Below are 72,089 nucleotides of genomic sequence, written 5' to 3' on the forward strand. Positions count from 1 at the left end.
ATAGCTGCTCCTGGTTTCGAACCAGTGACCTTTCGCTTGGGAATCAACCTAATAACATACTGAGGTATTAGGGAATGTGAGAACAGGTTGTAATTTGTAGTATACAAGAAGAAAAAGATTGTTCCACCACCAGGAGCAAAACAGTAACAATGCAGTTACATGACAAGAACCTGCATAACTAATCGTGCTAAATAGTTGCAAGTCCAATTTATAATTATAATTTATTAAGATAGCCAAGATGATTATCTACAGGTCCTTCTCAAATAATTAGCATATTGTGATAAAGTTCATTATTTTCTGTAATGTACTGATAAACATTAGACTTTCATATATTTTAGATTCATTACACACCAACTGAAGTAGTTCAAGCCTTTTATTGTTTTAATATTGATGATTTTGGCATACAGCTCATGAAAACCCAAATTTCCTATCTAAAAAAATTAGCATATTTCATCCGACCAATAAAAGAAAAGTGTTTTTAATACAAAAAAAGTCAACCTTCAAATAATTATGTTCAGTTATGCACTCAATACTTGGTCGGGAATCCTTTTGCAGAAATGACTGCTTCAATGCGGCGTGGCATGGAGGCAATCAGCCTGTGGCACTGCTGAGGTGTTATGGAGGCCCAGGATGCTTCGATAGCGGCCTTAAGCTCATCCAGAGTGTTGGGTCTTGCGTCTCTCAACTTTCTCTTCCCAATATCCCAGAGATTCTCTATGGGGTTCAGGTCAGGAGAGTTGGCAGGCCAATAGAGCACAGTGATACCATGGTCAGTAAACCATTTACCAGTGGTTTTGGCACTGTGAGCAGGTGCCAGGTTGTGCTGAAAAATGAAATCTTCATCTCCATAAAGCTTTTCAGCAGATGGAAGCATGAAGTGCTCCAAAATGTCCTGATAGCGGCTGCATTGACCCTGCCCTTGATAAAACACAGTGGACCAACACCAGCAGCTGACATGGCACCCCAGACCATCGTCTGTGGGTACTTGACACTGGACTTCAGACATTTTGGCATTTCCCTCTCCCCAGTCTTCCTCCAGACTCTGGCACCTTGATTTCCGAATGACATGCAAAATTTGCTTTCATCCGAAAAAAGTACTTTGGACCACTGAGCAACAGTCCAGTGCTGCTTCTCTGTAGCCCAGGTCAGGCGCTTCTGCCGCTGTTTCTGGTACAAAAGTGGCTTGACCTGGGGTATGCGGCACCTGTAGCCCATTTCCTGCACACGCCTGTGGATGTTTCTACTCCAGACTCAGTCCACTGCTTCCGCAGGTCCCCCAAGGTCTGGAATCGGTCCTTCTCCACAATCTTCCTCAGGGTCCGGTCACCTCTTCTCGTTGTGCAGCGTTTTCTGCCATACTTTTTACTTCCCACAGACTTCCCACTGAGGTGCCTTGATACAGCACTCTGGGAACAGCCTATTCGTTCAGAAATTTCTTTCTGTGTCTTACCCTCTTGCTTGAGGGTGTCAATGATGGCCTTCTGGACAGCAGTCAGGTCGGCAGTCTTACCCATGATTGCGGTTTTGAGTAATGAACCAGGCTGGGAGTTTTTAAAAGCCTCAGGAATCTTTTGCAGGTGTTTAGAGTTAATTAGTTGATTCAGATGATTAGGTTAATAGCTCGTTTAGAGAACCTTTTCATGATATGCTAATTTTTTGAGATAGGAAATTTGGGTTTTCATGAGCTGTATGCCAAAATCATCAATATTAAAACAATAAAAGGCTTGAACTACTTCAGTTGGTGTGTAATGAATCTAAAATATATGAAAGTCTAATGTTTATCAGTACATTGCAGAAAATAATGAACTTTATCACAATATGCTCATTTTTTGAGAAGGACCTGTATATAAAATAATGATAGTCTCATGTTCAAAGCTGTAGTGGATGGTTAGATATGGAGCCTGAAAGTCAAAAGTTCTAAATATTGTTACCCTTTTGCTCTTCAGTTTATGTATTTTCAGTAAATGAGAATATTTAGGTATAGTTTTTTTTCCATCCAGCAGATGGCTGCATTAAGAGCTTTGAAGAGCATAAAGTTTCATCTGTACAAATTGATCCTGCATATGATATCACTAGGGCTTCGCCAGGAGATAAACCAGTTCCCCAAACTATACATCCAGAACTTCCCAGTGGAGACCTGCTCACAGCACAGGAATCTTCTCTGGATCATTCACAGCTTGATTGCACCCAAAGTACTAATGGTGAGATGGTAAAATATTTCAATTTAATTAAGTTTCTAATGATTTTGTGCCGTCAATTAATGCAAGGGTGAATCAATTTTATGTGCACAATGCAGAGACTGTTTTAGCCGGCAGGCTGATCTTGCTGAACATCAGAAAATTCACACAGACAAGACACCGTATTTCTGTCCCAAATGTGGAAAGTCTTTCAAATATAAATCAGGTTTAAATAGTGTTTGGAGCGTTCACACTGGGGAGAGGCCATTTTTAAGTTCGGTGTGTGGGAAACGGTTTACTAAGAAATGAGGTGCTATTGAGCATCTGAAAATTCACTTAGGAGAGTACTTTTCGTGTTCCGAATGTGGGAAACGTTTTATCCAAAACGTTTACCAAATCTCAAAAGAACAGCTCATCTTCTCACTGGCTGTGGAGCGGTCCGCTGCGATTGGACAATGCCAGGGAGAAGGAGACTGAGGAAAGCTGAGGTCTCCACCTCCCTGTACCGACTGGGCGCCAGGACACACAGGGGGGCATAGCGGTGCAACGGACGGGACTATTTAAAAAAAAATAACTATAGCGTATTAAGCAGGCGGACTACTTACTAAGGTACTAGTTTAAACATTAATTCTTATCTGCACCCGGAATCAAGAAACGCATCCTAGCAAATAACTGTGGTATGAACAGCGATGTTTTTTCTTAAGTGATACACCTGTACTCTCCTGGACCATTTATCCAGCGCGGATCCTTGACTTTACTAGGCCTTTTGGTAGTAAGTGCATGGAGACTTCGCAGCATTCTGAGGGTAGAGCTGTGGCCCTGCATTCATGTCTCCCAACTAACAAACAGCACAGACCTGCTCTGTACCGTTCATGGGAACACGAGGTAGGCAATATGCAATTTATGGAAATAAGGAGGCCTCATAGTCTTGGGGGCATCATACTGTGTGTGGGGGGCGTTTAAGGCAGCCTCACTGTGTATGAGGGGCATCCAAGTGGGAATCATACTGCGTGGGGCCACTTAAGGTGGCATCACTGTGTATGAAGGGCATCCATGGGGGGAATCATACTGTATGGTGGACATTTAAGGGAGCATCACTGTGTAGGAGGGCACTTAAGGGGGTCCTGTACTATATGGGAGGCATCACTCTGCATGGAAGCACTTAAGGAGGCCTAGTCGCAGCTAGTTTTGGGTGGAGTTTGAGAAATGTACAGACTCCAGTTAAAAAAAAAAAAAAGTACTGACTTGACTGCCGGACTTGATAGGATCTGCGCCACCATTTCATTTATAATGTGGCCTAGCAGCCAAAGACACTTTTTTTTTTCCACGGACACAGTTAGAAAGCCACCTAATTTTACGGACTGGCCAGAAATTTCATATAACCTAATTATAACCTATCATTTTTGTCAGTAAATAATAGCTTATACACATCTAAGGGATAAAAGAGGAGGGGGGGGTTCTTCACTGCAGCTACTTGAGTGCGCAGTAAGAGTCTTTTCTCTTCTTTACGGGTACCTTCACGTGATCATCCGTTGCTGTCTCCACCAATCAAGTTTCCCCAGTGGTGTCTTCTGCCAGTACCATCCCCATCTGAATCCAGGTGAGTATTAAAATTAACTGTAATACTTGCGGGTGTAAATAGTGGGTTCATGACACCATGACCCCCTATTTGCATCTGCAAATATAGATTAGTCATGGTGTCACAAAGCCAATTATAACCTATCCTTTTTGTTAGTAAATAATAGCTTAAAAACATATTGAAGAAATATTAAAGTTTATTAGTGGAATATAATTGGCCACGATGCCTAATGTTACCTGCACATATTACATTAAAACTCCATTGTTAAAAACCAAACATTTAATAAATAATATATATATATATATATATATATATATATGAATAACCAACAACAATTAGTCCGCCCGCAAGGGCGACTTTACCCCATACCGCCATATAGCGAAGATGAATGGCTAAAATGCACCGCAACCACCTTCAATCACTTTTTGCAATCCAACATTAAGTATATCTAAACCAATTTCAGATAGTACATGTTCGGAATCATCATATAATCCACTGACAAATCCTTCCAACTCTATATGCCTGTAAGTTTTACCTTTAATAGATCCTATGAATTTTTCTATACTCACGTTAATACGGATTTTGATCTTTTATATGAAGATCATGTTTTTTCCTCTCCAAGCCCATCTGGGTGTTATGTCCCAAAAATTATCCTTGTTTTTGGGAATTGAACGTGTATTTCTTCCAACGTATTTTTTAACTCTTTTATTAAATCATATGTTTTTACCTACCCATGTCAAAAGAACCAGTATGTATAATCATCAAGTTAGGTAATGGCCATATTTTTGATACGGATATTCATTCTGAGTAAATGTAATTTATTTGCATTCCAACTGTACTTTTCCAAAATATTTTAACCTTGTCATCGAAGCCTAAGTTGTCTGATTAAAATTTTATTAAAGATCGTTTTTTAGCTGCCGAAATGAGTTCATTTCCAATAATCCAGATGATCTTCACCGAATCTGGAAAGAAATGATAATAATAATTCGGGTCTAGTGTACAATTTATATCTGTTTGAGATCCATATCCCTAATTTCTTTATCGTTTTTTCTTTTAAACCAGTTTTTGATGCCAAAGCCCCTTCTCCAATTCTGAATGAATGAGCTGAAATTTTTTCATCTTGAAAACCAGCGTTGTTTTTACATTCAAGTACAATAAAGTTGAACTGGAATTTTGTTAAAGGTGAATTATTAGAATGAACAAATAGAGGGCCTTGAATGTAGGACCTGACTGACCATTATTCTTTCATGGCATGAACTGGACAAAGAGTAGATGAAGTCATTTAATTTAACCTTATCCAATGGACAATTCCTAATTGGTCTGTTTTTGACCTTTTTAAGAATAATTTGATGTAATTTGAATGGATCAACAAATCAATAATTAATAATGGTGCTTATGAATTTTTATTCGCAGCGGCAATTTCATTGATGTGGAGTGCTCCAAAGAAAGCAAGTAAAAATGCAGCTTTGAATAGGAGAACTTTGTAATAAGAAAAACATATAGAAGGTAAGCAATTTAATGAAATTGGCCTGGTTTTATTATTGTTAGTATTACATCTTTTCATACCTTTAATTATCTGTTTGAGTAAACAAAATTGATGTAATAGTGGTTCAGTGTTGTAAATTTTTTTGAAAAAATGTAATATGTACCAGTTAGGTTTTTGGTATGTATTCAGCTTTCCGGCCCTTTTAAAATAAGTCTGCAACGAATTGGATGTTGTGTACAATCTTGTTATCTAATAACTTTATATTGTTGGCAGAACAAAATTTCCTCCAATTGTTCCATGCAGCCGTATACGCAGCCCATGTATTACTAGCTAAAGATTTACGGAGATTAAATCCAGATTTTATTGCATGACACGGAGGCTCCTATTGCTATCTCTTTCTTTACTAAAATCATATAGCAGCAAAGAACAAATGTTTCAATCAAAATGATAACCATGGCAACCAACCCCTCCCCACTGTGCCAGTATAACAGTCCTGGTCTCTGTCAACTCCTCCTCTTTCTTTGCTGCTCTTCTCACAGATAAGTACAGTTGCTCTTCTTATATCTGTGGGCAGAGGTTTACTGTATTATATTATATCTACTGTTTAGTATAGATTTGTTTCTTTTTATTGTAGGTTTGCCTGCTGTGATTGGGGGTGTCCCCCCCTTTGTTCTGGGGGACTTATTTTATTTATTTTCTCCATAGGTATTTCTCCATAGGTATTTATTTTTTCTTCCTGGGACCTTCCCTTGTCTTAGCGCCGCTAGATTGCGAGATTTCGGCCGTTTCCCCTCAGAGAGCTGCCGGAGTCTCCCCTGCATCCCGCTCGTTGCCTGCGGTATCTAATCGACTAGTTTTTTGCCCCACATTCACTCGATTTGCCTTCTTGTCCTGGGGGTCTATTATTGTTATTATCTAATTCCACTGGCTCATAGGCAGATTAGTATTATTACAGTTATTACTGCTCATTAGCTCACTATATGCAAATAACAAATTAGGATAATAAAGGACGACCACCTGAGTCAGACAGAAAAATTATGTAATAAGTGGTCAAAATTAAAACTTAACATTTAATTGGTATATTTAGAAAATTGGTCCCAAGATATAAAGATACATAAACGTAAACCAGAAGCAACGCGGCGGGTTGCCACATGGGAAAGCTGGTACCCTGAACCAAGTCAAACACTGAAAAGGGATGCTCGGCGGCACCAAAATAATAACCGTATGGTCCTACCACTCAGATGAAAGGCTTCTGGATCCACAATTGTCCGGCTGGTGTTGATGGATGTGCACACCGTTGCTCTGGCAATTGCGTAATACAGGGTGGTCTGTAGTGCTGGCTGGCCCTAGTAATGCCCTAGAGCCCTACACTGGCCTATGTGACCGGATAGCGGTGAACCGCCACCAGTCACCTACAGGAACCTCACCCTGGAATTTGTGCGCCCTAGAAGGCCCTCGCTTACCTGATCCCTACATGCACGTTTCGCTGAAAAAGATGAGTAACAGGCTCATCAGGGGAAACACGGTCTGCTTGGGCTGAACCTGTGCAGGGTGCACTGACAGAGATGTCAATTGTGCACTCTGCATAGAGATAAAGTTTCACCACGATCCAGATATGGATCAAAGTGGGCTGGTTAGCTATGAGGGAAGAGGGGGGTCAAGATGTAGAGCCCCTCTCCTACTAACTATCTAGACGCCTGGGCTGATGTAGCCTGAGGAGCACCTGAGAATCGCTACCTTTTGAAAAGCGAGCCAGCCTCAGAATGAGGCTTGGCTAAGACACGCCTCCCTCATTCGGAATGAGCGGTGCACGCCTGCGCATGCGCAGAGCGATACATCGCATAGGAGGAGGAAGGCAAAGGGGCGGACATGAATGACAGCGATGAGGTCACCGCGTCCTATCACGCTGATACAGGCGTGATCACATGACGGTTGCCAGGCAAACGGGACGCCATTCCCAGGCACCGTCGGACATCGCAGCTCCTGGTATGCAGCTGCGCACAGTTTGAATATGGTATTTAATGGCACAAAATTAATATAGGAATCAAGACTATGTAGGTATCAAACGGACACATATAGGGGGCATAGGGAGAAATGGAAATAAAAAGAAGGGCAGGGAAACAGGGAGGGGACGGGAAAAGAATAGTCATACAATATCATAGGCCTTAGGCGCAACTGCTCCAAGGGATCCGAATTCAAGAAAAAGACTAACGAATTAAGGACCAGATTTCTCAACAGGGGGTATCCTATCAGAGGGCGGTCGACACGGCTCGTCCGGACCTCCTGGTGCCCAGGGTAAGATTGCCTCAGGACCAGAAGATCCGATTGTTAGGCACCTTTGATGGTTGTGCCGATAGGATACGAGGGATCCTCAATAAACACTGGCCCATCTTGTTGATGGACCCTGATATCAAGGAAGCCGTGCACGACTACCCCCAGATAACATTTAGAAGGGGTAGTAATTTGAAGGACCTTCTCGTGCACAGCCACTTCACACCAGTCCCTAGGCAAGGCACCTGGCTCGATCGCAGGCCCACGGGCTGTTTCAGGTGCAGTGGCTGTGTGGCCTGTGGTTTCATCCAACCTGGCAAAACTTTTTACAGCTCGAACTTGTCAAAAACTTTCCCCATCAGGGATTTTATTAATTGTAAGACGCAGGGCGTCATCTATAAGATCACCTGCGAGTGCGGTTTGGAATACGTGGGGAAAACGAAACGTGAGCTGCGCAGGCGCCTTGGCGAGCATCTTGGCGACATTGCCAATAACAGGGACACAACAGTATCTAAGCACGTACACGATCACCACCAGGGGAACGCAAACTGCCTTCGGGCTATCGGAATTGAGAAAGTTGCGCGTTCGGCCCGTGGTGGAGACTGGGACAGAGAATCCCGCTGGATTTACACTCTGGCCACAGTCTCACCCACGGGTCTTAATGAACAGCTTAATTACAGCTGTTTTATTTAGTACACTGGTACATAACTGTACTGTTTTCCCTATGATATTGTATGACTATTCTTTTCCCGTCCCCTCCCTGTTTCCCTGCCCTTCTTTTTATTTCCATTTCTCCCTATGCCCCCTATATGTGTCCGTTTGATACCTACATAGTCTTGATTCCTATATTAATTTTGTGCCATTAAATACCATATTCAAACTGTGCGCAGCTGCATACCAGGAGCTGCGATGTCCGACGGTGCCTGGGAATGGCGTCCCGTTTGCCTGGCAACCGTCATGTGATCACGCCTGTATCAGCGTGATAGGACGCGGTGACGTCATCGCTGTCATTCATGTCCGCCCCTTTGCCTTCCTCCTCCTATGCGATGTATCGCTCTGCGCATGCGCGGGCGTGCACCGCTCATTCTGAATAAGGGAGGAGTGTCTTAGCCAAGCCTCATTCTGAGGCTGGCTCGCTTTTCAAAAGGTAGCGATTCTCAGGTGCTCCTCAGGCTACATCAGCCCAGGCGTCTAGATAGTTAGGAGGAGAGGGGCTCTACATCTTGACCCCCCTCTTCCCTCATAGCTAACCAGCCCACTTTGATCCATATCTGGATCGTGGTGAAACTTTATCTCTATGCAGAGTGCACAATTGACATCTCTGTCAGTGCACCCTGCACAGGTTCAGCCCAAGCAGACCGTGTTTCCCCTGATGAGCCTGTTACTCATCTTTTTCAGCGAAACGTGCATGTAGGGATCAGGTAAGCGAGGGCCTTCTAGGGCGCACAAATTCCAGGGTGAGGTTCCTGTAGGTGACTGGTGGCGGTTCACCGCTATCCGGTCACATAGGCCAGTGTAGGGCTCTAGGGCATTACTAGGGCCAGCCAGCACTACAGACCACCCTGTATTACGCAATTGCCAGAGCAACGGTGTGCACATCCATCAACACCAGCCGGACAATTGTGGATCCAGAAGCCTTTCATCTGAGTGGTAGGACCATACGGTTATTATTTTGGTGCCGCCGAGCATCCCTTTTCAGTGTTTGACTTGGTTCAGGGTACCAGCTTTCCCATGTGGCAACCCGCCGCGTTGCTTCTGGTTTACGTTTATGTATCTTTATATCTTGGGACCAATTTTCTAAATATACCAATTAAATGTTAAGTTTTAATTTTGACCACTTATTACATAATTTTTCATTAGCTCACTATGTCTAAGGATAGTGTGCGTGGGGGTGAGTCTGCCCCTTATGGAGGTGCCTTCTAATGCCCAGGAGTCTGGAGCCATGTCTATTGATGCCCAAGCTTCAGCGATTCATCGCTCAGTAGCTGCAGCAGTCCAAGCTGCTATGGGATCCATGTCCTCAGCCATTTCTAATTCTATTTCTGAGGCCCTTATGGCTGGTCCTTCCTCCTCCAAACCATTGGGGTCCCAGCCATCTGAAAATGTATTATCTGCCTCCAAAACCGTTATGACTGGTGGAGCTATAGCCACCCAGGATGGCGCGCATCGTTCGCGCAAAAGAGCCTACGCCCGCCAGGCAGAAAAGGCGAGGCAATGGAAATGCGCCAGAGCGCAGCATGAGAGCGTTTCGGGTTCTGAACTCGATTCGGATGAGGAGGCTCAGTATCGGTCTGTAGATTTTGTTCACCTTAGACGAGTACACCAGAGACAAATTGACGTGGTGGATCCACAACTTGGAGGTGTGGAACGGGAAAGCGATCTTTGGCCCCCGTCCGGATTTCACGATAGAGTCGGATGCCAGCCTTCTGGGCTGGGGAGCTTACTGCAGCGGTGTGACTACCGGGGGTCGCTGGTCAGAGGAGGAGTCTGGTCTTCACATCAACGCCTTGGAGCTGCTAGCGGGTTCATTTGCAGTTCGCAGTTTTGCGAACGGCTTAGCCAAGGCTTGCATCAGACTGCGGATGGACAACATCTCTGTGGTTCGGTATGTCAATGCCATGGGGGGCACGCATTCTACGACTCTGTCCCACTTGGCTCGGGATTTCTGGACGTTCTGCCTGGCCAGAGAGATCACTGTGACGGCAGAGTATCTACCGGGTCTCCACAATACCCATGCGGATTGGAGCTCGCGTTTTCTGTCGGACTCCAGCGATTGGAGATTAGACAGCACGGTCTTCTCGTCCTTATCTTCCCGTTGGGGTCCTTTCCGTTTGGACCTCTTCGCGTCCAGTCTGAACGCCTAACTTCCGCGGTTTTACAGCTGGCGTCCGGATCCAGACGCGGAGGCGGTAGATGCATTTCTACAGGATTGGGCCGGTCACCTCTCTTACGCTTTCCCTCCATTTGCGATGATTCCCCGAGTCTTAACTCAGGTCCGCCGTCAGGGCGCAGATCTCGTACTCATAGTCCCGTTCTGGACCACCCAATCGTGGTTTCCTCAGCTTCTGGAGTGTCTGATCCAATGCCCTCTACTTCTTCCGGTCTTCCCGGACCTCTTATTGGATCCATCAGGTCTGGGGCACCCTCTCGTCCTCTAGGACTCCCTTCAGCTCGTGGCGTGCAGAATTTCAGGGAACCTTGGGACGTCGCTGGAATTTCGGAGTCAGCTAGACGACTATTGGACGACCAGATGGTCTTATAGGTCAGCCTGGAGATCTTGGGCTGATTGGTGCCTGGCTAGGCACCTGGATCCCGTTTCAGCTCCTGTAACTGATGTTCTCCAGTTTCTTACTTCGCTTTTTGAGGAGGGTAAGGATTACCGTATCATCAACTTATACCGTTCCGTAATTTCCGCATTTCACCAGGGGTTTGTGGGGTGCCCGGCTGGTCAGCACCCTCTAGTTTGCCGGCTTCTCAGAGGTTCCCGTCCTCCCAGACCTCGTTTCTCCTCTACGTGGGATGTCTCCTCTGTGCTATCCTTGTTCTCCTCGTGGCCATCTAATGCGGACCTTTCTCTTCGCCAGCTTTCGGCTAAGTTGGTTTCTTTATTTTGCTTAATCTCTTGCAAGAGAGTATCTGATGTCCGCGCTTTGGATCATGACGCTCGCTCATTTACTCCTGAGGGGGTCGTGTTTAACATCACGCGATGCACCAAGACCAATATCCGGTCCGTTTCTTATCCTAGTTTCCCGCACGCTCCTGCTCTCTGCCCAGTGGCCTGCCTCCAAGAATATGAGGTTCGTACGGACCCTCATCGCTCTCCTTCTTGTCCTCAGCCTGGTGACAGGTCGTACCGGCGCCCTTTCCGACCTGTCACCAGGATCACTCTGGCCCGCTGGGTAAAGTGGATTATGTCCCTGGCAGGCGTGGATACTGCGGTTTTCACAGCTCATTCCGCTAGAGGGGTTTCGGCGATTACTGAAAATTGTTTTACTTCATTACTAGGACGTTAGGATGAATATGCAGTTTTCCAACTGCTGATTGCGTTTGAGTCTCCAGCTTCATTCTTCGGTTGAAGAGTCGTGTTCTGTTTCGGTTGTATTTCGGTTTCGGTGGCTGGAGTGTTTTGGTTTTCGCACTCAGAGTTCCGGTAGACTATCATCATCAAAGAAAGAGGAGGAGTTGACAGAGACCAGGACTGTTATACTGGCACAGTTGGGAGGGGTTGGTTGCCATGGTTATCATTTTGATTGAAACGTTTGTTCTTTGCTGCTATATGATTTTAGTAAAGAAAGAGATAGCAATACTCGCCTCCGTGTCTTTAATAAAATCATGACTTTACGTCACAAGATAAGAAAATCATGCAATTTTCTTCCATAGCTGTTGAGGGCAAGGGATTCCTGTCGCCTCTGCGTCTGGTACCTATTGCCTGAATAGTGTAAAGGTCTGCCAGGATAAAGAATCAGCTATTATATTGTTCTTACCATCTATATATTTGACTTTTAGCCAGATGTTAATATTTAGGCAGGTTAACCCTTTCAGGACCAAGCCATTTTTCACCTTTCTGCTCAGGCAATTTTTAGCAAATCTGACATGTGTCACTTTATGTGGTAATAACGTTAAAACGCTTTTACTTATCCAAACCATTCTGAGATAGTTTTCTCGTCCCATATTGTACTTCATGACAGTGGTAAAATTGAGTAAAAAATTTTCATTTTTATTTATAAAAAAATACAAAATTTACAAAAAATTTGGAAACATTTTCTAAATTTCAGTTTCTCTACTTTTATAATAGATGGTAATACCTCCAAAAAAAGTTATTACTTTACATTCCCCATATGTCTACTTCATGTTTGGATCATTTTGTAAATTACATTTTATTTTTTGGGGACGTTAGAAGGCTTAAAAGTAAATCTTGAAATTTTTAAGAACATTTCCAAAACCCACTTTTTAAGGACCAGTTCAGGTCTGAAGTCAGTTTGTGAGGCTTACATAATAGAAACCACCCAACTATGACCATATTTTAAAAACTACACCCCTCAAGGTATTCAAAACTGATTTTAAAAACTTTGTTAACCCTTTAGATGTTCCACAAGAATTAATTGAAAATGGAGATGAAATTTCAGATTTTCACTTTTTTGGCAGATTTTCCATTTTAATCAATTTTATTCCGCTAACAAAGCAAGGCTTAACAGCCAAACAAAACTCAATATTTATTGCCCTGATTCTGTAGTTTACAGAAACACCCCATATGTGGTCGTAAACTGCTGTATGGGAACACGGCAGGGCGCAGAAGGAAAGAAACGCCATATGGTTTTTGGAGGGCAGATTTCACTGGGATAATTTTAAGTTGCCATGTCACATATGAAGACCCCCTGATTCAGTAGAAAATCCCCAAAAATGACCCCATTTTGGAAACTACGGAATAAGGTAACAGTTTTGTTGGTAACTATTTTAGGGTACATATGATTTTTGGTTGCTCTATATTACACATTTTGTGAGACAAGGTGACAAATAATATCTGTTTTGGCACTGTTCTTATTTTTTATTTACAATGTTCATCTGACAGGTTAGATCATGTGGTATTTTTATAAAGCAGGTTGTTATAGACGCGACAATAGCATATATGACAACTTTTTGGGTTGTTTGTTTCAGTTTTACAGAATAAAGCATTTTTGAAAAAAAAAATTTATTTTTTGTGTCGCCATATTCTGAAAGCCATATTTTTTTTCATTTTTTGGGTGACTGTCTTATGTAGGGGCTCATTTTTTTTTGTATGAGATGTCGGTTTGATTGGTACTGTTTTAGGGTGCATATGACTTTTTGATCGCTTAGTATGACACTTTTTGTGATGTAAGTTGACCCAAAAATGGCTTTGTTTTTTTTTTTATTGTGTTCACCTGGGGGGTTAGTTCATGTGATATTTTTATACAGCAGCTTCTTACAAACGCGGCGATACCTAAAATGTATACTTTTTTATTTATTCAAGTTTTACACAAGAAACAGCATTTTTGAAACAAAAATAAATAAATCATGTTTTAGTGTCTCTATATTCTGAGAGCCATAGTTTTTTTTATTTTTTGGCCGATTGTCTCAGGTTGGGTATTATTTTTGCGGGATGAGATGACGGTTTGATTGGCACAATTTTGGGGTGCATATGACTTTTTGATCGCTTGCTATTGCACTTTATGTGATGTAAGGTGACAAAAAAATTGCTTTTTTTACACTGTTTTTATTTTATCTTTTTTACAGTGTTCATCTGAGGAGTTAGGTCATGTAGTATTTTTATAGAGCAGGTTGTTACGGATGTGGAGATACCTAATATGTCTACTTTTTTATTTTTTTCACATTTAACAAAATAAAGGAATTTTTTAAACACAAAAAATCATGTTTTAGTGTCTCCATAGTTTGAGAGCCATTTTTTTTTTTTTTTTTTTTAGCGATTGTCTTAGGTAGGGGCTCATTTTTTATGAAATGAGGTGATGCTTAGATTTGTACTATTTTGGGGGGCATACTGCTTTTTGATCGCTTGGTGTTGAAGTTTTAGTGATGTACGGTGACCCAAAAATTTTTTAGAACAATTTTTTTTAATGTTCTTCATTTGAGGGGTTAGGTCATGTGGTATCTTTATAGAGCCTGGTCGATACGGATGCAGCGATACCTAATATGTCAACTTTTTTTTTTCCCCTATTTTTTTACATTTTTATTTACTTTTTTTTACCTGAGACTTTACATTTTTTGGTAACTTTTTTTTTGCACTTTATTTTTTATCCCACTCTGGGACTTCAACTTTTGAAGTAGGCTCTCCCGGAAGGTAGCCACGATGCCCAAGTAAGGCATCGAGCTGCCTTCCCTGCCATTAGGTCCCCGTCACAGCAGAACAGGGACCCGATGGAAGCTCCGATCCCCGCACGGACATCGCACGTGCCGCGGTCAGCGCTGACCACGGCACATCAAGGGTTAATGAGCATACAGCAGGGGTCCGGCTATCAGTGACTGCCGGACCCCTGCCGCTGATTGGGTGGGCGCAGCTCCTGTACCCGCCCGATCAGCGTGATTTACATGTACGACGCTGGGTGTTAAGGGGTTAAAGTAATATGTCTCAAAACGTTTAGGACTGGTTAAGATTTTGCAGCGAAACAGTTGTTGCCTGAAAGTAGTAAAATAGGTCTATTTCGGAATTCATTTTGCCAAATTGATAATAAAATCAAGACTGGAACGAGTTCTAAGAAATCTATGTTTTTTATAGTTGTATGATCTAGCCAATTTGTGGGCCATATTTCAGCTGACCATTGTTTTTTTGTAAAATGCACCATAACCCACCGATGCAGCCGCATCTGTGTATATTTGCATACCATCTGAGTCTATAAATTCCTGTTACCAGATTGTTCTACCATTAAAGTTGTCCAAGAAGTGTAGCCATATATTTATGTCATCTTTTATCCTTTTTGATAAACGAATGTGTTCGAAAGGTGAGTTTTTTCCTCTAGTAGCTGCGTACATACGTTTTAAAAAAACTCTTCTCATTGGGATAACGCTGGCTATGAAATGTAAAGAGCCCAGAGCCGATTGTAATCTTTTTAATGTAGTCTTCTTTGACGATAATACGTTTTTAAATAAAATTCGAGATGAGACAATTTTTTCTTCTGGTATTTTAAATTCGAGATTTACCGTATCTATTGAAATACCTAAAAAAGTTATGATATTAGTGGGAAGAACTGTCTTTTCTACTGCTAATGGCAAATTGAAATAATCTGTAATATTTTTGAAAGTTTTTTGTAGGTTGTAACAATCGTCAGTTCCATGTTTGCCTATAAACAAAAAATCGTCCAGGTAGTGGATTACAAACCACCCCTTGAATGACTTTCTAACATCCTTGCAAAAAGCTGGAAAATGCCTCAAAGCAAAAACAGGATAGCGAGAAGCCCATTGGGAGTGCTGAATGGTCTTTTGGATAGGATAAGTGGTGAATAAGCCGGTAACTATTAGTCTCCTTTTTGGGTCTAGCCCCAAGGGGGATATTCTAAAAATTTTGAACGGAGATTTAAACGGACCTGCTACCCTACTTCCAAGAAATTTTATTTTATTTTTATTTACAGATTTTAAGTTGTAAACAAAAGAACAACCAGAACCTGTAAATGAAGGTATGTAAAAACCAAATGAGAAACTATCAATTAGTATTTGGGCCATCGTTTTGTTTGGATAGAAGTATAAACATTGAATGATTCTTGGTATGACCAGTGGGGTCACTTGCTCTATTGGATTTATTATTTTTGGAATTTTGCCAATTTTGTTTCTTATAACATTTTGTTGCTGGATGACTCCCTGAACAAAAGGTGCACTCATGTTTGTACTTACAATTGCTTTTCCATCTGCATACTGACTCATTGTAAGTGAAGCAAATTCCTTTTTTGGGACTTTGCTGACGAAAAACATTCGACCTCTGTGGTAACATAAGGTTAATCCAAAGGCCGACATCTTTTGCCCCCCAGTTTAATTCCGGATATACCGCAAGTTTTTGATGGAAAGACTCGTCGTATTTATACTATGCGGTACCGTCAAAATTTTTGTAAGCTTCCAATATGCTATCTAAATGATAAAACAATCCACAACAGAAGTCTGGATGTTTCTCACCTATAACTGCTGAATATACACCAATTAAAGAAAGTTTTTTGTTGAATTCTTTTTCTCTCATCCTCTTCTTTATTGTCTGATTTTAATAGTTCCTTTTGCCAGTGGGAGGAGAGAAAAAATATCAATGAATTCTTTATTCCAATTTTTTCCTTTTATCTGGCTTGAAAGATGAAAGCCCAAAGGAGATATTTGCCAGGGCATAATTTCTTTTAATGAAGTTTCTTTTATGCCGCTGCTCGTTTGTAATAATGGGACAAAACATCTGTCTTTATTTGTGATTTGGGTTGTTTTAGCTGAAGGATATGTCATAGAAGTGAAATATTCATTCTCTTTATGGCTATCAATATCCGATTGTCTGCCTGGGGAAGACCAGACAGGAATAGGATTTTTAATAGAATCTTTGTTGGACATGAAATGGATTCTTTAAATAAATGTACCTTTTCAGCAGACAAGGTATCTGTATTAAAAGAAGTGTCATTAATAAAAGTGTCAGTGCACTGCAAATTGCAGCCCCTATGATCTGTGGGTGTAGTGGACGTAATCTCACCCTCCTGTGGATTGATTGTGGTCCTGTCACAGTTGGAAGCACATGCTTTTCTGGCAGTTGAAGCTGGGGTCCATTGGTGAAGAGAAGATGAATTCCTGAAACTGTTATAATTTTTTATCCTGCATTTTGCTGAATCTAGAGGAGGCAAGTAGCTCCTTTTTTCCTTCCTAGCTCTTTTTGATGGCAGGGGAGAGAGCGGTGCACGCTGTGCTGAGGCACAGTGATGATGTCATCCTCTGTGTCCGGCTCTGCTCTCCTGCATAAGGCTGGTGCACAGACCGGATTAGTTGATTGAAGACCAGGCTCAGCGCTGGATCGTTTCCTGCTGAAGCCACTGTTCCCCACTGTAAGTTTCTGCCTTTTCAATTAATTGTTTTAGTAAATCTTCCATTTTCTTTTAAGTGCAGGTTATCTTTCTTCCTCCAGGTTTCTTCACTGTTAATTACTTGAGTGCACAGTAACGGTCTTTTCTCTTCTTTTATAGGTACCTTCACGTGATCAGTGTCTCTTCCAATCAAGTTTCCCCACTGGTGTCTTCTGCCAGTACCATCCCCATCTGAATCCAGGTGAGTAATAAAATTAACTGTAATACTTGCGCATGTACATAGTGGTTTCATGACACCATGTCCCCCTATTTGCATCCGCAAATATGGATTAGTCAGACTACAAAAAAATGGCCGCCACATATCATCTGCCAAACACTACTAGAAAATGTCTGCCACGCAGCTTTTTAAAAATGGTATCATGCGCAGTAGCACACATGTACGTGGTGGCCATTTTGGATTTGGGCACCGGCCAGACAGGGCAGTCCGATAAGAGAGCCAGTCAATAGGTGGCGCAGGTAGTGTAAGCGCGGATGAGTCGGGGAGAGGTGTGCAATGACTGGAAGTGACCCTAGAGAAAGAGGATTACTTCCCAATGCGGTGTGTGTAGGAGAGACATAAGTGACTGGTTAGTATGCAAGACCGCTAGTTCGTCTGTGTATAGAGCGTATGTATTATATATGTAGACAGGGGTTTACCAGGACTCAGAATAATGGCTCCCTCCTTCGTTGTCAATGCGGTTAGAGGTTTTCAGTAATAAATCAGTGCTGCTCCCTCTATGTATACAGTTAAAGTGTTAGCTAGCAGTCACGTGACTGATTTTATCAAATGCCTTTAGACCCTGTGGTCATACAGTCCTGATCAAAAGTTTAAGACCACTTGAAAAATGGCAAAAAAAATCATATTTAGCATGGCTGGATCTTAACAAGGTTCCAAGTAGAGCTTCAACATGCAACAAGAAGAAATGGGAGTGAGACCAAACTTTTTTTGAGCATTCAATTTAATGAAAACAACGAATAAACTGAAACAGGCTATTTTTCAGATGATCAAAAGTTTAGGACCACATGCCTTTAAAAAGCAAAATCTGTTCAAAGATGTGGATTCATTGTCATTTTCTGTCAGATAGTCACACGTTGTGATGGCAAAGGCAAAAAAACTCTACCTTTTTGAACGTGGTCGGCTTGTTGAACTGCATAAGCAGGGTCTCTCACAGCGCGCCATCGCTGCTGAGGTGGGACGCAGTAAGACAGTCATTTGGAATTAAATTGATCCTAAGGGTTATGGAGCAAAAAAGTAAAGTGGAAGACCCCAAAAAATTTCATCAGCACTGAGCGGGAGGATCTAATTGGCTGTCCTTCAAGACACTGGATGATCCTCGACCCAAATAATGGCCCTTACTGGTGCTGACTGCAGCCCCATAACCATCAGACGGCATCTGAGACTGAAGGGCTTCAAAAACAAAAAACGTCTTCAAAGACCTCGTCTCCTTGAACCCACAGAACTGCTTGTTTGGAATTTGCAAGAGAGCACCAAACATGGGACATTCAAAGGTGGAAGAAAGTTTTATTCTCTGATGAGATTTTTTTTTTACCTTGATGGTCCTGATGGTTTCCAATGTTACTGGCATGACAAGCAAATCCCACCTGAGATGTTTTCTACGCGCCACAGTGGATGGGGTGCCATAATGGTCTGGGGTGCTTTTTCCTTCAGTGGAACAATGGAGCTTCAGGAAGTGCAGGGGCGTCAAAAGGCCGCTGGCTATGTCCAGATGTTGCAGAGAGCATTCCTCATGACTGAGGGCCCTCGTCTGTGTGGTAACGACTGGGTTTTTCAACAGGACAACGCTACAGTACACAACAGGGGCGTACATAGAAATCACTGGGCCCTATAGCAAGAATCGAAATTGGGCCCCCATTGCCCATTTATAGCCCCTCCCACTACCCATTCCAGGCTTTTCTCTTTGTTCCATGAACTATTCTTGCTGCTGCGTTTTATAATTTATGCCTTCAGGGCCGGATTGGGATTACAAAACAGCCCTGGCACACAAAATAGGTATAATAGATGCAATGTGTACAGATGTATAGAGTATACAGCAGTGTACTTTTATGTGAGGTACGAGGTATAATAGATGCAGTGTGTACAGATATATAGTATATACAGCAGTGTACTGATATATGAGGTACGACCTGTAATTTATAGCTCATACCTCACGTCAATACACTGCTGTATTTACTCTATACCTGTACACACTGCATCTATTATACCTCGTACCTCACATATTACACTACCGTATATACTATATACCTGTACACACTGCATACATTATAGCTCGTATCTCACATATCACTACTCTTCTGTATATACTATGAATCTATACACACTGCATCTATTATACCTCCTACCTCACATATCAGTACACTGCTGTATATACTATATACCTGTGCACACTGCATCTATTATACCTCGTACCTCACATATCAGTATACTGCTGTATATACTATATATCTGTACACACTGCATCTATTATACCTCGTACCTCACATATCAGTACACTGCTGTAGATACTATATATCTGTACACACTGCATTTATTATACCTCGTACCTCACATATCAGTATACTGCTGGATATACTATATATCTGTACATATTGAATATATAATACTGTGTAATATATGTATATATATATATATATATATATACACATATATATATACACACACACACACACACACACACGGAGCAGTGTATTGATGTGAGACATACAAGGTATAATACTATAGATGCATTGTTCACAGAAATATGTGGTCAGTTATACATTATGGTCACTGTGTGTGTGAGGTACATGAGGTAGTGGTCACTGTTTCTGTCTGAAGTATTATACATGAGTGAGCAATGAGTAAAAACAGGGCCGGGGGGAGGGGGGGGGGGGGTAAATGATGAGAAGTGGAGGACCTCCTCTTATCATTCCATTCCAATCTGTATGGATCAATGCAGAGCTGATTGTGAACTTCTAATACTTGCTGTTAGGGGTTGAAGGACCTGTGATGTGCTGCACTTAATACTTGCTGTTAGGGGTTGAAGGACCTGTGATGATGTCATCATAGGTCCTGTCAGATGTACCTTTCAAAACTAGGAACTACACCATTTTTAGTGCAGTTTCTTTGCTACATCCTACAGCACCTGTGATATTGAAGATTATGTCATCACAGGTCCTGGCAGATGCACTGTTCTAACCTGGGAACTACACTTTACACTGTGCAGTTCCCTTACAGGACCTGTGATGACATCATCAAAGGTCCATTAGCTTTAGAAAGATAGACAGAAGTAATTAGGGGGCGGGGCCTCTCCTCCGCTGCGGGCCCCTCTTCCTCATGGGCCCCATAGCAGCTGCGTGGTCTGCCTATATGGTAGGTACGCCACTGGTACACAATGCCCGCAGGACAAGGTTCCCCTGATCTAAATCCAATTGAGAACCTTTGGGGAATGGATGGCAAGGGATGTTTACAAAAATGGACAACAGTTCCAGACAGTAGATGGCCTTTGTGCGGCCGTCTTCACCACTTGGAGAAATGTTCCCACTCACCTCATGGAAACGCTTGCATCAAGCATGCCAAAACGAATTTTTGAAGTGATAAACAATAACGGCGGAGCTACTCATTATTGAGTTCATGTTTGGACATTGGATTTCTGTTTTTGGGGGGGGGGGTTTAGGTTTTTTTGGGAGGTGTGGTCCTAAACTTTTGATCAGCTGAAAAACAGCCTGTTTCAGTTTATTCGTTGTTTTCATTAAATTGAATGCTCAAAAAAAAAATGTTTTGTCTCACTCCCATATCTTGCATGTTGAAGTTCTACTTGGAACCTTCTTAAGATCCAGCCATGCTAAATATGATTTTTTGCCATTTTTCAAGTGGTCTTAAACTTTTGATCAGGACTGTATGATCACAGCATTGGGGATGCTGACCTTCTCTGTTTGTTGCTTTTTGATATGAGTAGAACAGCACAGATTTGTTAGTGACTTTATATGACAAAGTCCCTTTAAAGGGGTATACTGAGATATTTGCTGTATCTAGCGCTGAGCAAATCGATTTCGGATGAAACATCCAAAGTCGATTTGCATAAAACTTTGTTAGAATACTGTACGGAGTGAGTTAGTACAGAGTTATTACTTCGCTCAGTCTCGCGAGACTTCGGGTAATAGCTTCAGAAATTCATTTCTACAGTAAAAAACCTTTTACTGAACTCTGGTTCGGTTGCAAGGTACCACTTGGAATCGAAAGAAAGTTTGGTAAAAGGTTTTTAACCATAGAAATGAATTTGTGAAGTTATTACCCGAAGTTTCGCGAGACCGCGCAAAGTAATAACTTTGGCTAATAGGAGCCAATACATTCTAATACTGTATGGAGCTCCTGCTCAGTACAGTATTGGATAAAAGTTTTATGCAAATCGACTTCGGATGTTTCATCTGAAGTCGATTTCGATCATCCCTAGTTGTATCATTGGATTGGAAGGAAGGGGTTATCCAGAACCTAAAACATGCTTTCATTCGCCTTAGCCCTTTTTCACACGAGCGTTAGGGATTCTCTCAGGGTCTGTTCAGGAAAAACTGATAGTTTTGCACGCAAGTTCAGAACATTTTGTCTGCGATTGTGTTCAGTTCTTACTGCGCAAGTGCAATCAGTTTTTCATGCATCACCTAGCAACCATCAGTGAAAAACGCATTACATCTGGACTGCATCCACGTTATATCCAGATGCAATCCATTTTTCACTAAAGCCCTATTCACTTCTATGAAGCCAGAACTGCATGAAAAACGCAGAATATAGACAATGCTGCGATTTTTCCTGATCGCAGAAATGACATTTCAAAAATGACCCATTAAAATTAATGGGTCAGGATTCAGTCCGGATGCTATGCATTCACTTCACGCATCGAACGAGGATGGAGAACTCGCTAGTGTGAAAAGCGGCTATGTACACCTTTGGAGGCAATTTTTTTAAATGATTGCATTGTACTTATTTTGGTCTTTATTAAATATAGAGCCCCTTTTTCTGTACATAGCTGAGATGCTGTAGTAGCAGCTTGTGGACTTTGTCTTTTCCGACAGTTGGGGGGCGATCTGACATTATAAACACTCATTATAGCTCAGTTCTTATTTTACTGATAAGAATGTGGCTTAAATAAGTGTTTATGACCTCCTTAGTAAATTAGAGATAAAGTTTATTAGTAGGGATGAGCAAACTTGTGTTTTACAAGTTCGAGTTTGGGTTTTATTACAATTCTGATATGGATTCCCTTACCACGGACCATAACAGAATTCTATGATGGAATGCATAACTGAATGTCTTTAAGAGGCATTCTGTCATGATGGAAGTCTATGGGCCGCATAAAGAACACGTCTGGTTTCTTCTAAAATGATGTATTTGACCTATGAGGCCTCATGATGACAGCACTGGAAAAGCTGATTAAGTCCAGGGGTCATTTGTAGGTGACACAATCTCCTGGAGGCCATCTGTGTCTAATAAGCTATTGCTGGACCAGTCAAAAATTAAATTGCAGTATGTTCTGTATGATGCATAGATCTTATGTTGTAGCTGTGACTTCCACATGTTAGTAAGAAAAATGATACAGTGGATCTTGTTTTTTTATCCTCCCTGCTGACATCTATTCAACAGAACAATGGTTCTCTCCTTGAGTCACCAACCAGCGATGGATAGGAGTAAGATGACTGAAAGATTGTTAAACCTCACCTTGGAGGTCATCTACTTGCTGACTGGAGAGGTGAGGGATTCTGGTAGTTATGTCACATGAGTGGAGAGGTGAAGGATTCTGGGAAACTATCATGATATTTTTCAGGGTTTCTCAATACATAGGACTACACTGTGGAGAAGAAGACATTTGATAAAAAGATGAACCCTAACAGACATCCCTGTGTGTCAGGAGAATGGAGCAGGCCCCAGTCTCCCATCATGGAGCCTCTACCTCAATCACTGCTACACGAGAGAAACTGTAAGCACAAGATCCTAGAACTCGCCAACAAGATTATTGAGCTGCTGACTGGAGAGGTGAGCGCTGCGGGAAATGCTGGGAAATTATACAGTAACACAAGGGTCACTGTGTCTGGATGATGACTGTATTGTTTTGTGTGTCAGGTTCTTATAAGGTGTCAGGATGTCACAGTGCATTTCTCAATGGAGGAGTGGGAGTATTTAAAAGGACACATGGATCTGTACAAGCATGTCATGATGGAGGACTACCGGATGCTTGCATCGCCGGGTAAGAGAAGGCTTTCGTTGATAATAAAGGAGAGAGAGGTTTTCAGGGTCACTTACCCCCATCATCTGATCTTCATGTATACACAATGTATTCAGTCACCGTATGTCTCCTACAGATGAATTGAGTATGAAGCATCCACCAGAAAGATGTCCCAGTCCTCTGTATTTCAAGCACTGTCCAGAGGAAAATCACAGTGTCCCAGAAAATGAGGTAGATAGAGCTGAGGTCCTACCAAATAAATGTGGATTAACTCCATATGATAGCATTGTCTCATTCTGTCATGTAAAATTTGGATTGGTACCATTTTGTTTTATATGGGCAAAAAGTGGGGCAGGGTTCTTTATTAAATGTGGGGCTACGGAAAAACTATAAGCTGTTACCATTTATACTGACTTCACAACTGTAAGATTTTATTTCTAATATATATTATATATATATTATAATACAGTGGATAAAAAAAGTCTACACACCCCTGTTAAAATGTCAGGTTTCTGGGATGTAAAAAAAATAAGACAAAGATAAATCATTTCAGAACTTTTTCCACCTTAAGGGTCCATTCACACGTCCGTTGTTTGTTTCCTGATCTGTTCCGTTTTTTGCTGAACAGATCTGGACCAGATCTGGACCCATTCATTTTCAATGGGTCCTGAAAAAAAACGGACAGCACAATGTCTGATTTTTTTTCAGGACCCATTGAAAATGAATGGGTCCAGATCTGGTCCAGATCTGTTCAGCAAAAAACGGAACAGATCAGGAAAGAAACAACGGATGTGTGAATGGACCTTAAGGGTCCATTCACACGTCCGTTGTTTCTTTCCTGATCTGTTCCGTTTTTTGCTGAACAGATCTGGACCAGATCTGTACCCATTCATTTTCAATGGGTCCTGAAAAAAAAATCTGACATTGTGCTGTCCGTTTTTTTTCAGGACCCATTGAAAATGAATGGGGGGGGCGGAGCCTGACTGCGATACATGGCGGCCGCTTGAGAGAAGCGCTCCCGCCAACAAGCTGCCTAAAGCTGCTAAAGCACTCTCACTCCGTGCCATGGTCAAGATCCAGCCGAAACCTGCTGCTGGTGACACCTCCGGGGACCATCCGAATCACTTTGCTGGCTCCAGAATGGAGAAATTCGTTCATAAACGTGAGGCGCTGCCTCCGGCCAGGTCAGATAAGATGGCGCCCAGCGGGAAACCCGCTTCTCGCAAGCCTGATGCCGGCTTCAGCGAGTGCTCCTCGCTTTCAGAGGAGGACATTCAACTCTCCCAGAGAGAGAGAGATCCTATCCCACTGTCAAGGGACTATCTAGATATGGCCCTGCAAAAAGCGTTGGCCCCGATAGCTGAGGACTTGTCCTCTATCAAGATAGATATCCGCCATATTGGTAATAGGGTTGAGGCCCTTGAACAGTCACAAGACATGCTTCGCTCCTATGCGGTATCCTCAGCTCAAAGCTTAGACTCACACAGGGCGGCTATCAACGCTGCATTGCTGTCTATAGAAGATCAGGAAAACCGCAGCCGCCGCAAGAACATCAGAATTCGGGGCCTGCCTGAGGCGGCGGACAAGGAGAATTTGTTTGCCGCCATGCAATCTTTATTCACCTACCTGTTAGGCGCGGAGCGTGCAAAGTCCGTGGTGATTGAGAGGGTTCATAGAGCCCTTCGCCCTAAGCCGACGACCTCGGAAAATCCGCGGGATGTCATATGTGGCCTTCTGAGTTTCCGCGACACGGAAGCCATTTTGCATAAAGCCAGAAGCCTGGAAGTGGTGAAAATTGAGGACTCAATAGTCTACCTTTATCAGGATGTGGCCGCTTCCACCCTACAGAAAAGGCGCTTACTGAGGCCTCTCACAGATGCCCTACGCTCTGCTAAAATCGCCTACCGCTGGCTTTTTCCTTTCGGGATCCTTATCTCTGCTGGCAACAAGCGTCTCTCAATTCGAGACCCTAAGGATTTAACGGAGCTATGGGACGTCTTGCAGATTCCCCCTATGAATATCCCATCGTGGCTACCTGTTCCTCCGGTTGACGATCCTCCTCCTCTCCCATCTCCTTGGTCCACTGTGGGAAACTCTAGACCCAAGAAACCAAGATCATCCCGGATGGACTCAAACGATTGATCCACATTTGGGGTTGATGGGTTATGTATCTTTACTGGCTGGGTGTTTATTCCCATTTAATTAGATGGGATAGAAGTGGTTTTCTCCCCAGCGGTTTGACCTGATTGTCACTTTACATTGAATTTATTGCTTTCTTTCATTTGCTTCTTCTCCTCTCCTCCTCCCTCCCCTCCCCCCCCTTCTAACCTTTCCCTGGCACGGGGTTAGATAAATAGGGAATTTTTCTCTATTTCTCTTTTCTTTTTCGTCCTTTTTCTTCTCCTTTTTTCCTTCTGCTTCCTCTCTATGTATCTTTAATTCCCTTCTGCTTATGTCAATGGCGGCTTGGGCAGATCAGGATGTTAGGATGTTTACTCCTTTCTCCCTCCCATTCCCGGCTCGTCATGGAGTACTACCTTGTAGGCTCACAACATGCATTTTATTCTGTATGCATTGCATTTGCTATTCCCTACTAGGGATATGTTATTTTTTGATTTTGATTTACCTTTGTTCTTTGTTGTTGTTTCTTTATTCGAGGAAATATGGCTCTTATCCAGGGGCTCTCCTTAATGTTTCTTACCATGGCGGCTCTGTTGCTTAATGTGGCCTCATTTAACGTTAATGGGTGCAATAATCCCGTTAAACGCAGCCGCGTGTTTCAAATATTAAGGAGAGAGAAGGCAGACATAGTATTGCTCCAGGAGACTCACTTTCGGATGGGCCATGCCCCCAACCTGTCTCGCTCAGGGTATACCAAATGGTTCCACTCGTGCCACACCAGTTCATCCAGAGGGGTTAGCATTGGAATCCACAAAAATGTGCCTTTCTCCGAACCTTCTACAGTAGCTGACCCGGAGGGTCGATTTCTATTTCTCTCTGGTAAAATAGGCACTGTAGCGGTCACCATTTGCAATTTATATGCCCCTAATAAACGTACGGTATCTTGGCTTAAGAAAATACTAAGTGATATTGCTGTAGTTCAATCTGGCTTTTTTTGGTTGGTGGTGATCTTAACCTAACTCTTAACCCTATTTTAGATGCCTCATCGGGGAAATCTGCTATTTCTTTTGGCGCACTGGGGAGACTGCAGGGATATCTGCGAAATCTCAACCTGTGTGATGTCTGGAGGTCCTTGCATGCCGATTCTAGGGATTTCTCATTCTACTCCAGTCCTCACAGATCTTACCAGAGGTTAGACTATCTCTTTTTACAGGATAGGTATCTGCAGCAGGTGCAGAGGGTTGATATCCATAATATCACGGTCTCGGACCATGCCCCGCTTTTCTTAATCGTGTCTCTAGCTGGGGTTAACTCTAGGGAATGGTCTTGGCGATTTAACCCCACCCTCTTGAGCAGTCCCTCTCAAACTAGTGCTTTCTCAAAACTTATATCTGAATATTTTGACACCAATTCCTCATCTGAGGCTTCTCCGGCTTCAATCTGGGAGGCGCACAAGACTGTAATCCGGGGGGAACTTATCTCACTGGGCTCATTTGTTAAAAAGAAGCAAGCGGCTGACATTAACGCCCTTCTGTCCAAAATAGCGACCTTGGAATGCACTCATAAGAAATCCCTGGCCCTTAGAGATCATGACCAACTGGTGTCTCTTAGGAACGATCTGAAATCACTCCTTAATGCAAAAGCCGCTAACGCCTTCGTTAGACTGAGACACAAGCAATATGCTCATGGCGATAAAGGCAACAAAATAATGTCCGCCATGATCAAGAAAAGATCTGAGCAAGCCCATATTAAGTTTATGCACTCGACGGGCGGTACTGAGGTGTCTGCCACTGAGGATATCGCTAGAGTTTTCACCACATACTACCACTCCCTTTATAATATTAGGCAAGGTGAATCTCCAGCAGATTTGGCTGTTCGTATGGGTCAGATTTCGGACTTTTTGTCTTCCCTCAAGCTACCGGCCCTGACTGATGATGATAGGGCTTTACTCACTTCGCCTATTACTCTAGAGGAGGTGAAAAAGGTCCTATCCTCTATTCCCCCGGGTAAGAGCCCTGGCCCAGATGGGTTCCCGATTACATATTTCAAAAAGTTTTTCCCAGTCTTAGGCCCACAACTGGTCCTATATTTTAATGCCCTTCTCTCGGGTTCCCCTATGGCTACTCAGTCCTTGGAGGCTCATATTGTGGTGCTCCCTAAAGAGGGGAAGGACCCTTCCCTTCCTTCCAGCTATCGCCCCATCTCGCTGCTTAATGCAGACACTAAATTATGGGCTAAGATTCTGGCTCATAGAATTAACCCTCTCCTTCACAGATTAATTCACCCAGACCAGGCGGGTTTTGTGGGTGGACGGGAGTGCAGGGACGGCACCGTAAGGGTATTGCATGCCATCGAATACGCCCTTGCTAACAACACACAACTCACCCTTCTCAGCACTGATGCTGAGAAGGCGTTTGATCGAGTGGATTGGAAGTTTATGGAATCTTCCTTGCTTAAATTTGGCTTTCCCGCCTCCTTTGTCCGTGCGGTGCTGTCCCTCTACTCCTCGCCTCGGGCGCGGGTCAGGATTAATGGAACCCTATCTTCCTCTTTCTTCATTTCTAATGGTACTAGACAGGGGTGCCCCCTCTCCCCATCTTTATTTATTTTGTGTTTGGAGACGTTGCTTCAGGCGATTAGACAAAAGGGTGATATTGTGGGATTAAAAGTGGGGACGGTGACCCATAAAGTTGCGGCATTCGCCGATGACATGCTACTCCTTCTGCCTGACCCGACTGAAGCGTTCCCTATAGTACTTAGCCTATTTGAGTCATTTGGACGAATCTCCAACTTCAAAATAAATCTTTCAAAATGCACGGCCCTGGGTATTGGTGTCCCCGACTCCACTATTTCGTTTCTGGCCCGTGTTTTTCCTTTCCAGTGGGCAACCTCACACATCTCTTATTTAGGAGTGAACATATCTGCCCGTATTGACCAGGCCTATTCTTTGAACTACTCCCCCTTACTCAATAACATCAAGGTCCAATTGAAGAATTTAGACATCCCCTTTGTTTCTTGGATGGGGCGTAAGAATATTGTTAAGACGTATATCTTACCCAAAGTATTATTCCTGCTCCAAACTCTGCCCATTTACCTCCCGGATTCCTTTTTTGTGTCCCTTCGTAGGATTATTTCCGGATTTGTTTGGAGGCAGGCTCGCCCGAGACTATCACATGCCCAGCTGATTCTCCCTAAGCATAAAGGAGGTCTCGGCCTACCTGATGTAAAACTTTACTACCAAGCAATCCAAATACGCTCATTAATAGAATTGATAAACCCCAACGTATCAAAGCTGGCTTGCCAGATAGCCCGTCTTTCTCTCAAGCCACCCGAGTTGGCTAGGTTATGGTCGGGGGGATCGGGTGGGGCATTGGACTTGGAGTTGCCCACGTTATTTAAGGGTCAATTCTTCTCTCGGCGCGTGCTTGCCTCCAAATTTAATTTCGCTACTGGCCCCTCCCCTATCATGCCTTTGCGCCTGCTGCCGTACTGTCTTGACCCGAGGTACTGTGATGATTTGGGTATATGGGATATCTTTGGAAATACTCCCTTGGGGGATATACTCACAGGGAATCGGATCCCCGCCTTGCCCGACTTGCAGACTTCTACGCAGTTCTTGAGATGGTACTTCTTGCATTACGCCCACTTCTCTTCCGTATGTAAGAATTATTTGGGTTCTGCCAATAAACACTTTACCCCCTCGTGGTACGATATACTTGTGGTCTCCCCCAGTCCGACGAAGAAATTAGTCTCCTTGCTCTACACTAAGTTATTACTGGAGGGCATTCAATCTAGATCCCCCCTTATTGAGCATTGGGAGAAAGAACTGGGGATTTCTCTATCGGATGAGGAGGTGTCCCTGGCCTTGAGGAATTCTCATGGATTCTCTAGGTGTATTCGAATCCAGGAGAATTCCTTCAAATTGTTAACTAAATGGTATCGCTCTCCTGACGTGATGCATAGAATAGATAGGAGTATTCCCCAGATCTGTTGGAGATGTCACAAGGCAACTGGCACTCTATCCCACATTTGGTGGTCGTGTGAAGGCTTTTCTCCTTTCTCGTCTGAGCTTGGTGGGCTTCTCCAGCAGATTATTCCTTCGGTTGGCAGCCTATCTCCTTCTCTGGTTCTCCTCAATGTTCCTTCAACAGGCTCTCCCCTTCATAAGCGCTCTTTATTAGCCCATTTACTGGCTGCGGCCAAATTATTAGTCCCCTTGCATTGGCTATCCGACAGAGCCCCTTCCACTGCTGACTGGATACTTAAAGCTAACGAGATCTGTAGGTTCGAGGAATTATCCAGTTGGGAGACTCTCTCACATGATAAATTTTTGGAGACGTGGGGCCCCTGGATGGACTGGTGTGGGTCGAGACCCGGCTGAGGCCTCATTGGAGTTATCGCCTTCTATCGACCTTATGTAAGCGGCTTCCTGTTACTATGCTTATGTCCTATTTAAGAGCTAACATATCTTACCGGTATCTGCGCCTCCTGGTTAGTCAACACTGATCTTGCCTTTTCCATGGATTGTACTTAGTGCTTGCTGGCTTCCTGAGCCTTAACTAGTTAGAGTTGGTGGCCTCCCCTGGTACTCGGCTTTTCAGTAGGCTTGTTATTCTGTACACTGATTAACTGACTCATTCCCATGAATGCGTTGTAATCTGTATGCTTCCTCGACTTTTGGGCTTGTTGCCCTTATGTTATTGTTACATATCATTATGATGGCAATAATAGTAAAATAAAGATATGATAAAAAAAAAAAAAGAAAATGAATGGGTCCAGATCTGGTCCAGATCTGTTCTGCAAAAAAACTGAACAGATCAGGAAAGAAACAACGGACGTGTGAATGGACCCTTAATGTGACCTATAAACTGTACCACTCAATTGAAAAACAAACTGAAATCTTTTAGGTAGAAGGAAGAAAAAATATAAAACTAAAATAATATGGTTGCATAAGTGTGCACACTCTTTAATTAATACTTTGTTGAAGCACCTTTTGATTTTATTACAGAACTCAGTCTTTTTGGGCATGAGTCTATCAGCATGGCACATTTTGACTTGGCAAGATTTGCCCACTCTTCTTTGCAAAAACACTCCAAATCTGTCAGATTGCGAGGGCATCTCCTGTGCACAGCCCTCTTCAGATCACCCCACAGATTTTCAATCTGATTCAGGTCTGGGCTCTGGGTGGGCCATTCCCAAACTTTAATCTTCTTCTGGTGAAGCCATTACTTTGTTGATTTGGATGTCTGCTTTGGGTCATTGTCATGCTGAAAGATGAAGTTCCTCTTCATGTTCAGCTTTGTAGCAGAAGCCTGAAGTTTTGTGCCAACATTGACCGTTATTTGGAACTGTTCATAATTCCCTCTAGCTTAACTAAGGCCCCAGTTCCAGCTGAAGAAAAACAGCCCCAAAGCATGATGCTGCCACCACCATGCTTCACTGTGGGTATGGTGTTCTTTTGGTGATGTGCAGTGTTGTTTTTGCACCAAACATATCTTTTTCCACATGCTTTTGGGAGACTTCAGATGTGTTTTTGCAAAATGTAGCCTGGCTTAGATTTTTTTCTTCGTAAGAAAAGGCTTTCGTCTTGCAACTCTACCCTATAGCCCAGACATATGAAGAATGCTGGAGATTGTTGTCACATGTACCACACAGCCAGTACTTGCCAGATATTGCTGCAGCTCCTTTAATTTCGCTGTAGGCCTCTTGGTAGCCTCCCAGACCAGTTTTCTTCTTGTCTTTTAATCAATTTTGGAGGGACATCGAATTCTTAGTAATGTCACTGTTGTGCCATATTTTCTCCACTTGATGATGACTGTCTTCACTGTGTTCCATGGTATATCTAATGTCTTGGAAATTCCTTTGTACCCTTCTCCTGACTGATACCTTTTAACAATGAGATCCCTCTGATGCTTTGGAAGCTCTCTGTGGACCATGGCTTTTGCTGTGGGATGCGACTAAGAAAATTTCAGGAAAGACCAGCTGAACTTTATTTGGGGTTAATCAGAGGCACTTTAAATGATGGCAGGTGTATGCTGACTACTATTTAACATGATTTTGAATGTGATTGCTTAATTCTGAACACAGCTACATACCCAGTTATAAGAGGGTGTGCACATTATGCAAACATTATTTTGTTTTTTTGTTTTCTTCCCTCCACCTAAAACAGGGATGTCAAACTCGTGGCCCTCCAGCTGTTGCAAAACTACAACTCCCATCATGCCTGGGCATACTGCAGCTATCAGGGAATGCTGGGAGTTGTAGTTTTGCAACATCTGGAGGGCCATGAGTTTGACATCCATGACCTAAAAGATTTCAGTTTGTTTTTCAATTGAGTGGTACAGTTTATAGGTCACATTAAAGGTGGACAAAGTTCTGAAATTATTTATCTTTGTCTCATTTTTTTAAAGCACAGTAACCTGACATTTTGACAGGGGTGTGTAGACTTTTTATATCCACTGTATATGTGTGACACCTTTTGAAGTATCTCTGTAACAATTTAGGACCCAGGTGCACAGAATTACTACAAGCGCATACCCTTTGCAGTAGTCCCTACAGTTGTAGTACATTACCTCCATGGGGCATCTCATGCTGTCCTGTAAGTACTTGATAATGCCACAAATAGTTTTTTTTATTTTACATGTCATTGGGAGACAAAGGAGCGAGGGGTATAAATAAATATTGGCCTCTGCTATGCCGGCAGTACCCAGCATACTGGCTTTTATCCAACCAGTTTTAGCTTACTGTAGGGTGTGGAAGCTGATCTGGTTTTCCAGTTTTTTCTACTTATAGTATAATTTTACCTTAACTTCAATCTTTCTGTTTCTTGTAGGATTGGGGTAATCGGGGAGGTTTTGGCTTCCATGTTCAAACCACAGTGCATCAAGGGCACAGTGTCAAGGAAGTTACACTGTCTCCCCTTGTTTGCTGATGGCCAGGCCACAAAGGGAATTGACCAGTCCTACTGCCCTTTATTTTTCATTCCCAGAGGTGATGCTCCACAATTTTGCCCCTGCCCTTCTGCCTACCAGAGTATGGCATGTTGCATCAAAGCTGCATGGGTAGGCTCCATTGAAAACTATGGTGAGTAAGTATGACTCCCCTAATCTTGGCCTTCTTCTTCCTTGGGTTTAATCACCATGGTGTCTTCCCTCCCCCTCTCTTTCTGAAGTCCCTGCCTATCACCCCTTTCTTTCCCCAGCATAGATCCCAAACTTCAACAGCTTCTCAGTGTGGAGCTCTTTTTATATATATATATATATATATATATATATATACTGTCAGGCTTTCCTCCTCTTGAACTGTCCAGAAATGCTTTTCCTTTTTGCCTGTTGGAACAACAAAGCAGGCCCCCCTTCCCTCATTTTTCTTCCTTCATGGCACATGAGACTCTTTTTTTCTCTGCTTTCATTTACCAAAAAGATGTGCTGATGACTGCTCCTCTGCAGTATCCTCTTGCCTGAGCTTTAGTTTGTTCCATGAGAAAAAATGTATGCACATGCTGCTCCAAACTGGGACAAGTGTATTTTTTTTCCCCCTGCACTTTCCCCCAGTAATTTCTGCCTTTTTTGGGGGCACCATAGAGAATGCTTCTATACTAGAGCTTAATTTATTTCCACACAGTACCTTCACTCCATAAAACAATTCTACCCCCCCTCCCCAAAGTGTGGTAAATACTGACTATCCCACTATTGCAGAACTCAGAGATGTGGAATCCCACCATTTAGTACTTCTTCCTCACATACTAATTTTGTCTAATCCATTTGCATATACAAACTTACCAGAAGCGTAGCTAGAACTGATTGGGCCCCACATCACATTTTTCCCTTCACCCACGACAGCACCACAGAGAGAGAGGATCCGCCCCCAGGGAGAGGAAACCTGCAGAATAAAAAGGTGCAGCCTCTCTCCAACCTCAGTGGTTTCCTGTCCCTGGAGCGGGAGACCTGCAGTTTTCCTTTCAGGTACCGCTAGCCTAGGAGATCCCAAAAATGTTCTGGAGGGCTATGTGGTAATACCTGCCGGGGTCTATCGCGTCATAGTTTTGGGCTGACAGGTCCTCTGTCCGGTTCTTGCGGCAGATGTGTGGGCCCTTCAGTGGAGTAAGGCCACGCAACGTTTAAAGCCCAGATGCATGGGTAAGAGGAAGCAGCCCAGAGGAGTATTGCATTCCACCGCATGCAGCACGGATCCATGGAGGGTTTGCCTCATGGGAACATGTATTCCGGTGCATTCTCTGGTATGCGGCTCAGATGAGGAAGATGGAGCCTAGATCATGCAGCTCCCATGGCTGTGAAAGAAAGTATTCCTTATAATGACTCTACTTAAGTTACACAGCAAATATTTGGGTTGTCTTTCTCATGGCTTTAGGGCCTGGTTGTCTGCCTCATGGCTTTAGGGCCTGGTTGTCTGCCTCATGGCTTTAGGGCCTGGTTGTCTGCCTCATGGCTTTAGGGCCTGGTTGTCTGCCTCATGGCTTTAGGGCCTGGTTGTCTGCCTCTGGGCTTTAGGGCCTGGTTGTCTGCCTCTGGGCTTTAGGGCCTGGTTGTCTGCCTCTGGGCTTTAGGGCCTGGTTGTCTGCCTCGGGCTTTAGGGCCTGGTTGTATGCCTCGTGGCTTTATGGCCTGGTCGTCTGACTCGTGGCTTTAGGGCCTGGTCGTCTGCCTCGTGGCTTTAGGGCCTGGTTGTCTGCCTCATGGCTTTAGGGCCTGCCTCATGGTTTTAGGGCCTGCCTGCCTCATGGTTTTAGGGCCTGCCTGCCTCATGGCTTTAGGGCCTGCCTGCCTCATGGCTTTAAGGCCTGCCTGCCTCATGGGATTGTCTGACTCATGGCTTTAGGGCCTGGTTGTGGCTTTAGGTCCTGTTTGTCTGACTCATGGCTTTAGGGCCTGTTTGTCTGCCTCTTGGCTTTAGGGCCTGTTTGTCTGCCTCTTGGCTTTAGGGCCTGTTTGTCTGCCTCTTGGCTTTAGGGCCTGTTTGTCTGCCTCTTGGCTTCGGTAGGACTGAATGACTGTCTTCAGGGTTTCTTCCCTGAACGTCTCCGTTATGTTGGTTTTTCTGATTACTGATGCCTGTATGGCTAAAGGTCTTTCCATATATGCCTGCTTGGTGGAAGGTCTTGGTTGGCTGCCTTTTGAGGCTGAGTGGGATGGACGCCTGTTGCAGCTATAGTTGTTTGACTTGCACCTACAGCATCTGACTGGTGTAGAGTCTATTCCTGGTTGACTGAATGCCTTTGAGCTGGTGCCTGTCTAACTTTCTGCCTTTGAGCTGGTGCCTGTTTAGCTGGCTGCTTTTGAGCCTGTGCCTGTCTGGAGGGCTGCCTTTGAGCCTGAGCCTGTCTGGAGGGCTGCCTTTGAGCCTGCGCCTGTCTGGAGGGCTGCCTTTGAGCCTGCGCCTGTCTGGAGGGCTGCCTTTGAGCCTGCGCCTGTCTGGAGGGCTGCCTTTGAGCCTGCGCCTGTCTGGAGGGCTGCCTTTGAGCCTGCGCCTGTCTGGAGGGCTGCCTTTGAGCCTGCGCCTGTCTGGAGCGCTGCCTTTGAGCCTGCGCCTGTCTGGAGGGCTGCCTTTAAGCCTGTGCCTGTCTGGAGGGCTGCCTTTGAGCCTGTGCCTGTCTGGAGGGCTGCCTTTGAGCCTGTGCCTGTCTGGAGGGCTGCCTTTGAGCCTGTGCCTGTCTGGAGGGCTGCCTTTGAGCCTGTGCCTGTCTGGCTGCCTTTGAGCCTGTGCCTGTCTGGCTGCCTTTGAACTGTTCCTGTCTGGCTGCCTTTGGGCCTGTGCCTGTCTGGCTTCCTTTGAGCCTGTGCCTGTCTGGCTGCCTTTGAGCCTGTGCCTGTCTGCAGGGCTGCCTTTGGGCCTATGGCTCTATGGCTGGATGCCTTTGAGCCTGTGCCTGTCTGGTTGGCTGCTTTTGAACCTGTGCCGGTCTGGAGGCCTGCCTTTGGGCCTATGCCTGTCTGGCTGGTTGTTTTTAAGCCTGTACCTGTCTGTCTGGTTGCAGGTGAATCTGTGCCTATCTAGCTGGCTACCTTTGGGCCTGTGCCTGTCTGGGTGGCTGCCTTTGAGCCTGTGCCTGTCTGGTGGGCTGCCTTTGAGCCTATACCTTTTTGGCTGGTTGACTGCCTTTTTTTTGAGTCTTTGACTGTCTGGTCGGCTCATGTACCTAGATAGCTGTTTGCTTCTGTGTTTATGCTTTCTGGGATGACGGCTCTTGCTGTCTCCTTCTGCTGTTGAGTTTATCTAGTGTGTTGATCAGCGGACAGCTCCACATGGCCGACGGCATCTACGGCTACTGGCGGCCGTGTCTGCATGGCTGGTGTCTTCTGTTGCCATGTCTTAATAAGTGGACCACTCAGGCAGCAGTGTCTGGATGAATTAACTTGGCTCTGAGTGAGTATCTGTGTCCAGCGGTGCCTGGGGTGCTGCCAAGTCTTTGTGGCGGTATATCTTGGAGGCTATGCATGCAGGGTGAACTAGTTCTGTGCCTATGTTGGTTGTCAAATTGTAGTTTAATAGTCTACAATAGGCATAGCACTCCAACAAAGCCCTATAATACGCCTGATGAGGAGTGAGAAAATGGGCTGGACCATATTGCTTGAATGGCCAACAGTATGTATGGCGTATCAACAGAGCCCTATATGGCTCCTGGTTGACTGGAACATTGAGTCTGGATAGCCTATAGGAGGTATGGAGCACCAACAAACTCTATAAATACGTGCCGCGGATCTAGAATTCCAAAACTGAAGGGTCCAGTGTGCTCTTTGGACCTCTGGCGGCAGACCCATGAGCTTCCATGGGGGATGGAGGCCACTGTAGTTTTCCATCATGGATACCAGATTGCGAGGAAGGAGATTTGACGTCTTAAGTTCTTCTGGTAGATGTAACACAAAGCCTCCAGTGGATCTTGGATCAAAGCATCTGTCTCACAATATATTCAGCATCAAAGGAATCTGTGTTCAGCAATCTTCTTCTTTAGTTGGTCACTCCTTGTCAAGATAAGTACTTGTCAAAGATGTTTTGCTAAAATCTGTTGCAATTATTTTTATAAACACTTGATGAGAAACCCTTTTGAGATTTCTTTTATAAGATTATGCTAGATTTAAGTATAATGTCCGGTATTAAAAATTCCTAGAATGTTATTGATCCGGCCCCTTTTTTCTTTAGGTTCGGACCTCTAGTTAGCTTTTGGATTCCCTATACTTCCATCTGGGTATCCTTACCTTTCATTACTTTTCAAGCACTTCTGATAAGACCAGGAATCTAAAGGAATAAGTTGCCACTGTCCGGACTTTTCGGAGATGCCTTACACGTTACCCAGAGGTAACTAAGGATTGGAGAACTCCTTTGCGCTTTTGTTTTCTTTTTGGCATAAATAAGGGTAAGGCGGCCTCGAAGAGTTCACTAGCCAGATAACTTAGGTCATTTTTTCTCTGGCTTACATCTCTTTTGGAATCACAGCTAAGACAGTAGCCCGTCAGAGGGTCAGCATGCTAAGGCAGTATAAAAGTATGGAGTATTCACAGAGTACTACCCTGATTAAAACATAGCCTTTATTCAAAGCGCTAAAATTACCCAACACAAAATATGCAAAACAAACAAGAAATATTAAATCAAAAGAAAGGCTGTGTAAACACAGCAATCATTCGTATTCCACAATACGGGATAGGACAGATTTCTAGGCAGGATGGTTATGGTCTGATGGGGGACCTTTCCCTGATTCTCACCCTATGCTATCGATCCTTGCCCATAGAACGGAATGGCCGCCCTGACCGATGGGGGCGATCCCGTATTCAGGAACCTCCAGCAAACCCTTGGATGGCACTGAAGACAGATATGCAAGGCACCTAAATAAGGTGCCCTAAGGTGGGTCTATTAAATGCCCTACTATAAATACGAAAAATAATAAACGCTGAATAAACAAAAAGATAAAAAAAGTTAAGTACATCAAAATAGATAGATGCTGAGTACAATGGAGTAAAAAAGTGCTGAATACATCAAGTTGAGTCATTGCTCAATACATAACGATGAATAGATGCTCACTACAACTTCTGCAATATCGAATTGTATCCTGATTAAACACAATAAAACTTCAGTTTTCAAAGGTCATCGCAATTTATAGGTCCCTTTATTCCAACGCGTTTCCCCCAGTGTGTAAAGTGGGCTCATCAGGGGACATAGATGCAATATTTAGATAGGCATCAGAGGTATTATTTCACAAAGGACCCAACTTGGTGTCCAACAATTTTTTGTAACACCAGTTGATCATAGGTAAAAGATCGATGTTGATATTCATTCAGCAAAGGCAATAGTGAGAAGGTACGGAAACCTTTTCTACTTGCGCAGTCTACCTCTTGGGAGGGGAGGGCTAATGTTTCTATTGTGCAAACCTGTTATGCTGCCACATGGTCTTCTCCTTCTGCCTTTCCATCAATATTGGCTTCAGCTAAATTCTGCCTCTGTTCTTTAGAAACCAAACCTGCAAAGAAAAAGGAAATTAAATGATTAGAGGGTAAAAACCTAGTTTTTGAAGGAAAAGACCTGAGCCATTTCGTTACTAATAAAACAAAGACATTCTTTAAATTCTTTTGGATCCACGACGTGACAGAATACTGCAGTGGTTCTCTAAGAATCCATGTGAACACTCTTAGGCCCCTTTCACACGGGCGATAATGCCACACTGGTGCAATGCGTGAGGTGACCGCATTGCATCGGCACTGAATCCGGACCCATTCACTTCAATGGGGCTGTGTACATGAGCAGTGATTTTCACGCATCACTTGTGCGTTGCGTGAAAATCGCTGCAAGCTCTGTATTTCACGCAACGCAGGCCCCATAGAAGTGAATGTGCGGATGCGGTGCGATTTTCATGCATGGTTGCTAGGAGACGATCGGGATGGGGACCCGATCTTTATTATTTTCCCTTATAACATGGTTATAAGGGAAAATAATAGCATTCTTAACACAGAATGCTTACTAAAATAGTGATGGAGGGATTAAAAAAAAAAAACAATTAAAGGGCTTCTGTCACCCCCCAAAACTCATTTTTCATTTTTGGGCATATTAAAATCCTTTTTGTACGACTATTCCCTATATAGGGCTCTTACCTTGTTCTGTGGCTTTGTTTCATAAAAAATAGAGCTTTTAAAATATGCAAATTACTTCACTACCAGCAAGTAGGGTGGTTACTTGCTGGTAGCCGCTGCATCCTCCTTTTAAAAAAACGCCCCCTCCTCCAGTTGATTGACAGGGCCAGCGAGCGCTCTCCTCCTCCGGCTGGCCCTGTCTGCAATTCAAATCCCGCGCCTGCACCTTACGTGTCTTCATTCGGCGCAGGCGCTCTGAGAGAAGGACGCTCGCTTCCTCAGCACTTCTTCAGTGCACCTGCGCCGATGAAGACTTCTCTTTCGGGTTTAGAGGTGACATCATCGGCGCAGGCGCACTGAGGGAGTGCTGAGGAAGCGAGCGTCCTTCTCTCAAAGCGCCTGCGCCGAATGAAGACACGTAAAGCGCAGGCACTGGATTTGAATTGCACGCGATTAAGTCCATAGGGTGAGTTACATTTGTTTTTTATTTTTAACTCCTGAATAGACATTTTTCTAAGCATTCTGTATTAAGAATGCTGTTATTTTACCTTATAACCATATTATAAGGGAAAATAAAATCTACACAACACCGATCCCAAACCCAAACTTCTGTGAAGAAGTCCGGGTTCTGGTCTGGGTACCAAACATACAGATTTTTCTCACGCTCGTGCAATACGCATTAAAACGCTTTGCACTCGCGTGGAAAAATTGCGCATTTTCCCGCAATGCAACCACATCTTGTCTGTCCGTGTGAAAGAGGCCATAAGGTGGTCAGTGATACCTCAAAAAGAGGACTTGCTCTGATAAAAAAGTTTAACGAATTGGTCATGGACGAACAACAAAAACAATTCTTGTTGAGGGTAGTCGAGCATCACAGAAAAGTTGTCACCAAGATAACAAAAGAAGGGATTGCATAGTTCAAAGTTGATTAATATAACACATGTTTTGCCAATTATACTACCTATTAATCTTAGTGTCTAGTTTTAATATTATTTTAAGTTTGTGATTTCTAGTTTTCCCAATAAAAGTAATTAACATTGAAAAATCATATTTTTTGCCTACTTTTATAAAACTGATCAAAGTGTGCAACCTCTAAATATTATCCAATCTTCTTGAAATTTGGCATATATAGTCAGGTCCATAATTATTGGGACATCAACACAATTCTAACATTTTTGGTTCTATACACCACCACAATGGATTTGAAATGAAACAAACAAGATGTGCTTTAACTGCAGACTGTCAGCTTTAATTTGAGGGTATTTACATATAAAATCAGGTGAACGGTGTAGGAATTACAACAGTTTGCATATGTGTCTCCCACTTGTTAAGGGACCAAAAGTAATGGGACAATTGGCATCTCAGCTGTTCCATGGCCAGGTGTGTGTTATTCCCTCATTATCCCAATTACAATGAGCAGATAAAAGGTCCAGAGTTCATTTCAAGTGTGCTATTTGCATTTGGAATCTGTTGCTTTCAACTTTCAAGATGAGATCCAAAGTGCTGTCACTATCAGTAAAGCAAGCCATCATTAGGCTGAAAAAATAAAAACAAACCCATCAGAGAGATAGCAAAAACATTAAACGTGGCCAAAACAACTATTTGGAACATCCTTAAAAAGAAAGAACGCAACGGTGAGCTCAGCAACACCAAAAGACCCAGAAGACCACGGAAAACAACTGTGGTGGATGACCGAAAAATTTTTTTCACTGGTGAAGAAAACACCCTTCACAACAGTTGGCCAGATCAAGAACACTCTCCAGGAGGTAGGTATATGTGTGTCAAAGTCAACAATCAAGAGAAGACTTCACCACAGTGAATACAGAGGGTTCATCACAAGATGTAAACCATTGGCGAGCCTCAAAAACACGAAGGCCAGATTAGAGTTCACAGTTCTGGAACAACATCCTATGGACAGATGAGAACAAGATCAACTTGTACCAGAGTGATGGGAAGAGAAGAGTATGGAGAAGGAAAGGAACTGCTCATGATCCTAAGCATACCACCTCATCAGTGAAGCATGGTGGTGGTAGTGTCATGGCGTGGGCATGTATGGCTGCCAATGGAACTGGTTCTCTTGTATTTATTGATGATGTGACTGCTGACAAAAGCAGCAGGATAAATTCTGAAGTGTTTCGAGCAATATTATCTGCTCATATTCAGCCAAATGCTTCAGAACTCATTGGACGGCACTTTACAGTGCAGATGGACAATGATCCAAAGCATACTGCAAAAGCAACCAAAGAGTTTTTTAAGGGAAAGAAGTGGAATGTTATGCAATGGCCAAGTCAATCACCTGACCTGAATCCGATTGAGTATGAATTTCACTTGCTGAAGACAAAACTGAAGGGAAAATGCCCCAAGAACAAGCAGGAACTAAAGACAGTTGCAGTAGAGGCCTGGCAGAGCATTACCAGGGATGAAACCCAGCGTCTGGTGATGTCTATGCGTTCCAGACTTCAGGCTGTAATTGACTGCAAAGGATTTGCAACCAAGTATTAAAAAGTGAAAGTTTGATTTATGATTAGTATTCTGTCCCATTACTTTTGGTCCCTGAACAAGTGGGAGGCACATATGCAAACTGTTGTAATTCTGTCACCATTCACCTGATTTGGATATAAATACCCTCAAATTAAAGCTGGCAGTCTGCAGTTAAAGCACATCTAGTTTGTTTCATTTCAAATCCATTGTGGTGGTGTATGGAGCCAAAAAGGTTAGAATTGTGTCGATGTCCCAATATTTATGGACCTGACTGTATATCTTTTACATCATTGTGACTCAGTTTCCATTACAAAATGAAACACCCTAATGCACTCATATATGTGCTCACCATATACATAGATGCACTCATATACACACTTACCACATACATGGACACACTCATACACGCACTCAACATACAGTATACATAGATGCACTCATACGCGCACTCTCCACATACATGGACGCACTCATACATGCGCTCACCAGATACAGTCGTGGCCAAAAGTTTTGAGAATGACACAAATATTAGTTTTCACAAAGTTTGCTGCTAAACTGCTTTTAGATCTTTGTTTCAGTTGTTTCTGTGATGTAGTGAAATATAATTACACGCACTTCATACGTTTCAAAGGCTTTTATCGACAATTACATGACATTTATGCAAAGAGTCAGTATTTGCAGTGTTGGCCCTTCTTTTTCAGGACCTCTGCAATTCGACTGGGCATGCTCTCAATCAACTTCTGGGCCAATTCCTGACTGATAGCAACCCATTCTTTCATAATCACTTCTTGGAGTTTGTCAGAATTAGTGGGTTTTTGTTTGTCCACCCGCCTCTTGAGGATTGACCACAAGTTCTCAATGGGATTAAGATCTGGGGAGTTTCCAGGCCATGGACCCAAAATGTAAACGTTTTGGTCCCCGAGCCACTTAGTTATCACTTTTGCCTTATAGCACAGTGCTCCATCCAAAATGCATTGTTCTTCACCAAACTGTTGTTGGATTGTTGGAAGAAGTTGCTGTTGGAAGGTGTTTTGGTACCATTCTTTATTCATGGCTGTGTTTTTGGGCAAAATTGTGAGTGAGTCCACTCCCTTGGATGAGAAGCAACCCCACACATGAATGGTCTCAGGATGCTTTACTGTTGGCATGACATAGGACTGATGGTAGCGCTCACCTTTTCTTCTCTGGACAAGCCTTTTTGCTGATGCCCCAAACAATCGGAAAGAGGCTTCATCGGAGAATATGACTTTGCCCCAGTCCTTAGCAGTCCATTTACCATATTTTCTGCAGAAGATCAATCTGTCCCTGATGTTTTTTTTTGGAAAGAAGTGGCTTCTTTGCTGCCCTTCTTGACACCAGGCCATCTTCCAAAAGTCTTCGCCTCACTGTGCGTGCAGATGCGCTCACACCTGCCTGCTGCCATTCCTGAGCAAGCTCTGCACTGGTGGCACTCCGATCCCGCAGCTGAATCCTCTTTAGGAGACGATCCTGGCTCTTGCTGGACTTTCTTGGACGCCCTGAAGCCTTCTTAACAAGAATTGAACCTCTTTCCTTGAAGTTCTTGATGATCCTATAAATTGTTGATTGAGGTGCAATCTTAGTAGCCACAATATCTTTGCCTGTAAAGCCATTTTTATGCAACGCAATGACGGCTGCACACGTTTCTTTGCAGGTCACCATGGTTAACAATGGAAGAACAATGATTTCAAGCATCACCCTCCTTTTAACTGGTCAAGTCTGCCATTTTAACCCAATCAGCCTGACATAATGATCTCCAGCCTTGTGCTCGTCAACATTCTCACCTGAGTTAACAAGACGATTACTGAAATGATCTCAGCAGGTCCTTTAATGACAGCAATGAAATGCAGTGGAAAGTTTTTGGGGGGATTAATTTAATTTTCATGGCAAAGAAGGACTATGCAATTAATCTGATCACTCTTCATAACATTCTGGAGTATATGCAAATTGCTATTATAAAAACTTAAGCAGCAACTTTTCCAATATTTATGTAATTCTCAAAACTTTTGGCCACGACTATACATAGATGCACTCATACACACACTCTCAACATCCATGGATGCGTTCATACACAAAGTCACCACATATATGGACGCACCCATATACAATACACATATATAGACACCCAGCTTTCCTGCTGTGCCTCTCCCCCATACTCTAATGCCTCTGCACTTGTGCCATGCAGGATAGCAGGGAAGCTGGATGACATCATGATATAATTCACCCAGCTTTCCTACTGTACTGCAGGTCAACATGTGCACAGTCTGGCAAAGCTGAATATAACCGCAGTCCCCTGCCACTCACATCACTGGTGCAGTTGTGGCGATCCAAATAATGTTCAGCATGCTGGGCATGGATGGTTCAGGCTGCAGGAATCGCGGGTAGGAAAAGGGGCTGGGATATGCTAGCTCCGCCCACATTTGACCGTCTTGATGCTGGTCACTGTCCATCATCAGAACTGAGAAGGGGGAAAGGCGGAGCAATGTCACTGATGTCAGGTCAGTGACAGAGGTGCAAGTGCAGGACTCTGGACCCGGTGCAGGAGAAGTCAGCTGCTCTGACAGGGGCCCGGGGTGACGAGGTACAGTGACTGCTCCAGGGCCCCTTCTGAGCTCGGGCCCCGAAGCAGCTGCTTCCCTGACAGATACTCCACTGAAACTTACCTTTGTTGTGGTCAAGCCTTTTTGCTCCTCCTGCTTCTGGCCATCACTGTACCTGCAGACTACCCAGGTTGTTACAGGGCTCCCCAGGATCTTTCAGTCTATGATGAGACGATTATTGGATTAAGCAATCAAAAGGGAAGTTTCAAATGCTGCAGACCTCACCTTTACTATTTAACTCTGGGTTCCCTTTGGATGTGATCATCTCTTATTTGCCTTATTTTCCTTCCTCCCTAGACAAGCCCCCTTCCTCATGTGAGAGAAATTCAAATTGGGGCCCCAGTGGATAACCTAGTAGATTTGTCTCCGTGCAGCATTCTTTGAGTTTCTCTGAGGTACCATTGTTTCTATGTGCACATTTCTGTGGCTTAAAACTTACAGCATCTACTTTGCTTCCAAGAAGTCTCTGGCTGGTGTTTAGTTCTCATTTTACTCGTCAGTTTGGAAGCAGAGTGGATGAAAGCCATAGTAAGAGTGCTCTTCTTTCTTAGTCCAGACACCCAGGCAATAGTTGGAATACAGTTAGTTTTCAGGTTATACTTTAACCAAGGCCAGAGCTCACAAATCCAGTTGTCTCCTTCTCTTCCAAGATGTATGGCTGTCTCTGGTGGAGGACATTTGGGTCAGTGTTTTAATTGAGAACATAATAGAATTTAATTCTAATCCTAGTTACCAGTTTTTCCAATCCTGTTCTATTTAAATGTGTTTTCCGACCCCATTTTTTTTTTTTTTTATTGAGGACCACGTAAATGTTTATTGTAAAGACAAAAAAAACACTCACCTATTGAATGCCACTCTGCTACAGCACTGAGGACTACATCCCTGCTCCTTCTGGTCCTTTGCCGTCCCGGATGTGTGATGTCATGTCCATGGGCATGTGCATCCGCACTCATTAATTGGCCCCAGTACTGAGGTGTCCCTAAGAAGCCTCTGTGGCCACAAAAATATTTGGGGGTTGGACGACCTCATTAATCTCTCTCTCCTACTTTTTGTCAAGCTCTTTATACTGATTACTGGTCCAAGGCCTTATTGCACTAGTTCCTCGTGAAGAGTGAGATTCACAGGTTTTCATTCTAAATGGTTAGTTGTTTCAAAAGAGTATGATGCAGTCTGTTCCATCCTGGACCTGAAGTGACTTGACAGACATGTCTGACTGCATTTTTAGAAGGAGCCCTTCCACTCTGCAATCTTTGCAAGTTTACGTGGTCTGTGGACATTTAGCACGCATACCTGCATATTCTACAATCTTGCCACCTCATTAGCAGTTGCGCTGTTTAGTGTTCCAGTCTGAACACTTCCAATTTGATGCCCTTTTATTCAGGTTCACCCCTCCAGAAACTCCTCCAAGGACCCCTCCAAAATTTTGAGTCACCAGTCTGTAAAAGTCAAGTGTTTTCCCATTGCATCCTCTTTCCTGGGCTTCTATTCAACATGTCAAAAGCACGTGTCCTTCTCCCAAACCACAAGATTGTGCCTCTTCAGGCTGGAGTCTGGGCACTTTAGAACTGTAACCTTTGTCCTTACTGTTCTGCATAATCAATCCAGGAAGGATGGCAGCTACCATGAATACAGTTCCCTTGGCCCAGATTCTATCCTGGGCAGAACAGTATTTTCTGTGAGTATCTGCCTTCCGGTTTGACAGGGGTGCTGCTGCCAGTGACAGGCCTTAGCAGTGATGTGTCCTCTATGCATGATGTGTCTCAGTGACAGACTGATCCTCCCCATATACTTCTTTCTCCCCACAGTCCAGTTCAGTTTGGAGTTGGAGCTAGTCCTTAGTTGTCCAGTGGGCCAGGTTGCTGCCTATCCATGCTTTTTCAGTGGGCTAGCCTCTTATGTTTCTGGTTATCTGACTTCTGCTCCTTTGTGCATCTCTGACTGCTGGGGTACATAGCCTGCATGGTAGACGCCAACTATTTTCATTTGTCTGTCTCTATGTGGGCTATATGCTTCCTTTCTGTGTCCTCAAGAGTCATATGAAATCAGCTGCAAATAAATTTGTGAGCATCCTGTACAGTATGGGGCTGTGCTTTAGGGTTTTGGTCCTGAGAAAACCCTTTCAGTAAAAAATATATTTATTGTACTTTTTATATAGTCTCCTTTTAAATCTAGTCATAGGTTTAAAATGCTTTATACTTAAAGGGTTTCTGTCATGGGAAAAATCGTTATGTAGCTGACTGACATGAGCGATGTGCTAATGTCAGCACTACATAACAGTATGTTTAACTCCCTGCCTGCCGCTGTTTCTTGAATAACAGACTTTTATAATATGCTAATGAAGCCTCTAGGTGCTATGAGGGCATTGCTGCAGCACTTAGAGGCTCTGTCTACTCGCCTTTTGGCACACCCACGTCCACTTGATTGACGTCCTTCTCCGCATCGTCCTCATGATCCCGCGCCTGTGCCGTTTCATTTAGTATTCGGTGCAGGTGCAGTGAGTGAAGGATGCTCGGCTGCTGCCAGCTTCCTCACTGTGCCTGCGCCGATAACGTCACAGGCCTCCCCGGCAGGCCTGCCTGGCAGCAGCCGAGCGTCCTTCACTCACTGCGCCTGCGTAGAATACTAAACGGAACAGCGCGGGATTATGAGGACGATGCAGTGAAGAAGGACGTCAATCAAGTGGACGTGGGCGCGCCAAAAGGCGAGTAGACCAAGCCTCTGGGTGCTGCAGCAACGCCCTAATAGCACATAGAGACTCATAAGCATATTATAAAAGTCTGTTATTTAAGAGAATGGCGGCAGGCAGGGAGTTATAAAAGCATATGGTTATGTACTGCTGACATTAGCACATCGCTAATGTCAGTCAGCTATATAACGATTTTTCCCATGATGGAAACCCTTGTGCTTTATACATTATTTTCCCCATAAATGGAAACAGGGTGAAGATTTGATTGACATTAAAGTTGAAGTTATTACAGGAGACGAAGAGACGTATGTGAGTGATGATCAGGAGGAGGAGATTCCCGTAGATATAAGCCCTGGTGAGTAATATTGAATAAAAACAAAGAATTTGCTTACTATTAGGGATGAGAGCTTCGCTAAAACTTCGTTTTAATGCTGATTTGTCTCCGTACATCATTAAAATGTACTGCCTCCGATGAGATGAAGTTAGTTATTCGCAGAGTCGCAAAGACTTCGTTGAATAACATCGGTACTTTAAAAAAAAAAAAATTTTTATTAAGGAATAATATTTCCATACAAAATGAAACATCGAAATAATAATTTCCATTTTCTTAAACCTTACCCCCCAATTCCCGCCCAAAACACTTCCACCCCCCCTTTGAGATGAGTCTTCCATCCCCCCTGACAAAAAAAAAAGCAGATAGTGAAAAGGTTGAGGCAGGAATCATTAAGATTTCCTTTATCCTCAGCATTTCTTTGTATATATATATATATATATATATATAAGATTTTTTCATAACTTTTAATCTTAGTAATAACATTTGACAAAATGTATCTATACTTGGAGCATTCAATGAAAACCAAGCCTGTGTAATCAAAAGTCTTGCCAGGCTTGGCCTTGCCAAAACATTATTTTTAGCAAAAGAATCCTTTTGTATTTATGGCACCCAATCTTGGAAAAATCACTAATAATCCAGGACTGGAATCGCCACTTTTATTTTTTGAGTAATATAATTGTGTATTACCCTCCAATAGTCTTCTAATTCTGTGCAGGTCCAAAACATATGTAAATAATCAGCCTCATGTGTATCACACCGTGGACAATTGGAAGTGTTTCTCAAACCCCATTTATTAAGCCAAAAAGGTGTAATATAAATTCTATGTAAAATATTAAATTATGAGAAACTAATGCCACATTCCCCAATATATTATCCAAATTATTTAATTGAATCATTGGGCAATCCCTTATCCAAGCTTTTTGCCCAGGGGACTGTAGGTTAATAAATCGTGCTTTAAGTAACATTGAGAGATCTTAACCCTCTGTGCCGGTTTTACTATCAAATCGTGCAAAAATGTGGGAGCATCTATATCAAAGAGAGATTTTTCTTTTATACTAGAAAGTGCCGAACGTAACTTAAATTACTGAAACCAAGCTAAATTAGAAATATTTTCTCTTTGTGCTAACTCCAAAAAGGAAAAAAATATGCCCATGACCAAGCACCTGTGTAAGATAACAACTATTATTCTATTGCCAATATGGATCCCCCACCAGTTCATCTAGGGCCTGTAAATAATAATTATGCCAAAGGGGCGTACAGCAAAGAGATCCCTTTATCTCCAACCAATCTCTGATAGTACTCCAGGACTTAATAAGTAGCTTTGCAGCAACCCTATAATCCTGTTGGGGATTAATTAATTGACCGGATTCCAATAAAGTAAAAATATTATCTGACAACATCTTCACCAAGGTTCTACAAAGTGGACTTTTCTCCCATTCATGGTACAATCATAACTGTGATGCTATAAAATAGCTTTTGAAATAGGGAAGATTTAATCCTCCCTGTTCCATCGGCTTATAAAAATGCTCCAATTTAAACCTTACTCGCGTTCTCCCCCAAAGTAGATAATTGATAATTCTCTCAATTAGTTTAGAAAACTTATCTTCAATCCACACTGGGGAGTTCCTGAGGATATACAATAATTGGGGCAAAATCACCATCTTCACCAAGGATATTCTATCGGCTCTAGATAACGGGAGTCTGAGCCATATCTTTATTTTAGATCTCAATTTGGTTATCAATGGGATCAAATTCGACTGTAGGAAATCTTAAATGTTAACAAAAATAATGATACCCAAATATTCAAACGGGTCGGAGATCCTCAAATTTCTAAACAGCTCCTCAGTAGAGGGTTGTAATCTATCCAGGGGCATAAGAGTAGTTTTAGACCAATTATTATCAAGACCCGAAACCTCACCAAAGGAATTAACAACTCGAATAACCCTCAGAAGTGTGGAATTAGTATGTTGTATATAAAATAAATCATCATCAGCATATAGAGAAATACGATCTTCTGTTCCCAATGTCCCAAAACCTTCAATCATAGGATCCTGCCTGATCCTAACAGCAAGGGGCTCAATATGAATATCAAATAATAATGGGGATGGTGGACATCCTTGACGAGTACCCCTCCCCCAAAAAACACAAATTGTAAGCATGTTATTAATATTTAGCCTCACCCTAGAAGATTTATACAAAAGCTTAACCATATTTATAAACTTACTTCCAAATCCCATCTTCTCTAAGATCTTCCAGAGGAATCTCCACTCCACCCTGTCAAAGGCCTTAGAGGCATCCAAAGACAGGATGGAGCGAGAGACCCTCACTTCCTAATTGGTGGTGCGGCTCTTCTGGCGCCCCTTAAAATTTTGCGCCCAGGGCAAAGGCCCCCCCCCCCCACACACACACACTACGCCACTGCCATAACGGAATTCTTAGATAACCCGAACCCCAACCTTGTACACCGAACTTAAAAACACAAGTTCACTCAAAACTAATAATAATACATAGACATACACTTCAAATTCTGAGGGGAATTCAGTCCATGCCCCTCATTGCCCTATCACAAATAGTAATAAGGCAATGAGGGGCAGGGACTGAACCCCCCTTTAGAATTTCAAGCATATGTTTAAGGGGGATTTGAAGTCTATGAGAAGCTGCCGTGAGGTTAATAAGCTGTGAACAGGTCTCTGTGTGTGTGTGTACATATATATATATATATATATATATATATATATACACACTGTATATATATAGTAAAGAAAATTGGACAGCATCACAAAGATATAAAAAACAAGTTTATTTGCCCATATGGTACAGTGCAGCGACCTTTCGGCTTATCCATAGAGCCTTTCTCAAGCCTTGAGAAAGGCTCTATGGATGAGCTAAAATGTCGCTGCACTGTACCACATGGGTAAATAAGCTTTTCACGTTTTTTATATCTTTGGAGTGTTGTCCAATTTTCTGTACTAATTTTTGGGGTTATTAGCCTATACCCTGGGACATAGCACCATCTGTAAACCATACAGTCTGTACTGCCATTTTTTTATATATATATATATATATATATATATATATATACACACACACACACACACACACACACACTCACCTAAATAATTATTAGGAACACCTGTTCTATTTCTCATTAATGCGATTATCTAGTCCAGTGTTTCCCAACCAGCGTGCCTCCAGCTGTTGCAAAACTACAACTCCCAGCATGCCCGGACAACCTTTGGCTGTGCAGGCATGCTGGGAGTTGTAGTTTTGCAACACCTGGAGGCACACTGGTTGGGAAACACTGATCTAGTCAACCAATCACATGGCAGTTGCTTCAATGCATGTAGGGTTATGGTCCTGGTCAAGACCATATCCTGAACTCCAAACTGAATGTCAGAATGAAAGAAAGGTGGGCTACAACAGCAGAAGACCCCACCGGGTACCATTCATCTCCACTACAAATAGGAAAAAGAGGCTACAATTTGCACGAGCTCACCAAAATTGGACTGTTGAAGACTGGAAAAATGTTGCCTGGTCTGATGAGTCTCGATTTCTGTTGAGACATTCAAATGGTAGAGTCCGAATTTGGCGTAAACAGAATGAGAACATGTATCCATCATGCCTTGTTACCACTGTGCAGGCTGGTGGTGGTGGTGTAATGGTGTGCGGGATGTTTTCTGGGCACACTTTAGGCCCCTTAGTGCCAATTGGCCATCGTTTAAATGCCACAGGCTACACGAGCATTGTTTCTGACCATGTCCATCCCTTCATGACCACCATGTACCCATCCTCTGATGGCTACTTCCAGCAGGATAATGCACCCTGTCACAAAGCTCGAATCATTTCAAATTGGTTTCTTGAACATGACAATGAGTTCACTGTACTAAAATGGCCCCCACAGTCACCAGATCTCAACCCAATAGAGCATCTTTGGGATGTGGTGGAACGGGAGCTTCGTGCCCTGGATGTGCATCCCTCAAATGTCCATCAACTGCAAAATGCTATCCTATCAATATGGGCCAACATTTCTAAAGAATGCTATCAGCACCTTGTTGAATCAATGCCACGTAGAATTAAGGCAGTTCTGAAGGCAAAAGGGGGTCCAACACCGTATTAGTATGGTGTTCCTAATAATTCTTTAGGTGAGTGTATATATATATATATATATATATATATTCACACACACCAGCACAACCACTAACTCTCTGTCTCCCTGCTACACCTACTGTAGATCACACACTTTAACCAGCCGTTCAGCACGCTAGTGTTTCCCCCTCTCTGAGTGACTACATAACTGTCATACAGAATGTGCTGTCTGCTGTTTGCGTCAGCTGTGGGATGCTGGAGTCCCGACAGCTCATGAAGCTTACACACTACCTTGCATGCCAGGGATCTCCAGGTCATTGGTCAGGAGGAGGTTGGAGCAGTGAAGCACTGCTAACCTTGCTGGGCCCTCTCTCTCACACACTGCTCTCCAGCTGTAACGATAATAGGCAGGTGAAGCAGCAGAGCACAGCAGATAAGATGATTTGGCAGGTGGCTGCAGGAGCAAGAGAGACGTTAGATTGGAAAGGGGGCGGGTCCAAACAGCCTGCCCAGGCCCCTCAAACTCCCGGGCCCCATAGCAACTGCGTGGTCTGCCGCTATGGGCGGTACGCCAGTAAATATCATGATGTCCATCATTATGTTGCAGATGTGTGTCCTAACCTAGTTTCACATAGGTGGCAGAGCAATCCAGCAGAGTTCTCTGGAACCATCCTGCCATTCACCTCCGGAGCCCATTGACAATAATAGGAATTGGTGGGGATCCGGCTGCTCCCCAATATTTATGCTGGATTCCCGCCGGATGCCATTATAGTCTATGGGGTGCGGCTATGCCAGAGCCGAAGACCTCCAACAGGCTTTTCTCTCCTGAATTGTTCTGCTGCCTGTGTGAAAGAAGTTCACATTGCATGGCTCAGTGAATACTATTACTAAGGTTCCATTCACACGTCCGTAGTGTGTTTTGCGATTCCGCAGATCCGCAAAACACGGACACCGGCAATGTGCGTTCCGCATTTTGCGGACCGCACATCGCCGGCACTTATAGAATATATGCCTATTCTTGTCCGCAATTTCAGACAAGAATAGGACATGTTCTATTTTTTTTCGGGAATAGAAATGCGGACCCGGAAGTGCGGGTCCGCACATCGTGCCGCCCCATAAAAATGAATGGCTCTGCAATTCCGTTCCGCAAGATGCGGAATGAAATTGCGGACGTGTGAATGGGGCCTTACTGACAAATTGTCAGCTGGATCACACTACATCACATCCAAAAACCAAGACAAGTTGACAAATTAGCGCATGGGTTGTCAATCATACATTCTGAGCTGGTTTTTAAAACTAGACAAAGATTTTCAAGAACCAAGAAAACTAAAAATCACTCAGAGCTTCCTGGTTTTAGCACAGCAGCTCCTGTTCACACTTGACCCAGAGACTCTAGTTTTGGGGGTGTTTTGGAGCTCAGATTCCCTTTAAGGAAATGTAAAAAAACACCTTCTCAAAAACGTGATGTACTGTTATTTATAGGAAGTGTGTTTATTGTAGAACAATTTATTAGTATGTTTAAAGGGAACCTGTCACCAGTTTTATGGTGTCCTAACTAAGGGCAACATAAATAAGTGACTGATTCTCTTAGCAAAATGCTGGGTCACTTTCTTTAATTGACCCAGTCAATCTGCCAACATCTTGCATTGAAAAGCTCCAGCTGATAATAATGAGTCATGAATATTCAGGAGCTCCTGACTCTCCCCGCCCACCTGCTGCTGAATGACAGTTTGTTTCCATAGGAATCAGCAGCAGGTGAGCAGGGGAGTGGCTATAGCTCTGAATTAAATATACGCTGGACTCAATGACATCACGCTGGACTCAAATCAGCTCATTAGCATGCGGCATCTTTGCGTGTATATTATGAGGTAACCATCTGTCACACCAGTAAGTGAATACATCTAAGGCACTTTTTAGTAGTTAAAGGGAACCTGTCACCAGAATTTTGTGTACAGAGCTGAGGACATGGGTTGCTAGATGGCAGCTAGCACATCCGCAATACCCAGTCCCCATAGCTCTGTGTGCTTTTGTTGTGTAAAAAAAAAAAGATTTTATACATATGCAAATTAACCTGAAATGAGTCCTGTACATGAGATGAGTCAGGGACAGGACTCATCTCAGGTTAATTTGCATATGTATTAAATCGTTTTTTTACACAATAAAAGCACACAGAGCTATGGGGACTGGGTATTGCGGATGTGCTAGCGGCGATCTAGCAACCCATATCCTCAGCTCTATACCCAAAATCCCGGTGACAGGTTCCCTTTAATGATTGTATATAATTAGTTAGATTATAATCAAATATCTACATGACAGGTTCCCTTTAAGTACATTTTGATCAGTTATTAATGTTTTAGTAAATGATAATTTTTATGTATAGTTTTTTTCTTCAGCAGCTGGTTGCATCAAGAGCTTGGAAGACAATGTCATTACATCTATAGATTTGGAGGGAACATATGAAGTCACTAGGTATTCACCAGGAGATAAACCCATTCCCCAAACTATACATCCAGAACTTCCCAGTGGAGACCTGTTCACAGCACAGGAACTTCTTCTGGATCAGTCACAGCTTGATTGCACCCAAAGTACAGGTCAAAGAGATGATAAAATATTTCCATTTAAGGAATTTCCTAATCATTTCATGCATTCAATTGAAGCAGGGTTGAGTCCATTTTTGTGTTCACAGTGCGGGAACTGTTTTAGCCAGCAATCCGATGTTACTGAACATCAGAAAATTCACACTGTGAAGAGGCCATATGTATGTTCCGAATGTGGAAAGTGTTTCAGATATAAATCAGGTCTTAACGATCATCGCAGAGTTCACACTGGGGAGAAGCCATTTTCATGTTCAGAGTGTGGGAAACGATTTACTCAGAAATCGGCTGTTCTTCATCATCAGAGAATCCACACAGGGGAGAAGCTCTTTTCATGTTCTGAATGTGGAAAAAGTTTTGTCCAAAAATCAGCTCTGTTCAGACATCATACAATTCACACAGGGTTGAAGCCTTTTCCATGTTTTGAATGTGGGAAATGTTTTTCAAAAAAATCAGGGCTTGTTCAGCATCAGAGGAGTCACACAGGGGAGAAGCCATTTTCATGTTCAGAGTGTGGGAGAAGTTTTTCCCAGAAATCAGATCTTGTCAAGCATGTTCGACTTCATACAGGGGAGAGGCCGTATACATGTCCAGAATGTGGGAAAACTTTCAACCAAAGCTCAGATCTTATTCAGCATCTCAGGATTCACACAGGGGAGAAGCCGTTTGTATGCACTCAATGCGGGAAATGTTTTATTCGGAAAACAGTTCTTGATAAACATCTTAAAAGTCACACAACGGGGGAACAGTTTCCATGTTCGAAATGTGGGAAGTTCTTTACCCAGAAATCGGATCTTATTTCCCATGAGAGAAGTCACACTGAGGAGATTATCACATACATGATCAGAATGGGAAAACATTTTCTAGAGAAATCAGATCTAACTCACCAGTGGAAAACTCTTTGAGGCAAACAGCTCAAAATGTGGAAAATGATGCAGAAATCATGACTTTTTACTTCAAAGAATTCACACACGTTAGAAGCCATTCATGATATTAACCAGAGTGCAGTCTGTCTAGAAAAAGTATTGATTGCGTATGCTTAGGATCGACTATTAATGTGTGATAGTGGCAAGACCTACACTGTTCAGTAGTATGAAGAAGCCCTTGGTATTCACTAGAGTTCTGCTGACCCTTCCTTGTTTATCCAGACACTGGCTTATTGTCCATATGTACAGCTGGGCCTTGAACTCCTGATGGACATCAGTGCTACTTCCTAGCCACATTTGTAGTACCCAGCACAGCCACGCATGTGGACACCCCTCTTTACCTGGCAAAACATTGCAGCAGCACTATAGACATTTCCTACAGCTGATTGGTGGGTTTCTTGTATGGGACAAATTTATTTACTAAAGATTTCTGCAGCAGATCCCATATAGGGGAATATACTCAAAGGCCTCATGCATACAACTGCGTCTGTTTTGCGGTTTGCTAAATATGGATGCTGTCCATGTGCATGCTGCATTTTGTTACGGACCCATTAACTTCTGTACTTGTCCGCACACTGCGGACCCATCGAAGTCAACAGGTCCACAACAAAACATGGCATGCACACGGACCACATCTGTATTTTGCAGATCCACGGTTTGCGGACCACAAAATGGATACGGTCGTATGCAAGAGGCTAAAGACTGGTCTCCAATATTTTGTTTCCCAGTTTTTACAAAATGACAGCTCCCAGAATGGCCTGGCAACCTGTGACAAAGTGTAAAAATATATATAGAAAATGTTAAAAATGTATCCTAAACATATGAAAATGATGCCCCAGTCTTTGGCCCTTCACCCTATCAGCTCTGCCACACAGTGAGTGTGCTGTCGGCATCTTTTGCAGCCCCATTGAACTCAATGGGTCCGCATCCAACGCAGAACGGTTGTGGACCAAAACCACGGTCATGTGCATGAGCCCTTGAAGATAAAAAAAAACTCCTTTAAGAATATTCTCCACCATGGATCTGTAATGCAGTGTTTTTGTGTGAAAATTTGACCTAAAAAAACAAAAAATGTTTTGGAAATACAATAAACAGTGTCACTTCAGGCAGTGGAACAGAGCTGTCACCTTCTGTAATTGTGGAGAAGTCTCATGCATTATGCACAACAGTTTGATCAAAACATCCCAGTGTTGCCGATAAAAGGTCTGCGCTGTTGTCGGATGTTTTTCTATAAAATAGTTGTTTTACCCCTACATGTTATGTTTTGTAAATGAAGCATGTCACTGTGTATTTCTTGTGTAGTCCAAAAAAAGTTTGGATAAATGCGTAATTTACTTGCAAAGAAGGTGACCCGTAATATATGAACATTAGTAGATTAAAGTATCATTCCCACAAAATTGTTATTCTCTGAACTGTTAGAAAGATACATGATGTAAACGGTAGTGAAGGTAGTCTTCTTGCCAGTGACTGTATTCATGAGTTATAACCTCCCTTCTGATCCTCAGCTCTGTCATGTGGCCAATACTCTGACTCTCCAAATAACACAGCATCTTATCTGTTGACAGGAAGCCAGTTTTTCTATGTATTCTTATGGGAGCCTCAATGTCAGTCTTCTAGGAATGAACAGAGAAACTGACTCACAAATACAGTCACTGGTAAGATGATTACCTTCACTACAATTTACATTTCTTATGGGCCAGAGAACAAAGTTTTTTTGTGTTAGTGCTTCTTTAACTTGCAGAGTGGAACATGAAAGGCATATCTGATTAAACCCAGTACAGAAGCTACAAAGGAAGACAGAAGAGCCGCATATGTGGGACCACCATAACTGGGGGATTCTCAGTGTGAGGAAAGCCCCTTACTTGATAATGCTGTGCAACTACCCCATTTGCTTGTAATGACCACAGTATTTGCTGCTGCACACCTTCCTACCAGCACACGTAATTCCGGTAAGCTTAGAGAATTCAAAGTTAAAAAAGGAGCTGTGGCCGCACTGCAAGGATGAGAGGACAATGTGGAAGTTGCAGAAGACGCATGTTCGACTTCATACAGGGGAGAGGCCGTATACATGTCCAGAATGTGGGAAAACTTTCAACCAAAGCTCAGAACCTATTCAGCATCTCAGGATTCACACAGGGGAGAAGCCGTTTGTATGCACTTAATGCGGGAAATGTTTTATTAGGAAAACAGTTCTTGATAAACATCTTAAATGTCGCACAACGGGGGAACAGTTTCCACGTTCGAAATGTGGGAAGTTCTTTACCCAGAAATCGGATCTTATTTCCCATGAGGTAAGTCACACAGAGGAGATTCCACATTCATGATCAAACTCACCAGTGGAAAACTCTTTGAGGCAAACGGCTGTTTTCCTGTTCAAAATGTGGAAAATGATGCAGAAATCATGACTTTTTACTTCAAAGAATTCACACACGTTAGAAGCCATTAATGATATTAACCGGAGTGCAGTCTGTCTAGAAAAAGCATTAATTGCGTATGCTTAGGATCGACTATTATGTGTAATAGTGGCAAGACCTACAGTCGCGGCCAAAAGTGTAGAGAATTACATAAATATTGGAAATTGGAAAACTTGCTGCTTAAGTTTTTATAATAGCAATTGGCATATACTCCAGAATGTTATGAAGAGTGATCAGATGAATTGCATAGTCCTTCTTTGCCATGACAATGAACTTAATCCCAAAAAAACCTTTCCACTGCATTTCATTGCTGTCATTAACCCCTTAAGGACACAGCCTTATTTCACCTTAAGGACCAGGCCATTTTTTGCAAATCTGACCAGTGTCACTTCAAGTGCTGATAACTTTAAAACACTTTGACTTATCCAGGCCATTCTGAGATTGTTTTTTCGTCACATATTGTACTTCATGACAATGCTAAAATTGGGTCAAAAAAGTTAATTTTTTTGCATAAAAAAATACCTATTTTACCCAAAAATGGGAAAAATTTGCAAATTTCAAAGTTTAAGTTTCTCTACTTCTGTAATACATAGTAATACCCCCAAAAATTGTGATGACTTAACATTCCCCATATGTCTACTTCATGTTTGAATTATTTTGGGAATATTAAATTTTTGGGGGATGTTACAAGGCTTAGAGGTTTAGAAGCAAATCTTGAAATTTTTCAGAAATTTTCAAAAACCCAATTTTTAGGGACCACTACAGGTCTGAAGTCACTTTGCGAGGCTTACATAATAGAAACCGCCCAAAAATGACCCCATTCTATAAACTACACCCCTCAAGGTATTCAAAACTGATTTTACAAACGTTGCTAACCCTTTAGGTGTTGCACAAGAGTTATTGGCAAATGGGGATGAAATTTGAGAATTTAATTTTTTTGCCTAATTTTCCATTTTAACTCATTTTTTCCACTAACAAAGCAAGGGTTAACAGCCAAACAAGACTGTATCTTTATTGCCCTGACTCTGCAGTTTACAGAAACACCCCATATGTGGCCGCAAACTACTGTACGGCCACACAGCGGGGCGTAGAGTGAAAGGTGCGCCGTATGGTTTTTGGAAGCCAGATTTTGCTGGACTGTTTTTTTGACACCATGTCCCATTTGAAGCCCCCTGATGCACCCCTAGAGTAGAAACTCCATAAAAGTGACCCCATCTAAGAAACTACACCCCTCAAGGTATTCAAAACTGATTTTACAAACTTTGTTAACCCTTTAGGTGTTGCACAAGATTTAATGGAAAATAGAGGTACAATTTCAAAATCTCACTTTTTTGGCAGATTTTCCATTTTTATATTTTTTTTCCAGTTACAAAGCAAGGGTTAACAGCGAAACAAAACTCATTATTTATGGCCCCGATTCTGTAGTTTACAGAAACACCCCATATGTGGTCGTAAACCGCTGTATGGGAACACGGCAGGGCGCAGAAGGAAAGGCATGCCATACGGTTTTTGGAAGGCAGATTTTGCTGGACTGGTTTTTTGACACCATGTCCCATTTGAAGCCCCCTGATGCACCCCTAGAGTAGAAACTCTAAAAAAAGTGACCCCGTTTTAGAAACTACAGGATAGGGTGGCAGTTTTGTCTGTACTAGTTTAGGGTACATATGATTTTTGGTTGCTCTATATTACACTTTTTGTGCGGCAAGGTAACAAGAAATAGCTTTTTTGGCACTTTTTTTTGTTATTTACAACATTCATCTGACAGGTTAGATCATGTGGTAATTTTATAGAGCAGGTTGTCACGGACGCGGCGATACCTAATATGTATACAATTTTTTTTATTTATGTAAGTTTTATACAATAACTTTATTTTTAAAACCCTAAAAAATGTTTTAGTGTCTCCATAGTCTAAGAGCCATAGTTTTTTCAGTTTTTGGGCGATTATCTTGAGTAGGGTCTCATTTTTTGTGGGATGAGATGACGGTTTGATTGGCACTATTTTGGGGTGCATATGACTTTTTGATCGCTTGCTATTACACTTTTTGTGACGTAAGATGGCAAAAAATGGCTTTTTTTACACCGTTTTTATTTTTATTTTTTTACAGTGGTCATCTGAGGGGTTAGGTCATGTGATATTTTTATAGAGCCGGACGCGGCGATACCTAATATGTATACTTTATTTTTATTTATGTAAGTTTTACACAATGATTTCATTTTTGAAACAAAAAAAATCATGTTTTAGTGTTTCCATAGTCTAAGAGCCATAGTTTTTTCAGTTTTTGGGCGATTATCTTGAGTAGGGTCTCATTTTTTGCGGGATGAGATGACGGTTTGATTGGTACTATTTTGGCGTACATGCGACTTTTTTTTATCACTTTTATTACCTTTTTTGGGAAGTAAGGTGGGCAAAATTTCAATTTTCTCATAGTTTTTATTTTTTTATTTTTATGGCGTTCACCATGCGGGGAAAGTAACAAGACCGTTTTATAGATCAGGTCGTTACGGACGCGGCGATACCTAATATGTGTAGTGTATTTTATTTTTTTAATTTTTATTCAGTGATAAATGTTTTTTTATCTTAACTTTTTTCACTTTTTTTAAATTTTTTGACCCAGACCCACTTGGTTCTTGAAGATCCAGTGGGTCTGATGTCTGCATAATACAGTACAGAACCCTATATAGGCTTCTGTCCTGTATTTTACTTACACTGAACAGATCTATGCTTTTAGCAGGCGTCCTGTTGCCATGGGAACCTTCCCCGTCTGTCACAACTTCGCAGACGGGGAAGGGTGAGTACGGGGCTGCAGGGGGCTGTCAGAGGGCTCTCTCCCTCTCCATCGGGGGGCTCCAAAGGCACAGCAGCCCCCCGATGGAGAGGGAGGGAGCTCCCTGACCGATGACAGTTAACCTTTTCCATACAGCGGTCCGTACGGACCGCGGTATGGAAAGGGTTAAACGGCTGACATCTGCGCAGATGTCAGCCGTTTATACCAGGGTGTCAGCAATGTGCTGGCACCCTCGTATAACCCACTAGAAGCCAACAAATTTCGCAATCGCGATCCCGCCTGCCGCACCGCCCGCCTCCCGCAACGCCCCCACCGCCTGCGACACCACCCGCCAGCATCAAATCGTGCAGGGGTGCAGAGAGGGGTGAAAAATCTTGATTTTAGGCACTCTAAAGTTTCTGATCCCCGCGGTATCAGAAACTGCAAAAAGCGCAGCAAACCGCAGGTGTGAATTGACCTGCGGTTTGCTGCGATTGCCGACACGGGGGGGTCATGTGACCCCCCCTGGCGTTGTGACAGGATGCTGGCTGAATGATTTCAGCTGGCATCCTGTTCAGATTAACCACTGGGGCGCCGGAAAGCCTATTTAAAGTTAGGACGTACCAGTACGTCCTGTGTCCTTAAGGACTCGGGAAATAGGGCGTACCGGTACGCCCTGTGTCCTTAAGGGGTTAAAAGACCTGCTGAGATCATTTCAGTAATTGTCTTGTTAACTCAGGTGAGAATGTTGACGAGCACAAGGCTGGAGATCATTATGTCAGGCTGATTGGGTTAAAATGACAGACTTGACCTGTTAAAAGGAGGGTGATGTTTGAAATCATTGTTCTTCCATTGTTAACCATGGTGACCTGCAAAGAAACGCGTGCAGCCATCATTGCGTTGCATAAAAATTGCTTCACAGGCAAGGATATTGTGGCTACTAAGATTGCACCTCAATCAACAATTTATAGGATCATCAAGAACTTCGAGCAAAGAGGTTCAATTCTTGTTAAGAAGGCTTCAGGGCGTCCAAGAAAGTCCAGCAAGCCCCAGGATCGTCTCCTAAAGAGGATTCAGCTGTGGGATCGGAGTGTCACCAGTGCAGAGCTTGCTCAGGAATGGCAGCAGGCAGGTGTGAGCGCATCTGCACGCACAGTGAGGTGAAGACTTTTGGAAGATAGCCTGGTGTCAAGAAGGGCAGCAAAGAAGCCACTTCTCTCCAAAAAAAAATCAGGGACAGATTGATCTTCTGCAGAAAATATGGTGAATGGACTGCTGAGGACTGGGGCAAAGTCATATTCTCCGATGAAGCCTCTTTCCGATTGTTTGGGGCATCAGCAAAAAGGCTTGTCCGGAGAAGAAAAGGTGAGCGCTACCATCAGTCCTGTGTCATGCCAACAGTAAAGCATCCTGAGACCATTCATGTGTGGGGTTGCTTCTCATCCAAGGGAGTGGGCTCACTCACAATTTTGGCCAAAAACACAGCCATGAATAAAGAATGGTACCAAAACACCCTCCAACAGCAACTTCTTCCAACAATCCAACAACAGTTTGGTGAAGAACAATGCATTTTGGATGGAGCACCGTGCTATAAGGCAAAAGTGATAACTAAGTGGCTCGGGGACCAAAACGTTTACATTTTGGGTTCATGGCCTGGAAACTCCCCAGATCTTAATCCCATTGAGAACTTGTGGTCAATCCTCAAGAGGCGGGTGGACAAACAAAAACCCACTAATTCTGACAAACTCCAAGAAGTGATTATGAAAGAATGGGTTGCTATCAGTCAGGAATTGGCCCAGAAGTTGATTGAGAGCATGCCCAGTCGAATTGCAGAGGTCCTGAAAAAGAAGGGCCAACACTGCAAATACTGACTCTTTGCATAAATGTCATGTAATTGTCGATAAAAGCCTTTGAAACGTATGAAGTGCGTGTAATTATATTTCACTACATCACAGAAACAACTGAAACAAAGATCTAAAAGCAGTTAAGCAGCAAACTTTGTGAAAACTAATATTTGTGTCATTCTCAAAACTTTTGGCCACGACTGTACACTGTTCAGTACTATGAAGAAGCCCTTGGCATTCACTAGAGTTCTGATGCCCCTTCCTTGTTTATCCAGACACTGGCTGTGCAACTACCCCATTTGCTTGTAATGACCACAGTATTTGCTGCTGCACACCCTCGCACTGGCACAGGTAATTCCGGTAAGCATAGAGAATTCGAAGTTAAAAAAGGAGCTGTGGCGGCACTGCAATGAGGAAAGAGGACAATGTGGAAGTTGAAGACGACGCCTGAAGTCTTCTGCAACTTCCAAGATTGTCTGCTTTAATCCTTCCAGCACAGCTAGAACCATGTTGAGGCCCAGTAGGGTCCCAAAGTTCTATAAGTATAGTTATGTAATTATGTTTAAAAAACATATCCATAAAGTTCAACCAGGCAAATGGGAGGGGTTGTTCTGGATTAACCTTTCCAAGACCCAAAACACTGACCGCAATATGGAATCATTCAGTTTGCCCTAAAATGAAAAAAAAAATGTCCTTTCTGTTACCTAGAGATAAGCAAACAGGACCAACATTATATATATATATATATATATATACAGACGTGGACAAAATTGTTGGTACCCTTTGGTCAATGAAAGAAAAAGTCACAATGGTCACAGAAATAACTTTAATCTGACAAAAGTAATAATAAATTAAAATTCTATAAATGTTAACCAATGAAAGTCAGACATTGTTTTTCAACCATGCTTCAACAGAATTATGTAAAAAAATAAACTCATGAAACAGGCATGGACAAAAATGATGGTACCCCTAGAAAACACAGAACATAATGTGACCAAAGGGACATGTTAATTCAAGGTGTGTCCACTAATTAGCATCACAGGTGTCTACAACCTTGTAATCAGCCATTGGGCCTATATATATGGCTCCAGGTAATCACTGTGTTGTTTGGTGATATGGTGTGTACCACACTCGACATGGACCAGAGGAAGCAAAGGAAAGAGCTGTCTCAAGAGATCAGAAAGAAAATTATAGACAAGCATGTTAAAGGTAAAGGCTATAAGACCATCTCCAAGCAACTAGATGTTCCTGTGAGTACAGTTGCACATATTATTCATAAGTTTAAGATCCATGGGACTGTAGCCAACCTCCCTGGACGTGGCCGCAGGAGGAAAATTGATGACAAATCTAAGAGACGGATAATCCGAATGGTAACAAAAGAGCCTAGAAAGACTTCTAAAGAGATTCAAGGTGAACTTCATGCTCAAGGAACATCAGTGTCAGATCGCACCATCCGTCGTTGTTTGAGCCAAAGTGGACTACATGGGAGACGACCAAGGAGGACACCATTGTTGAAAACGAATCATAAAAAAGCAAGACTGGAATATGCCAAACTACATGTTGACAAGCCACAAAGCTTCTGGGAGAATGTCCTGTGGACAGATGAGACAAAAATCGAAGTTTTTGCCAAGGCACATCAGCTGTATGTTCACAGACGAAAAAATGAAGCATATCAAGAAAAGAACACTGTCCCTACTGTGAAACATGGAGGAGGCTCTGTTATGTTCTGGGGCTGCTTTGCTGCGTCTGGCACAGGGTGTCTTGAATCTGTGCAGGGTACAATGAAATCTCAAGACTATCAAGGAATTCTAGAGAGAAATGTACTAGCCAGTGTCAGAAAGCTTGGTCTCAGTCGCAGGTCATGGGTCTTGCAACAGGACAATGACCCAAAACACACCGCTAAAAACACCCAAGAATGGCTAAGAGGAAAAAATTGGACTATTCTAAAGTGGCCTTCTATGAGCCCTGACCTCAATCCTATTGAGCATCTTTGGAAGGAGCTGAAACATGCAGTCTGGAAAAGGCACCCTTCAAACCGGACACAACTGGAGCAGTTTGCTCATGAGGAGTGGGCCAAAATACCTGCTGAGAGGTGCAGATGTCTCATTGACAGTTACAGGAAGCGTTTGATTGCAGTGATTGCCTCAAAAGGTTGCGCAACAAAATATTAAGTTAGGGGTACCATCATTTTTGTCCATGCCTGTTTCATGAGTTTATTTTTTTACATAATTCTGTTGAAGCATGGTTGAAAAACAATGTCTGACTTTCATTGGTTAACATTTATAGAATTTTAATTTATTATTACTTTTGTCAGATTAAAGTTATTTCTGTGACCATTGTGACTTTTTCTTTCATTGACCAAAGGGTACCAACAATTTTGTCCACGTCTGTATATATACACACATACACAGTTGCAAGAAAAAGTATGTGAACCCTTTGGAATGATATGGATTTCTGCACAAATTGGTCATAAAATGTGATCTGATCTTCATCTAAGTCACAACAATAGACAATAACAGTCTGCTTAAACTAATAACACACAAATAATTAAATGTTACCATGTTTTTATTGAACACACCATGTAAACATTCACAGTGCAGGTGGAAAAACTATGTGAACCCTTGGATTTAATAACTGGTTGAACCTCCTTTGGCAGCAATAACTTCAACCAAACGTTTCCTGTAGTTGCAGATAAGACATGCCAACGGTCAGGAGTAACTCTTGACCATTCCTCTTTACAGAACTGTTTCAGTTCAGCAATATTCTTGGGATGTCTGGTGTGAATCGCTTTCTTGAGGTCATGCCACAGCATCTCAATCAGGTTGAGGTCAGGACTCTGACTGGGCCACTCCAGAAGGCGTATTTTCTTCTGTTTAAGCCATTCTGTTGTTGATTTACTTCTATGCTTTGGGTCGTTGTCCTGTTGCAACACACATCTTCTGTTGAGCTTCAGCTGGTGGACATATGGCCTTAAGTTCTCCTGCAAAATGTCTTGATAAACTTGGGAATTCATTTTTCCTTCGATGATCGCAATCGTCCAGGCTCTGACGCAGCAAAGCAGCCCCAAACCATGATGCCCCTACCACCATACTTCACAGTTGGGATGAGGTTTTGATGTTGGTGTGCTGTGCCTCTTTTTCTCCACACATAGTGTTGTGTGTTTCTTCCAAACAACTCAACTTTGGTTTCATCTGTCCACAGAATATTTTGCAAGTACTGCTGTGGAACATCCAGGTGCTCTTGTGCAAACTGTAAACGTGCAGCAATGTTTTTTTTTTTTTGGACAGCAGTGGCTTCCTCTGTGGTATCCTCCCATGAAATCCATTCTTATTTAGTGTTTTACCTATTGTAGATTCGCTAACAGGGATGTTAGCATATGCCAGAGACTTTTGTAAGTCTTTAGCTGACACTCTAGGATTCTTCTTCACCTCATTGAGCAGTCTGTGCTGTGCTCTTGCAGTCATCTTTACAGGACGGCCACTCCTAGGGAGAGTAGCAGCAGTGCTGAACTTTCTCCATTTATAGACAATTTGTCTTACCGTGGACTGATGAACAGCAAGGCTTTTGGAGATACTTTTATAACCCTTTCCAGCTTTATGCAAGTCAACAATTCTTAATCGTAGGTCTTCTGAGAGCTCTTTTTTGCAAGGCATCATTCACATCAGGCAATGCTTCTTGTGAAAAGCAAACCCAGAACTGGTGTGTGTTTTTTATAGGGCAGGGCAGCTGTAATCAACACCTCCAATCTCATCTCATTGATTGGACTTCAGTTGGCTGACACCTCACTCCAATTAGCTCTTGGAGATGTCATTAGTCTAGGGGTTCACATACTTTTTCCACCTGCACTGTGAATGTTTACATGGTGTGTTCAATAAAAACATGGTAACATTTAATTCTTTGTGTGCTATTAGTTTAAGCAGACTGTGATTGTCTATTGTTGTGACTGAGATGAAGATCAGATCACATTTTATGACCAATTTGTGCAGAAATCCATATAATTCCAAAGGGTTCACATACTTTTTCTTGTAACTGTATATATATATATATATATATATATATATATTATATATTAAATCTTTCCTAGTTGTTATGGGCAACTAAGACAGATTTACTGTTGAGCAGGATGATTTGTAGATATTAGAGACGGGCTACTTTTTCATGGGCCACCTCGTGTGTGTGTGTGTATATATATATATATTTTTTTAATTTCAATAAAAATATACATGCAAATGTTGAATCCTCATTGAACCCATTTTACAGCTTGAGAGTAAACCTTTTTTTTCTACCATTAGTTGCAGTATGTACAGTAAGTACCTTTCATCTTTGGCAGTAATTCATATGGGTCATCTGTATAAATTGATCCTATCCCCCTTAAACCTCTCAAAACTAAATATGACTCCAGGGCATTGCTTTTTAATAATCCGGTGGCTAGAAATTAGCTGCCTGATGCAAGATGAGGGTTTACTCATGCTTTCTAATGCAGAAAGATTAAATATATGGTAGTAACCTGCTGACCTCAGGACAAGTAGAATGGCATTGCTCATTCAGTGGATGCTCTAATGCCTAAGTAAAAATGAATCAGCACAAAGTTATTTACGTAACCCTTTAATGACGAATGACGGATATACCTGTCATGATTGATTGCTAGTTCCTGCATCATGACGAATATATTAGTAATGATGATCTTATGGGTTATGCTCGATGTCCACACAAGATCGTGGTGGGAGATCAGCTGTATTAGACAGCCGGGACCAGAACTAGCTCTACAGGGTTGCCCCATGGGCGTTTCTTTCTCACCATCACTTGCAAATTTTTATATGTGGTATTTGGAAAGATGATAATTACTCTTACTTGTATTGGATTTTCCTTTAGCTTCCACAACGGCACCACCTGGAGGTTACCCCGCCTTCTCAGGGACAAGAAACAACTGTGAGATCATCCAATAAAGGGCCCCCTCCCTCTTACCTTCTCCAGTTAATAAACTAGGACTCAGAAGTAACTGTCATAATTTAATAAGGTTCAACAAATATAACAAAAAAATAACTTGATCCAGTTACATGAACAACAAACATTTTTTATATAAAGATCATTGGGTGGGAATTCCTCGTGCCGTTGTGGAGGCTAAAAGAAAATCCAATTACCGATAAGAGTAATTATCATCTTTTCCCCAAGCCTCCACAGCGGCACCACCTGGAGGAATAACAGTAATAATTTAGGGGAGACAACCGCAGACAAAACCTGCCTACCGAAGGATGAGGCCAAGACATCTAACTTATAGTACTTAAAGAAAGTAAAAGGGCTTGACCAGGTGGCAGCCCGACAAATTTCCTCAAGAGAAGCATAAACGCCTTCACTGCAAGATGCTGCCAAAGCTCTGGTGGAATGAGCCTTCAGGTTAGCAGGAGGAGAAAACCCCTCTTTTTCATAACATAGAACAATACAAGACAATCCACCGAGCAATGGAAGCCTTGCTAGCTGCCTTCTCCCTATTAAGTCCAAAATACTAAATCAACAGTTGGTTTGTTTTTCTCAGGTCCTTCATAGATTCTAGGTACTGAAGCACACATCTCCTGAAGTCTAGGTTGTGGAATGACTTCTCTTTCTCCGAACTCGCCTGGGAACAAAAGGAAGGGAGAGAGATTTCCTGTTAACAGTGGAACCTAGTAATTATACACAACCAAATCAAGATGGTCAAACTATTGTTATCAATTATGAGCTAGACCCTTTAATCCAAAAAATTTTAACACATAGTGGGTAGCTTAATAAAACTTAGCATTTAATGATCTCAAAATAATAGGCCCTGAAAGTTAAAAAAAATGTTGCATTGAATACAACTATAGAACTGCATGAGTATGTTAAACTGCAGTATGATCACAAATAGGAAAGGGACCCAATAAAGGGATAGCGGTAATAATAGAGTGAGAGGAAAAAAAATCAGACAGAAGGACACAATGCTAGGTCACAAGCCCTAGGTGTCCCTAAGTCTGTCTCTATCCCCCTTCTCACTTTCAAACCCTAGAGTGTCCCTTCCTAAATTTAGACTGCCCAGCTTCGTCCAACAGATATGAACAGGTCCGATCACTCCTGACACTACTGATAGTCAAAAACAAACAACTGACAGAGAATAGAGTTGGCAATACAGTGTTCATGCCTGACTTAATCAGGCCTTTGTTATTCAACACTAATGTCACTCGGCAAACTAGGGACCTAATGGTGTCCCTTGTAATAATAAACAAACATGTCCCGACGCATTTCAATAGTAGTTACCAATTCCTCAGGGGACTAAACTATATACTTATGACCACAAGATACCAAGTCATAATTCAAATCAGGTGTATCAGATAAACACAAATCAGTTATAATCCAAGCTGATGTAGTATAATCAACCCAAATCCACTTTTATTCAATGCTCAAAACTCATATGGTGTTCACTCCCAAATATTGAATCAGTCATTATGGTCAGATTTTGCCAATCAATATTTCCAACTAGTCAATGAAGTATGCCCAAGCGCTTTGCAGCAACAATTCAAAGGCACAGAGTCGCAATTTGCTTTACTTATCTGCTCAATGTTAGATGGGCATTGTTTACAGACAGGTGATGCGGATGTCCTCCTCGGCATCCTGCGTATGGCTGCTGCCCTTTTCTGTAAAAGCAAACCGATCTGCTGGTCCATCGCTTCCCGATCTTCTTGGTTTAGTTTAGAATTTTCCAAATATTTGTCTGGAGGGACTTGCAAGAATTCCAAACAGTAACCCTCCCTGATGGTCGAGAGCACCCAAGGAGAGGCATGAATTTTTTCCCAGGCTGAATTAAAGTGTTTTAGCCTTTCCCCTACTGGACTTCTGGCGTCATTGGGAGGAAGGACATAAAGTTTTGTCAGGGTTAAACAAGAAGACTTTATGTAAACAAGAAGACTGCCAGGAAGTACTGGGTTCTTTTATCTTCTAGTCAAATCTAGTATGTCCTTGGGGGCGAAAGGGGAGTCTTTGGTGGAAGAATTTTGACTCCGTAGGAAACCCCTTTTTTCTGTCAGAGGCTTTCTCCAGGATGTCCTCTAATGCAGTGCCAAATACCTTCACATGGTAGGTAACAATCTATTTTTAGACGCAGTGTCTCCTGTCCATGACATAAACCAAATTGCTCTGCGGGAGGCTTTGGATAGAGCTGCTGTCTTTGCTAAAAGCTTTACAAATCAGCTGTGGTATCTGCCAAGAAGTTAGAGGCTTGTTTAAGCATGGGAACTGAAGCTAGAATATCCTCCCTGGGAGTGCCCGATTCCAGGTGCTCTTCTAGCTGCCCTAACCACAAAGACAGAGTCCTAGCTGTGTAGGTGGACGATATTCCTGGTCTTAACATGGCCATAGATGACTCCCAAGTCTTTTTAAGAAGGGACTCACATTTTTTATCTATAGAGTCTTTTTAGCAGCCCTAGATCTTCAAACGGTAGAGAGGATTTCTTGAAAATCCTCCCTACCGGAGCATCGACCTTAGGACGTCTGTCCCAAGAAGCAGAATCCTCCTCAGCAAATGGATATTTCCTTTTAAACATTTTCAACTCATTAAGTATAAGAGACTTAATGTTATTGTGAACAGGAAAAACACATTTTTTTCTGTCCGCAAGCCCCACCAACATTTGGTCCTGGACCGAAAAAGGTTCTCTGGGTTCTTCCAAATTTATCGTAGCTCTGATAGTTTTTAAGAGAGATTCAGTCTCCTCAATAGAACAGAGCGGACAACCTGGAGCATTCTCTGAGACATTAGAGCTTGTATCAGAAGAAACTTCCCCTTGTCAAAGTCAGAAGCCTGTTCCTCACAAAATAGGGGTATTTGAAGTGGAGGGTCTGGGAGGGATGGCCAAAAGTTTAACATCAACAGCTGCTCCGACTTCTTCTTTGATCATGGTTCTTAAGCTTTCTACCAGGGAAGGAGTTTCTTCAGAGACTACCCTATTTAGTACACCTTGGGCACAGAGATTTTTTGGAAAAGGCACAGAGACCTGTTTTACAAATCGCACACTTCTTTTGGGACGGTTGTCCCTTAATGCTTTCTCTCCCCTAAGAGGCACAAGCATAATGAAGACAATTTAGCTCACTAAAATGTATTACTTCAATAGAGAATCGTCACCCTAGAGGAAGAAATCCCTCCTTTGTGCATAGAACGGAGGACATAGTGATAAATAAAAAATATCATCCTCAGGGGAGGAGGCTTACCGGGCTGAAAGCATCAGTGGGTTTGTGCGTTGCATTACTTTCCCCTTGCAGAGATATTCTGCTAGCAGGAATCGCTCTGTGTCCACCATAGAAAGGAAAACATGTGGGTACCGGCGTTCTCCTAAACTTCCAATTCCTGGTCAGCGCGCCTCACGCCGACGCCTGCATAATGACGCCGGCGTTTGCGTCATGATGTCACCACGCTGCTTTTGCACATAGGGGAGCGTTCCCTGGAGCATAGGAACGCCCTCTACTAGTGTCTCAACGGTTCCTTTACCAGGAATGCGAAAAGATGCCCGGGGTTGGCAGTGCACGCCGGACTTAAACTGAAAGGAGGGAGGAGCGATCCTCCTTGTTCCGCGACCCCTCCTCCTGCAGCGGCCCTCTGGACTAACAGGATAAAAAACCAAAGGCCCTGCGCCCCATGATGATCCACGATCCTGCCTTCAGAGGGACAGAAAACAACTGGAGAAGGTAAGAGGGAGCGGGCCCTTTATTGGCTGATTCCACAGTAATTTCCTATCCCTGAGAAGGCGGAGTAACGTCCAGGTGGTGCCGTTGTGGAGGCGTGGGGAAAATGAATATTTTGTATTCTCTCTCTCCAAACCATTCATTGACAGTATAGTGTGATAATGGAGGTACATTGATGACCTCATTATTTGGAGTTGGACGTCGATGTCAGTCCCCTCTTTTTTAGCATACGTGAACGATAATCAATATAATTTGTCATTCTTATTTACATTTTTTTAATCATGACATGTCGATTCCTTTTTTGGATGTGTGCCTAACGGGGGATAGGGCCAGATATGTTCCATCATGTAGCCATACTGGACATAGTATTAACCAATAGTCCTGACAGAACAACAGATCTGCAGGTTGTATTTTTTTGCATTGTGGACGGATAACGGACCCATTCAACAGCCATGTGCAAGAGGCCTTATTGTGAGAGGTACATACCTTATAGGAATAAAAAGAGTAAGGAACAAGAAAAAAAACAATGTGGATAAATATAATTGTAAAGAAAGCAATAATTGACAAAAAAAAATAGAAATTTAAATCACTAAAACAGGGGACTAGCATGGAAGCATTGAAAAATAAGGAAAAATGTGAATATGTAAATGACAAATAAAGGCAGCCAAACTAGAAACAGAGAGATTCATTGTTGAAGAGAGTAAAACTAACCCTAAAATGTTCTTCAATTATATAAATGGTAAAAAGTATAAATATGAAGTGTTGGGGGGTTACAGACAGCAAGGAGGAGAAAGCAACGCTATCAAATATTTTTTTCTCCACTGTATTCACTGAGAAAAAATAAACTGTCAGATGAAATGCAGAGTGTAAAAGTAAATTCCCCATTAAAAGTGTCCTGTTTGTTAGGGTTCAGTAATAGTTTTCTCTGTGTCATATATAAAAAAAAAAAAAAAAGTGTCCTGTTTGACCTAGGAAGAAGTACAGTGGCATCTTAAGATTGAAATAGACACATTGCCGGGACCAGATGGCATTCACCCCCTGTATCCTAAGACAATTAAGTAATGTCATAGCCAGACCCTTATTTCTGATATTTAAGTACTCTATATTGATAATAGCAAATGTGGTGCCAATATTTAAAAAGAGTCCCAAAAAAGATGGCAGCTCTTTAACCCCTTAGGGACCCATGACGTACCGGTACATCATGAGTTTAAAGTGAGATTGCGGCGCTGCTGGGGTTAATCTGAACGGGATGCCGGCTGAAATCATCACGGCGATCGCAGCAAACCGCAGGTCAATTCAGACCTGTGGTTTGCTGCGCTTTTTGCAGTTTCTGGGATCAGAAACTTTAGAGTGCCTAAAATAAAGATTTTGAACCCCCCTTGCACCCCTGCATGATTTTATGCCGGCGGGTGGTGCAGGGAGGGTGTTACAGGCGGTGCGGGAGGCGGGCGGTGCGGCAGGCGGGATCGCGATCCCCCGCCCGCCTCCCCTTGAAAATTCGTTGGTGTACAGTGGTATACCAGAGTGTCAGCCGTTTAACCCTTTCCATACAGCGGTCCGTACAGACCGCTGTATGGAAAGAGTTAACAGTAAGATGCGGCTCCCTCCCTCTCCCATTGGGGGGCTGCAGTGCCTGACAGAAGGAGGGAGCCCCAGTCCTTACCCTTCCCCGTCTGCGAAGTTGTGGCAGACGGGGAAGGTTCCCTTCTCAGGCATCCTGCTGTCCATGGTGCTGAACAGATCTGGGCTAAAGGCATAGATCTGTTCAGACAAAGTGTAAGTAAAATACAGTACAGTACAATATACAGTACAGACCAAAAGTTTGGACACACCTTCTCATTCAAAGAGTTTTCTTTATTTTCATGACTAGGAAGGCATCAAAACTATGAATTAACACATGTGGAATTATATACATAACAAACAAGTGTGAAACAACTGAAAATATGTCATATTCTAGGTTCTTCAAAGTAGCCACCTTTTGCTTTGATTACTGCTTTACACACTCTTGGCGTTTATCTTGATGAGCTTCAAGAGGTAGTCACCTGAAATGGTCTTCCAACAGTCTTGAAGGAGTTCCCAGAGATGCTTATCACTTGTTGGCCCTTTTGCCTTCACTCTGGGGTCCAGCTCACCCCAAACCATCTCGATTGGGTTCAGGTCCGGTGACTGTAGAGGCCAGGTCATCTGGCGCA

The 72,089-nt window shown here is 42.8% G+C and overlaps 1 protein-coding gene across 3 annotated transcripts; it reads left to right on the top strand.

The window, feature by feature from the left end:
• Positions 1-16,984: 16,984 nt before the first annotated feature.
• Positions 16,985-55,330, top strand: LOC122940063 (zinc finger protein OZF-like). Of its 3 annotated transcripts, none has more exons than XM_044296391.1 (8): positions 16,985-17,040; positions 17,179-17,260; positions 22,691-22,796; positions 22,872-23,080; positions 23,168-23,291; positions 23,407-23,501; positions 46,505-46,607; positions 53,066-55,330. In XM_044296391.1, the coding sequence occupies exons 4-8, from the start codon at positions 22,925-22,927 to the stop codon at positions 54,169-54,171; spliced, it is 1,584 nt and encodes a 527-aa protein (XP_044152326.1). In that variant the 5' UTR covers positions 16,985-17,040; positions 17,179-17,260; positions 22,691-22,796; positions 22,872-22,924; the 3' UTR covers positions 54,172-55,330. The 3 variants fall into 3 exon arrangements, with proteins under 3 accessions (XP_044152326.1, XP_044152324.1, XP_044152325.1); XM_044296389.1 differs by having other exon boundaries at positions 22,889-23,080; XM_044296390.1 differs by having other exon boundaries at positions 22,889-23,080; positions 53,069-55,330.
• The last annotated feature ends 16,759 nt before the right edge of the window (positions 55,331-72,089 follow it).

The sequence above is a fragment of the Bufo gargarizans genome, chromosome 6 (assembly GCF_014858855.1).
Source record: "Bufo gargarizans isolate SCDJY-AF-19 chromosome 6, ASM1485885v1, whole genome shotgun sequence".
NCBI lineage: Eukaryota > Metazoa > Chordata > Amphibia > Anura > Bufonidae > Bufo > Bufo gargarizans.

Excerpts from the sequence above, each read along its gene's own strand:
- LOC122940063 (XM_044296389.1), top strand. The coding sequence starts at position 22,695 with ATGGTTCTCTCCTTGAGTCACCAACCAGCGATGGATAGGAGTAAGATG. Across the intron at positions 22,797-22,888 it reads TCTACTTGCTGACTGGAGAG|GACTACACTGTGGAGAAGAA; the intron begins GTGAGGGATTCT and ends CTCAATACATAG. Across the intron at positions 23,292-23,406 it reads CCGGATGCTTGCATCGCCGG|ATGAATTGAGTATGAAGCAT; the intron begins GTAAGAGAAGGC and ends TGTCTCCTACAG.